The 69,794-nt window shown below is 44.3% G+C and overlaps 6 protein-coding genes across 13 annotated transcripts in view; 4 read left to right on the forward strand and 2 right to left on the reverse strand.

The window, feature by feature from the left end:
- ppp1r10 (protein phosphatase 1, regulatory subunit 10) overlaps positions 1–3,001 on the forward strand; it is a 13,872-nt gene extending 10,871 nt beyond the window's left edge. For all 5 annotated transcript variants that reach the window (XM_024441184.2, XM_024441185.2, XM_024441186.2 and 2 more), the window contains 2 exons: positions 121–504; positions 742–3,001. In XM_024441184.2, coding sequence (XP_024296952.1) covers positions 121–504; positions 742–905 — 548 coding nt within the window. In that variant the 3' untranslated portion in view covers positions 906–3,001. The remainder of the gene's footprint in view (positions 1–120; positions 505–741) is intronic.
- Positions 3,002–8,284: 5,283 nt separating this feature from the next.
- agr2 (anterior gradient 2) lies at positions 8,285–11,102 on the forward strand. 2 transcript variants are annotated; one of them, XM_024441189.2, is made up of 8 exons: positions 8,285–8,431; positions 8,881–9,017; positions 9,299–9,362; positions 9,558–9,610; positions 9,949–10,025; positions 10,225–10,288; positions 10,445–10,528; positions 10,785–11,102. In XM_024441189.2, exons 2-8 carry the CDS (start codon positions 8,894–8,896, stop codon positions 10,832–10,834), a joined length of 516 nt encoding a protein of 171 aa, XP_024296957.1. In that variant the 5' UTR covers positions 8,285–8,431; positions 8,881–8,893; the 3' UTR covers positions 10,835–11,102. The 2 variants fall into 2 exon arrangements, with proteins under 2 accessions (XP_024296957.1, XP_024296958.1); XM_024441190.2 differs by having other exon boundaries at positions 8,334–8,431; positions 8,885–9,017.
- A 2,118-nt stretch (positions 11,103–13,220) lies between these two features.
- tspan13b (tetraspanin 13b) lies at positions 13,221–17,393 on the reverse strand. The gene is made up of 6 exons (XM_024441191.2): positions 17,160–17,393; positions 15,909–16,076; positions 15,154–15,234; positions 14,595–14,708; positions 14,247–14,357; positions 13,221–13,980 (listed from the first exon to the last, which is right to left on the reverse strand). The coding sequence occupies exons 1-6, from the start codon at positions 17,220–17,222 to the stop codon at positions 13,906–13,908; spliced, it is 612 nt and encodes a 203-aa protein (XP_024296959.1). The 5' UTR covers positions 17,223–17,393; the 3' UTR covers positions 13,221–13,905.
- A 1,043-nt stretch (positions 17,394–18,436) lies between these two features.
- On the reverse strand, positions 18,437–43,204 carry LOC112264527 (basic leucine zipper and W2 domain-containing protein 2). Of its 2 annotated transcripts, none has more exons than XM_024441192.2 (12): positions 43,122–43,204; positions 31,104–31,174; positions 29,411–29,587; positions 26,129–26,232; positions 22,720–22,785; positions 22,409–22,544; positions 22,212–22,321; positions 21,779–21,949; positions 21,437–21,583; positions 21,133–21,271; positions 19,463–19,585; positions 18,437–19,235 (listed from the first exon to the last, which is right to left on the reverse strand). In XM_024441192.2, the coding sequence occupies exons 2-12, from the start codon at positions 31,165–31,167 to the stop codon at positions 19,207–19,209; spliced, it is 1,266 nt and encodes a 421-aa protein (XP_024296960.1). In that variant the 5' UTR covers positions 31,168–31,174; positions 43,122–43,204; the 3' UTR covers positions 18,437–19,206. The 2 variants fall into 2 exon arrangements, with proteins under 2 accessions (XP_024296960.1, XP_024296961.1); XM_024441193.2 differs by lacking the exon at positions 43,122–43,204 and adding an exon at positions 37,877–37,915.
- Positions 43,205–43,482: 278 nt separating this feature from the next.
- On the forward strand, positions 43,483–53,794 carry LOC112265890 (ankyrin repeat and MYND domain-containing protein 2-like). Of its 2 annotated transcripts, XM_024443426.2 has the most exons (11): positions 43,483–43,689; positions 44,449–44,513; positions 45,504–45,642; positions 45,869–45,967; positions 46,196–46,356; positions 48,132–48,346; positions 48,617–48,752; positions 51,582–51,710; positions 51,867–51,972; positions 52,645–52,840; positions 53,642–53,794. In XM_024443426.2, the coding sequence occupies exons 1-10, from the start codon at positions 43,623–43,625 to the stop codon at positions 52,809–52,811; spliced, it is 1,284 nt and encodes a 427-aa protein (XP_024299194.2). In that variant the 5' UTR covers positions 43,483–43,622; the 3' UTR covers positions 52,812–52,840; positions 53,642–53,794. The 2 variants fall into 2 exon arrangements, with proteins under 2 accessions (XP_024299194.2, XP_024299193.2); XM_024443425.2 differs by having other exon boundaries at positions 52,645–53,794.
- A 6,418-nt stretch (positions 53,795–60,212) lies between these two features.
- On the forward strand, positions 60,213–62,022 carry LOC112265891 (sclerostin domain-containing protein 1-like). Its single transcript, XM_024443427.2, has 2 exons — positions 60,213–60,526; positions 60,936–62,022. Exons 1-2 carry the CDS (start codon positions 60,331–60,333, stop codon positions 61,331–61,333), a joined length of 594 nt encoding a protein of 197 aa, XP_024299195.1. The 5' UTR covers positions 60,213–60,330; the 3' UTR covers positions 61,334–62,022.
- The last annotated feature ends 7,772 nt before the right edge of the window (positions 62,023–69,794 follow it).

Raw genomic sequence — 69,794 nt, forward strand, 5'->3', positions numbered from 1 at the left:
CTCTCACACTTATTCAAGCCAACAAACCAAGTATTCTTCCATTTCTTGCTGCACTTAACTGTATATGACGATATGTGTGGTAGAATGAGTGTTAACTTAGTATCCGTCTTTCCTCCACAGTGAGCCATGGCCTGTTGGGCCACGGTCCAGGCATGAACAACCTGCCCAACATGAACAACCTCAACATGGGCATGCCCATGAACGGAGTGGGTTTCCCTCCTGCAGGCAAGCCCCCGGGCCCCGGAGGACCCCACTACAACCACCCCCCGCCCCCACACAACCACGGACCCCCTGGCTTCAACGCTAACCCCCGCATGATGGGGCCCCCGCCGCCCCAGGGCCACGGAGGAGACAACGGCAACTACTGGGGGGACGACTCGATGAGGGGGGGGCCACACCGGGGGGGACACTTCCACCGCGGGGGCCGAGGTAGAGGAGGGGAACAGGTGGGCTTCAGAGGGAGAGGACGTGGAGGACCTAGAGGAGGACACAACAACATGGGAGGTGAGTTGAATTGAAAGGGAATGTCCCTTCTAGTAATTCTGTTTCTATGTTAGATACCTATAGGGCCAGTCTGAAACGGTGCCCTGTATTGTCCATGTAGGGCCCCGCCCCACAGTAGTGCAATTAAAGTAAAGACCAAGTTGATTTCTGTTTGCCATCTTGTAGCCTTGATGCAGTCAGTACAGACGTTTGATTGGCTGGCTAGTTGTGTGCCAACTCTGTTCTTTTTTTTTATAGACATGTCCAAAAGGCCAGTGTGTCGCCATTTCATGATGAAAGGAAACTGCCGTTACGAGAGCAACTGCGCTTTCTACCACCCTGGCGTCAACGGTCCTCCCCTGCCCCCCAACCACCCCGCCCACAACCAGTACAACGACCACGGGCCACAGCACGGGCACTAGACCACCCAACACACCACTGACACCAATACGTGACAATACCATTTTATCACCACTAGGTGGCAGAACTCTGAATTAAACTCTGCTGGTTTGGTTTCACCACTGGGACAAAGGTGCAGAGAGACAGATTGCCCACCAGGCTAGAAAGACATGGTGAAAGACAAGCCAATAGATAGACAGACAAGGCAGTCCTGCTGCCTTAACAATTGCTCTGCACGGGTCTGGTGATATCAATTTGTGCAGGTCTGTTGAAGAAGCAGTTCTGCTACTGTTCTCCTTCTGTGTAACTGGGACTTTGATATGAGGACTCTCCAGTAGCAGAGGAAGATACTGAATGTACAGGGCAGAATCAGACATGTCTCTACTACTTCCTTTTCTTCTCCACACACCAACCTAAGATGTCCACCAAGAAATGCTCAACTTCCTACATCCATTTGTTTGCCCTGCTCGCTCAAACTCCCTCGATCAGGGATGGAGGACATTGCTTGTACGCAAGAATACACACACACACACACACACACACTCATGCCCCGGCTTTGGAAAGTATAGGTACTGCTATAGCTGTGAGATGATCATTCATATGTTGATGTAGATGTTTTATTGTGATCATTTTTAACACTGTTGGTTCAGGTTGATGATGTACAGTAACCACACACTATGACTACTCTGGTTGCTGTCTGTCACTGTCCCATATAGCCTATCAGCTATCCCTGACTTATGCACTAATCTCCTATATATTTATCTGATAGTGATTCATCAGCACTGAGCTAAGAGGTGAGGGTACATTACAGTTCATGTAATGATCAAGGTAGAAAATCAATAGAAACATCTCCAGCATCTCCCCAGTATTGAGTCAGACTTCTTTAAGCTAAATGATCCTTCCATCATTCTGCTCTGTAGTTGTGTAGTGCCATCCCTGCCCTGGGTGTCCCTATTGGCCCACGTTCCTCAGACAGACAGGATCTGTAGCCAACCTTCAGCTCCTGAATGAGTCTAAGCCCCGCCCTCTCTCCTGAATGAATGTTGCACTGTGTTCAACTGTGGTCCCTGGAGTTTTCAAACTGTAGTCAGACGTGGCCAAATGACAATGCTCAGTACACCATTTTAAAAGCTATTTATGGCCAAGTGTGCTTAAAGAAAAACATGGCACCTTTTCTACCGTAGGATTTCAACAGAAAACAAGACAATGAATGTAAAGGTGACCAAATAATAAGAATATTGTTTGATGATATTTGCAAAGTTCCCCATAGGCAAGAGTTATCAGTGAGGAAGTACTTTAAAAAGAAGGACCTAACTGTAATGTATAATGTCCCTCCATCCCCCCCACACTGCTTGTGCTGTGTTCTACTACTATCTAGCTCTAAAGACCTGACTCCAACATTTCCCCTCCACAACAAATGGATGAAACAGTATTGAGAAGATTTAACAGAACCGCCCCTAGATGTTTGGCCTGTGCACTGAACCAACGCTGCTTGCAGGCTACATGTTGTTTTCTACTGGTGGACATTAGTGGTCTGCATATCACAGGAAAAGGAACAACAGGGCCAAGTGTTGCTTGATTTGACTGAGCCTTTTCACCAAGAAGGGTACATAACAGTGAACGAGGGTTTTCCTTTCTGAGGTTCAGTTCAGGAAGCCTCTGATTATATTTCATCACCTTTATAACATGTACCACTGAGCATATCTTGTCTTTCATGTGACATCATGATGGTCAAATGTCCCCCTGTATGCCACGTGACAAACACAGTCCCATATTAGTGTTTCTCCACACACACAACTGTGTTGGCTTCAGTTGGGTGACGCGTGTTCAGTCCGTGTTCTATGTACAGCGGGGTAAAACAGAATCATTCTCTGGGTCAACTAATTCAAAGTGTTTTCTGTGAAAACAGTGGCCTTCATGTCTCTTGTGGGACTAGAATTATGTCATGTTTTTGGTTGGATTTATTTTGATACGATTGAGTTGGATCTCTCCAAAATGAGGTCCGTTTTGTTTTGTTAGATATGTATGTATCCATGTGTCTGTGAATGCATACACGCATTCATACACATATATACATAGGAGTATTTTGTACATGTCTTAATAAATGTCCTAAAATGAATATCTGGGTTGCTCTGTGTTATTTTGAGGCGTGAATATGTCGCCCATTAACGGTTTCGTTTCAAGTTCTTATCTAACAAGTGTTTCAGTATTGAGTGGAATTCTTATCTCAGTTTCTTTTGAAGATGACTGCCATTATTTAAATGTTTTAGTATTTGGATATCAATGAATGTTCCAGATAGTCAGAAGACCTATAAAGGAACATATACAAGTTTCGGGGGAACTTTAAACATTCTTAAGCGTCATTAAACACATTACACATCCTAATCCAAGCGCCTACATCCTATGACGATGGTAGTGTACGGAAGATCCGTGTTCCCAGGGCGAGGCTAGTGGCAGGTGGCTCAGGTGGCTGACAACTCAATGTGTGATCAGGAGTGGCTTTAACCGTGCCCTCCACTGCAAATATTGACTTGGGGAAAACACACGAAGGAACGGCGAGAAGGATAGACAGTGTCTCAGGAGCTAAGGACACCTCAGCATTCTGAGGGGGTTAAGGACACCTCAGCATTCTGAGGGGGTTAAGGACACCTCAGCACTCTGAGAGGGTTAAGGACACCTCAGCACGCTGAGGGTTAAGGACACCTCAGCATTCTGAGGGGGTTAAGGACACCTCAGCACTCTGAGAGGGTTAAGGACACCTCAGCATTCTGAGGGGGTTAAGGACACCTCAGCATTTAAGGACACCTCAGCTGGGAGAGGGGTTAAGGACACCTCAGCATTCTGAGAGGGAAGTAAGGGAGAGAGGGTTAAGGACACCTCAGCACTCTGAGAGGGGACACCTCAGCACTCTGAGAGGGAAGTAAGGGTTAAGGACACCTCAGCACTCTGACACCCTCAGCACTCTGAGAGGGAAGTAAGGGAGAGAGGGTTAAGGACACCTCAGCACTCTGAGAGGGAAGTAAGGGGAGGGTTAAGGACACCTCAGCACTCTGAGAGGGAAGTAAGGGAGAGAGGGTTAAGGACACCTCAGCACTCTGAGAGAGAAGTAAGGGAAGTAGAGGGTTAAGGACACCTCAGCATTCTGAGGGGGAAGTAAGGGAGAGAGGGTTAAGGACACACTCAGCATTCTGAGAGGGAAGTAAGGGAGAGAGGGTTAAGGACACCTCAGCATTCTGAGAGGGAAGTAAGGGAGAGAGGGGGAAGTTAAGGACACCTCAGCATTCTGAGAGGGAAGTAAGGGAGAGAGGGTTAAGGACACCTCAGCATTCTGAGAGGGAAGTAAGGGAGAGAGGGTTAAGGACACCTCAGCATTCTGAGAGGGAAGTAAGGGAGAGAGGGTTAAGGACACCTCAGCACTCTGAGAGGGAAGTAAGGAGGGTTAGAGCACTCTGGAGGGAAGTTAGAGAGGGTTAAGGACACCTCAGCATTCTGAGAGGGAAGTAAGGGAGAGAGGGTTAAGGACACCTCAGCACTCTGAGAGGGAAGTAAGGGAGAGAGGGTTAAGGACACCTCAGCACTCTGAGAGGGAAGTAAGGGAGAGAGGGTTAAGGACACCTCAGCACTCTGAGAGGGAAGTAAGGGAGAGAGGGTTAAGGACAGCTCAGCATTCCGCTGCTCCAACGTCCACACTGGAATTCATGTCGGCCTGAGTTTGTCTGCTGCGATAAACGACATAGACCTATCCTTCTGCATTTCACATGCTCTTATCCAGATCTATAGCTGCAAGTAAAACCCTCAAAGTTGCAACTGTTTGAACAACAGGTACACTGATTTGTGTCAAGAACTGCAACGCTGCTGGGTTTTTCATGCTCAACAGCTTCCCTTGTGTATCAAGAATGGTCCACCACCCAAAGGGCATCCAGTCAACTTGACACAACTGTGGTAAGAATTGGATTCAACATGAACCAGCATCCATCCCTGTGGAAAGCTTTTGTCTCCTTGTAGAGGCCTTGCCCCGACGAATTGAGGCTGTTCTGAGGGCAAAAGGTGGGTGCAACTCAATATTCTGAAAGTATCTTTAATATTTGTACATTCAGTGTGTAAGTAAACCAATGATATCCATGTTAAAAAGACTGAGTGGATAAATCAATCGGAGGTGTAGTAGTAGTTGAAGAGGCCAGTCTGTCTGGATGGAGACTTGAACAAAGCCACCATTGATCCTGGTGTTTGGTGATGGTCTGATCACATTACCCTTGGTCTGTGCATGGGGTCGGATGGAGGGGGGGTTGTGCCGTCAGAAGCCCTGTGAGAGAGAGGGCTCAGTAAGGGCACCAGTATAACCACTCTCAATTCATAGGCATCATTGTCTAGGCACTTCCTGGTTCCTTAAACAAACCCAACCATTGCTTAAGTAACCCTTTCAGGTAGTCAAAATGACCTCGTGGCTTCATGAGTGTCATGTTATGTCAAACAGTTTCTATGTTAAACAGTTTTGTTATGTTGCAGTCTTCTGTAACACATATATAGTGTAATATTGGGATGCAAACTCAACATTGAATAGATTTCAACTCTATACCTGACATGGTACAAGTGTCTTCTTTTTCTAAGCCCATAACCAAGTGTGTGAGGTGTATACTTTTGTTTCAAAATAGATTCTGTATGACCTTGATTTAGCCCACTGCAGTAAAAGGTTAATGAGACCAACATAGAGAATCAATGTGGCATTTTCTCTCTTCACCCACTTTGATCTGTGTGTTCAGGTTGTTAGGCAATACAGCTGGAGAGTTATTTAGTAACTTAGCAGGAGAGAGTGAAAGCTGTAGGGGGTAATCAAGCTGTAGTTCCTATGGTGTAGAGGCATGAATCCCCCCACCCCCCTAAAATAAAAGTAAACAGGCCTCTGGGTAGAGGCAGTACAATGCACATTTCACAGCACAATGCTGATTTCTACATGTGTATGGCACCGTAAAGACAGAATATAGGATATATTTAGTTTAAGAAAGCAAAACTGACTCCAGAATATTATGTTACGAAGTCTTGCTATAATGAATACTGAACAAAACTATAAATGCATCACACAACAATTTCAAATATTTTACTGAGTTACAGTTCAACGTGATCGAGACAAAGGAGATGATTGTGTACTACAGGAAAAGGAGGACTGAGCACACCCCCATTGTCATCGACGGTGCTGTAGTGGAGCAGGTTGAGAGCTTCAAGTTCCTTGGTGTCCACATCACCAACAAACTAACATGGTCCAAGCAGACCAAGACAGTCGTGAAGAGGGCACGACAAAACCTATTCCCCCTCAGGAGACTGAAAAGATTTGGCATGGGTCCTCAGATCCTCAAAAGGTTAATCTGCACATCTTATCACTCCGGTGTTAATTGCTATATTGTAATGACTTCGCCACCATGGCCTATTTATTGCCTTACCTCTCTTATCTTACCTTATTTGCACTCACTGTATATAGATTTTTCTACTGTATTATTGACTGTATGTTTGTTTATTCCATGTGTTACTCTGTGTTGTTGTTTGTGTCGAACTGCTTTGCTTTATCTTGGCCAGGTCGCAGTTGTAAATGAGAACTTGTTCTCAACTGGCCTACCTGGTTAAATTATGGTGAAATAAAAAAATAAAACAACACCTTGGATTACTGACCTCTGCCTGCCCTGACCTTGAGACTGTTCTGTACCTTTTGACTCTGATCTGGATTACTGACCTCTGCCTGCCCTGACCCTGAGACTGTTCTGTACCTTTTGACTCTGATCTGGATTACTGACCTCTGCCTGCCCTGACCCTGAGACTGTTCTGTACCTTTTGACTCTGATCTGGATTACTGACCTCTGCCTGCCCTGACCTTGAGACTGTTCTGTACCTTTTGACTCTGATCTGGATTACTGACCTCTGCCTGCCCTGACCTTGAGACTGTTCTGTACCTTTTGACTCTGATCTGGATTACTGACCTCTGCCTGCCCTGACCCTGAGACTGTTCTGTACCTTTTGACTCTGATCTGCATTACTGACCTCTGCCTGCCCTGACCCTGAGACTGTTCTGTACCTTTTGACTCTGATCTGGATTACTGCCCTCTGCCTGCCCTGACCCTGAGACTGTTCTGTACCCTTTGACTCTGAGCTGGATTACTGACCTCTCCCTGCCCTTGACCTGTCGTTTTGCCTGCCCCCTGTTCTAGTAATACACTTTCATTACTTCAACACTGTCTGCATCTGGGTCTTCCCTAAAACGTGATAAGAACACCATGTTGGTGCACAATGACCCTTTACATCACTACAAACAGTTGATCCAATATTACACTAAAAGTACAAACACCAAAGGGGAGGTTCACACATTCAATCTTTCTGTGCTTCTGATGCCCTAAACTGTCATCACTTGACATTGACTACAATTAGTTTAGAGAATGTGTCTAAAACACATTCTAAAACACTCCACACCAACTCATATTACATCATAATCCCATTCTGAATGATGTCTCTGCACAATAAGAGGTTCCACTGTGCCCTAAATCCATGTTTGCATGATTGTGTTTACAACGAGATGCAAATATGGATTTATGGGACACTAGACATTTTTTTCACAATTTGAGCAGAGACATCATTCAGAATGAGATTCTGATGTAATCAGATTCATATTACGTCCGATCTTTTCCCCCACTGTCCCATAAATACATATTTGCATCATTCAAACCTGAATTTATGGCACAGCAGAACATCTTTGAAAAATAAAATTGGGCAGAGACATCATTCAGAATGGGATTGTGATGTAATATGAGTTGGTGTGGAGTGTTTTAGAATGTTTTCTAATATGCTTTAGACACATTTTCATATTTTCCTACTGCATTATAGTTATAACAAAATGTGACAGCCAATTTTCTCTAACGAAACAAAATGGTTTGGGGGATCAACTACAAGCACAGAAAGAGTGAAAATAAGGCCATGTAAAAATGGATGAACTTCCCCCTTCAAGCCTATTAAAGGTTTTTGTTTACTTCAGGAAAGTTAATTTATTGAGAATGATGTCAATCTCACGGATCTGACCCGAACCAATCATGAGCTGACTAGTAGCCCCGATATCAGATTCCTCGATTTAATGCTGACTTGTCCTTGGATTTGAGCCAACTATTATGATTCAACAGTTCCATTACACATTCTTCGTGTAAAACTCCATGAAAACGTACATGACAACACTATCATATCTAACTCAGGGCAAACATTTTAACCAGGCTTAATATGTCTTTAAAAGCCTGTGTCCGATAGCGATGGAAGGGAGAGAAAGTGAAAGTTCTAGAATCCATTACGCTGCCTACCTCCACAGTCCACACACATTCAATCAGAGCTGCTTACCTACACAGTAGACACACATTCAATCAGAGCTGTAGGAGGAGAGAGGGAGAGGTGAGGGTTGGTGGGAGGGGTCAGCATGAGAGCTTAGGGCCGGTGTATAAGAGCAGGTCCAGGTGAGAGAGAAGGGACACAGCAGAACGAGGAGCTGCAGAACACAGGAGACACACAAAGGTGCCACAGAGAACAGGTAGGAAATGGATCTCTCCCTCCACCACAATGGAAGCCTTATTCTCTAACCACACAACTCTCTCCACCATCCCTAATCCATCCATCTGATCCTTTGTCTGGTAAATGTGCCTTGAAATGCTGTGAACTTTTTCTGTCTTTCAGTCTTCAACAACTTGAACAAATCTGAATAGATGTGCAATTATTTGTAATTCTGCATGGATCTTCATATTGTTTTCCCTCAGCTATACTGTTGAGTTATAATAGTGTGCAAATAGAAGTAGACTCTGTGCAGTTTTGTGGCAGGCATGTGTTATCTGGGCCCATATTCACAATGATTCAGAATAGGAGTGCAGATATAGGATCACTTTTTACTTGTAGATTATAATGATTAAAATTCTATGGGCAGTGGGGACCTGATCCTACCTCCTACCTACTCTGAGATGCTTATTGAACTCTGTTTCCTTCCAGAAAGGTAGTAATCATGAGCCGAGGTCTGCTGTCGGTGCTGTTGGTCCTGGTGGCCATAGCCGTGTCTTCATCTCTGGCTAAGCCTGAGAAGAACATCGCCAAGATGGGGAAGAGGATCCCTCAGACTCTCTCCAGAGGTAACACTCTCCCCTTACTATTTCCAAAGCTTATCACAGTGTATAGTGTTGTTAAGGAATGAATGAATGAATGAGTACACATTCTCCTTTTCCTCATTCTCAAAGCTCTGTAAGATCAGTGTGGTCGGAGATATCTAATGAAAAGAGCTGACATGCGCTTCCTTGTTCTACATGTCAGTAGAGGCATGTCTGTTCTAAACAATATATCTCTACCTGAATGTTCTTTAATGTTGTACTGAAACTGTTGCACTGACACTGTTCTTCCTGACTGTCTCCTATAGGCTGGGGTGATCAACTAATCTGGGCTCAGACCTATGAGGAGGCTCTGTACTGGGCCAGGGCACAGTGAGTGAACAAACGTTTATGGCTACATACGAAACGGCACCTTACTTTTTATGAAGTTGAAAATAGGGAACAAGGTGTTATTTCACATTGATGTAACATATCTAGATGGCTGATAAATACACTTAACAAAACAAATACATTTCAAGGATTTATATTCTATTTTATTCTATAACCAGAACTAATTTGTCTCCATAGGAACAAGCCTCTGATGGTCATCTTCCACCTGGAGGACTGTCCTCACAGTGCATGTAAGACCCTGACCTTTAAACCTCTAACCCCTGACCTATAGCAAATAAGCTGCCACTCTGTTGCACCTTCCTGAACAGACCACAGGTCAATGTCCCTCCCTTGGCTTTTATGAGTATTATTTGCATCCTGGTATTCTCCCAAATCGTGATGCATCATTCGGTTGTATTAGAAACCAGGACTTGTTTAAACAGCCATTATCAAACTCGTGGTAGAACAAACATGGCTCTGTTTGCCAAGGTGGTATACACCTCTTACATCCTGCTGCCATGTATGGAGATCTCTTAAGTCAATGTAACACTTTTTATAACGTCTTTCATGATGTCTTCCATGAATCCAGCCATGAAGAAGGTCTTCGCTGAAGACAAGGACATCCAGAAGGTGGCTGATGAAGACCTCATCGTCCTCAATCTGGTGGTGAGTTGTAAATGAAGTCTTTGGAAAACATTGTCAGAATCAATACCTAGATTACTTCCCTTTTGATCTATTCGATTTGATGATTCTATGGTTTGATTTATATTAGTATTTTAGGGCACTGTTATTTATTTTTTGTTGACCTGACTTTTAGTATTAAGAAGCAAATCATTGATTTGTGTCTCTTTCCCTGTGTTATCAGTATGAAACCACAGACAAGCACCTTTCCCCTGATGGCCAGTATGTCCCTAGAATCATCTTTGTCGGTGAGTGAAAATGTCACATTTTCCCAGCAGCATTACATGAGAAGGAATGTCATTATTTAGTTTATGATGGCATCAAACAAAAGCAACAGATTTGAACCAATAGTTATCTCTCCCTCCCTCCTCCCCCCCTCTCTCTCTTATTCGCTCTCTCCTCAGATCCCTCTATGACAGTGAGAGCTGACATCACAGGGCGCTACTCCAACCGTATGTACGCCTATGAGCCTTCTGACATCAAACTCTGTGAGTACAACTTGATCTTATCTCCCTTTTGACTGTTTCATTGCATACTAACGGTTTACATACTTTTAATAAATCTGTATTTCATAGATTGTAAATGTTTAAGCATTTATACACATGTCTACGTTTTTATTAATGTAAGGTATTACTAAGTGTATTCAGATTGTTTTATAATTCATTCAGAGATGAGAAAATGTTGCCTTTGTGAGAAACAACCTGCTCCTGAGTGACATACTCTTCATTTCCCTTCTCCCTGTAGTACTGAGCAACATGCAGAAGGCCAAGAAGCTGCTGAAGACTGAGTTGTAAGCACTGACTCATCATGTAACCCCATGACCTTTGGCCTGCGACTTCAGAGGTTCTCCGAACATTGTCTGAACGTTCTCTGGAGCCTAGGAGTCAGCCAGTGGCATACTGTCACCATGTAAACCTAAGCACTGGAAAGAACTAGTCTTCACTTTCACAAAACGCAATTCCATTTTTTAAATTCTGTTATTTTTCCTGAACTTCTCTGTCTTTGTAATGTATTGCTGTACATCTGAGATGTCTTTTTATTAAATATAGTGCAATTATGAAATGATTTGTGTCTCATTGGAAAATGTAATTCAGTCCTTTCACCCTTCATGACAATGACTCAGGTTAAAAGGGCTATTGGAAAAAAAACACAGTCGGTGTGCATGAATCCGTGTGTTTGTGTTTGTGTAGTTAGGGAGTGAGAGCTGACATCCTGGTCACATCCTGAATGGGCGGGGCCAGTGAGGGAATGACACACCCACACATGATTCTTAGTAATGTCATGTAGTACTATAATATTGCAATGCAATAAGTTCATGGGAATCTAATATGTCATTTAGCAAATAAAAGCATTATTTTGTCATTCCACTTCTGTAGAGGTTTTAGAGTTTCTTGGAAAGGGTTAGGCTACTGCTGTGAGCTGAGCTCTACATTTTGCAACGTCATTGAATGCCACTGGTTTCTGTGGAAACTGAGCCCAACAAACCCAGTGAACTTTCAGGAAAAAAATTCTAAATTCTAATAGGTCAACTTGACTAGGCATTGGTGGGAATGGAGTTACTTATTGTTGAAAGGAAAACCAAAGAACAGAAACAGTGTATGAAATATATATTTTTTGACCCTTCTATTTAATTGAGATTTCTTGTACAAAGGCTCAGGTATGTTGTAGTTCACAGAACCACCAGGGAGGTGGAAGCAGCAGTATACACTAGTATAGGAGACATGCAAAAGGCACAAGCCAAGGTAACTGATACAACAGCACACAACAGACATACACGCACACTTGCACAGACCCACACGCATGAGCACACGCACTTATGTACACGCACACACACACGAACAAAGCTCATCTCTTCTTTCACATGTCAGTCTTCCCAAGCATTTCATACTGATCATATTCAGACAGCATGAGCAATTGACTCTTAAAGGGACACTTTATGAGTTTGGCAATGAGGCCTTTTATCCACTTCCCCAAAATCAGATGAATTCATGGATACCCTTTTTATGTGTCTGCGTGCAGTTGGAAGGAAGTTGCTAACTAGCACTAGCTCAAAGACTGGAAGTCTATGGGTGTCTGCTAGCATGCTAGTAGATACCCAAAGACTTCTAGTCGTTGCGCTAATGCTAGTTAGCAATGGCTCACAAAACAACCTCTAACTTCCTTCATAACGGACACAGAGACATAAAAATGGTATCCACGTATTCATTTGAGTCTGGGGAAGTAGATAACAGGCATCATTGCCAAAAATCCCTTGAAGTATCCCCTTGTTTTTTCTGATTTCAAATCATTAGGAATTATCAGGTTATTTGTGTCAGAAATAAAACATTCAGAACACAAAAAAATGCAAATGCTGTGTAACATAATGACTTAAAGTAAAGGCAACAGCAAGCTGCTTAAATAGTTGTAGTTATGAAGTTACAGCATACAATTATCAACGGCATCCTACAGACCTTCAGTTACTGAGTGATTCAAATCAAATCTACAAATATTCAATGCCATCTTCAGTCGACATGCGCACAAAGTAATGCTGACTGTTCTTCATCATGTCAGCTATCATCTGTAATACAGGAGTCATTCAGTAGTCACAACATCACAGTTCACATGCTTTAATACAGGTCTGAGCATACTGAACGCTTGCCCATCAAGGGTGTGTCAAATATCAAATGTGGTATCTGAAAATGTTCATTTCTCGAGATTTGTCACCAGAAGGACAAAAGCCTGAGCCTCTGTATATGAGAGGATAGACAAGGAGTGCACAAAATATTAAGGACACCTGCTCTTTCCATGACAAAGACTGACCAGGTGAATCCAGGTGAAAGCTATGATCTGTTATTGATGTCACTTGTTAAATCCACCTCAATCAGTGTAGATGAAGGGTGGGGGGTTAAATAAGTGTTTTTAAGCCTTGAACCAATTGAGACATTGAGGGTGAATTTGCAAGACAAAAGATTGACGTGCCTTCCTTTGAGCAGGTATGGTAGCAGGTGCCAGGCGCACTGATTTGTGTCAAGAACTGCAAGCAACCCTGCTGGGTTTTTCATGTTCAACAGTTTCCCGTGTGTATCAAGAATGGTCCACCACCCAAAGGGCATCCAGCCAACTTGACACAACTGTGAGAAGCATTGAAGTCAACATAGGCCAGCATCCCTGTGGAACGCTTTCGACACCTTGTAGAGTCCATGCCCTGACGAATTGAGGCTGTTCTGAGGGCAAAAGGGGGAGGGGGTGCAACTCAATATTAGGAAGGTGTTCTCAATGTTTTGTACACTCAGTGTATACAGGATATGGTTCTGATCTGGAGTGGTTTAAGGTGACCTATTAGGGTAATAGGCTCATGTAGCATCTTTAATACACAGCAGGGTCGTGTTCATTAGGGCGCACCACGGAAAACATTTAGCAACGGAAAGTGTAAAGGAGCGTTTCCTATTCGACAAGTGAAGCTAGTTCCTCTTGTCTTCCGTTTGGTGGCTAATGAACATGACCCAGTTATTTTCCAGACACACACCACATTCTGGAAAAACAATCACTTCATGTAACACCACACAAAGAGCTGCCGCTTTGCTCAGCTGGTGAAAACACACACAAGTCACTCGCTTATTTACAAACACAGCCCCTAAAACAGGCGGCAAACCCACCTCCACCTGGAGAGCTACTTGGTGCGCAGGCTTTTACTCCGGCCCTGCTTTAACTAACACAACTGATTCAGCTGAACAAGGCTCCGATGAACAGCTAATTTGTTTAGAATCGGTTGTTTTAGTGTCACAGTTAGAGTAGGGCTGAAGCAAAAGCCTGCACAACCAGTAGCTCTCCAGGAGGAAAGTTGGCCACTCCAAGAGCGGGGTACAAAGCCAGCAGTTGCCAACGGTTACAGGAAGGCACTGGGATTCGCTCGAGGGTCCTTCTGGTTCCTGTACCGGTACGTTAGCCACACCCCCAGGATCTGAAAAAGGACGAATAAAACATTCAGAGGTCAAAATAACAAGCATTACTGGGCCCAGTTTTATGCTGCTGACCTACAAATAGATTACATACTGTATATAGCTACATTTTCATTACCTATTAGATTTCATGAACTGCACCTCAAAATAGGCTAGTTTACTGTAAAGACAAAAGCACTATTTTATAATACTATATAAGTTAAATTGATTGATTGCTTGATTGATACAGCAAAACACTCCCCTGACTGTATATAAAGGGCAATCTCACCTCAGTGAAGCTGAAGAAGAGGCCTATCCCGCCCACGAAGCGCAGCACCTCTCCTGCATGCTCCTGGATCTGCTCAGCACACGGTGAACAGGAGTGGTTGGGGAAACAGGCCTGTAGAGGGACACAGAAACACCACACAGACCAATTAGTCAGGAAAACTGCTTCACAGCCACAATACTGAATATCCAGCAACTAATATCATCAGAAACTGTATGCGTAAAAACTTGTTCTTTCATTGTAATTATACATCCTGGCATGCACAAACAGAGCTCGGGACATGTGAAGGAGCAGTCGATGACAACAGACGGTAGATTCAGTGCAACAGAGTGTTCATTCGGTCATGCTCACAGCATCGCAGGTTCCGTTGTTGTCTACGTAGTAGAAGCCACAGCAGTTGAGACTCTTCTCTACGTCTCTCTGGGTGGTGTGAGAGTTGTTCCATCCCACCTCCAACAGGTGTTCCTAAAACAGGGGTACAACCGCAGGCACTGACCACCATAGATGCAGTTGTATCTGTGTGTATGAGTGTATTACAATGCCTGTATGGACAGGACCAGACATCTCTAAGGTAGTCAGCTGTTCTAGAACCGGATGGAGGTCAGTCTGAATAAAATAGTGATCTACTTCTAAAAATATAATCCATACGGCATGGAACCGGAACACACCACCGTGCAAAACACTAAAAAGCCTGAGAAGAGACACGGGAGGTCCTTTAGCTCTAAGATTTTGCCACAAAATGCAGCTCACATCCTTATAGACACACTGTATCATGGTTCGGGAGTACAGGTTGTCTTGTATCCATCTACTATTTCATCACAAGGTTTCTGGGTTTTGTCTGAAAAGTTGGTTTTGTTCCTCTACCACCCAGCAGAAGGTTGTTGTGATTGACAGCCATTTGTGTTCCTACCTGCTGATCCTTGTTGATGGCCAGACAGGCGCTGGAGACAGAGAACTGGACGATGAACACCATGAAGAGGATGATCATATACTGGGCTCCACTGTCAAGGAACAACACTCCAATACACACACTCAACACAGAGCGTTTGTAGTTTTGAACCCAGTTCGTCACACTTCCGAAGGCGGAGGTTCATTATTTTGAGAGTGAAATACACTATTAATGACTGTGTAATACTGTAATAACTTAATGTAATAATATCATAATAATACTGTAATAATGACAAAGAGAGCAGCAGGGGTCAGGGGTCAGGAGTATCTATGCAGGCTGACTACAATGTGTAATACCATGCCGGACCTGGTCTCATAGATATCATTGCGTGTGCATGCCATGCATGAATGGAGGATCAGCAGGAATCTCCCCACAACATACAGAAGGGCAGGTTAAGAGAACAGCACAACCTGGAAAACAAGCCATGGATAAACAACAAGAGGCTATGAGTCCTATTGAAATGAAGCACTATGGGTGAGGGTAAAGCACGACGTGTAGAGGATTGTCTCATTCAGACAATCTGCGGAAGCTATTTGAAAAGCTTAATTGAAACTTCAGTTCTCTTGAATTTAACACGTAGCCTTCCCAAGGCCTCAATCTAATGGACTTGAAAACCAACCCCAAACCTATACTCAAGCCATGATTCAAATTCTAGACCCCAAATATACTTGGGTCTAGGGTCAGGTCAAGTCTGCCTTGGTGGAAGGTTGGGATACGAAGAAGAGTAGGACCTGGTGGTGCTTCACGGCCCCGATGAGGCCGACCAACGCCACCAAGAACAGGAACACCCCCACTCCGATGACTCCGCCCACCACCTGGAAGCTTGACACCAGGCCGAACCACTTCCCCCATGCAGCGATGCCGATCATCAGCAGACTCACCATCTAGAAATGGAGGGACGGACGGACAGAGAGCCAAGACCCTAAGTGATAGATATCTATGGGTCATTATATGAAGTATGAACTCTCCACAGTCAAACATGGTCTGTGTGTGAGAGAGAGAGAGAGAGAGAGAGAGAGAGAGAGAGAGAGAGAGAGAGACAGAGAGAGAGAAAGAGAGAGAGACAGAGAGAGACAGAGAGAGAGAGAGAGAGAGAGAGAGAGAGAGAGAGAGAGAGAGAGAGAGAGAGAGAGAGAGAGAGAGAGAGAGAGAGAGAGAGAGTGGATGTTGACCACAAATCAGACTTATGTAATAATAAATCAGGCTTATGTAATAAAACAAAGTGAGTGATGTAAATTGCAATGGTAAAACCGGTCAGGAGGACATTGAAGCAGACACAGGCTACACCTCAGACTACATGCTTTTAGAGGCAGAAGAAGCGACAGTCAAAAGCGGAACATCATTTTCCACCATGACAGCAATTATTTGCCTGCAAACATACATTCATCTTAAATCTAGGTCACCACTGTAGTCTGTTTTGATGCCACCACCACTCCTGCATTTCTCAGACTGCAAAACATTGGAGGCCCTATGTTGAGGATTTGGACAGGAATGCTATGGAGTCGACAGACACACACACTATGGCCCATATGTTGTTCTCAGTAACTATCACTCGATAAGATATATCAGGAATGGTTTGAGCTGAGCAAAGACAGGATGAACACTTACATTGGAAAGTGTCAGGACTCAGAAGAGATAGGAAATGAACAGGAAACAATATAGGCTATTCATTAACCTAAATAGTGAATATAAATTACAATATTTTGACGTGCCGAGGTTGCCTTTGGCAAACTGGGGACGCAGATCTTATTCCAGACAACGGCTCAGTTTGAATAATTAATAGCATGGGAGCCCGGTCTGACCCAATGTATTGTTTTCAATAGGCTGCACGGCAAAAATGTTTCTTACACACCCGTACAGACCGCATAGAAAGCAGCATATAGTCAGTCTACCCGACCCAACAACCAAAACCTGTTACAGTGGAATAATAATGCTCCATATGGTAAATTCTTGAACCGTATACTCACAACATAGAGGATATTGAGCGCACAGAGGGAGTGCTTGGAGCAGGTGAATCCGGCGCAGCCCATCCTGGCGATTTTTTTTTGAATAGTCTAAACGAATAATAAGATAAAGTAATTCCTTGTAAAAACAAAATGAAAATACCCTAAACAAGACGGTTACGAATTTCACCACTACAAAGTCTGGTCGCGAGATGACATGCCTAGAATGGAGGTTGAGATGGAGCTTCCACTGGAAGCTGATTGGTTAAAGGAGAACGTTTGTCATTGATATGCAAATAATTGCGGAGCGGCGTGGAGCGGGTGCGCGTTTCAGACCGTCCTGACCGCCAGACAGCTCCAGCAGCTGCAGGCTGACTATGCGTTCCAGATAAATAGCCTACACAAAAATGACAAGATCATTGTATCAATATTGATGAGGACACATGATACACTATATCCAAATATCCTTATGAGAACTGGAGCTGGCTAATTAGTTGAGGTTACCATTGAATGTGCACGTAAGACCAGCATCACATTACAGACATAGGCAGGCCTAGTTCATGAATAATTAAGCGTCCTCTGTGGGATTTCCTTGCTCACCTAAACAGACAGGAAAACCACAGACAGGTTGGGGTAGGGGGTGACCCAGAGATCCTCAAATGAAAAACGCACAGGCAGGAACGCAAACACACAATATCTATGTCAGTGAAAGCTGTTCAGGCATTCATCTGACCTAAATGCACCAATTAACTGACAACCCCAAAGAGTGTGGACTCTCAGTCCCTGAATTGTAAAGGACAAACATTCTGAAATCAGGTTATGGCTCTAGTGAATATTAGAGGCAACATACTGCTCTGAGAAACATCGACCCACAGTAGATGCAGCAGTATGGCACTGATGTAATTCTCTAGCTACAGTGGAGCTCCCTGTTGCTCATTAACTCCCTAGATTTGGAGTCTAAAATGGCAACCTCTTCCCCATGGGCCCTGGTCAAAAGTAGTACACTGAATAGGGAATGGACAGAGGTCACAATAGTGTCAATGGCATTCCTTTACCTGGCCTGTTCAGGTGCAGAAGCAGGTGCATGAAGGTTATGTTACACAATGACTGAGTGAACTTCACCTCTCATCTCCTCCCAATAATAGCATTCAGTCACCCACTTTCTCATTCAGATCTGACTACCTAACTAATCAGTTTGTTAAAACCAACTTCCTTGGCCTCTATCAACCAGACACATGAACAGAACCCTTCGTTACTAACCTACTGATTTAAGATCACAATACAGAAACAAAACAAGCGAATACATATAAAAACACTTTATTCATAAAAAGATAAAAGCCAAGTTACATACAAAGTTGAGTATCCATAAAACAAGTATGACAATCTACTGCAGATTGAGGTCTGGACTTCCTCTATGCCTGAACAACATTAGTGAAGGGAGTCTGTATGAAAGGCCCAAGCTTTAATTCAAAATATCAGAGATTGGCAATCTAGTCTCCTGTCCTCATGAAGTCAGGAGGTCCAGGGGTTTATTGCTGGGGGTTGTGCTTTGATTGCCTGGAGCAGGGGGAGTCTTTAATGATTATTTTTTTAATTTGACCTTTATTTAACTAGGCAAGTCAGTTAAGAACAAATTCTTATTTTCAATGACAGCCTAGGAACAGCAGGTTAAGTGCCTGTTCACGGGCAGAACAACAGATTTATACCTTGTCAGCTCAGGGATTTGAACTTGCAACCTTCCGGTTACTAGTCCAACACTCTAACCACTAGGCTACCCTGCCACCCCATCTGACCCCTGGTTGGTCGAACATTATGGATAGGTGCGTTCCAGGTAGTCTTTATTGCAGTAATGTTGCACACGTTCTCATACTTCTCACAATGCCTTATCTTGAATGTCTCAGGAACCCCACTAATATGATAAAGCCTAGCAAATCTTCAAAAAATAGGTAGCATGAATGCTTTAAAGACAAGCTGAAACACGTACTATGCAACATGGAGACTGACTGACATACAGGCCACAGGATGCAGCAGACTTCAGAGTTACAGACAAACTCCTTGCTGGGTCGGTCTTCTAGTCCTCCTCTCCCTCAGACTCAGACTCTACAGGGGAAAATAAACAAGGAGAACTACTAAACAGGTCTTAGTGGTGAAAACAGGAATGACAGTTTAGAGCACATTACAGCCCAGCAGGAAGTCTATTGAATGTTAATAGTCCAGTTTCATTGATTCAACAATAATTTTCTGAAAATGCAATGGTTTTCTATTCAGTTATTGATTAGGTTACCTGTAACTGTAACCTTTAACCTGTATTTAAATGTAAACGTTACCTTCTTCTGCATTTTGCAGCCACTCAACAAACTTCTTCATCTGCTCGACAAAGACACCTTTCCCTTTGGTGGTGTGAGTGTCTTTGTACCACCTCAGAATGGCCTCCTCACTCAAAACGTCAGCTGGGTGGAGAGAGGAGAGAGAACAGGCACAATGAGCATAGCATCACAAGGAGAAGTTACAGTGTATAAAAACATATGAAAATATCATATTTACATAAGTATTCAGACCCTTTACTCAGTACTTCGTTGAAGCACTTTCGGCAGCTATTACAGCCTCGAGTCTTCGGTATGATGCTACAATCTTGGCACACCTATATTGGGAGTTTCTCCTATTCTTCCCTGCAGATTCTCTCAAGCTCTGTCAGGTTGGATGGGGAGTGTTGCTGCACAGCTATTTTCAGGTCTCTCCAGAGATGTTAGATTGGGTTCAAGACCGGACTCTGGCTGGGACACAAGGACATTCAGAGACTTGTCCCAAAGCTACCCCTCTTTGTCTTGGCTGTGTGCTTAGGGTCGATGTCCTGTTGGAAGGTGAACCTTCGCCCAAGCCTGAGGTCCTGAGCGCTCTGAAGCAGGTTTTCATCAAGGATCTCTGTACTTTGCCGATCCTGACTAGTCTCCCAGTCCCTGCCGCTGAAACCATCCACACAGCATGATGCCTCCACCACCATGCTTTACCGTAGGGATGGTTCCAGGTTTCCTCCAGACACTTGGCTTTCAGGCCAAATAATTGAATGTTGGTTTCATCAGACCAGAGAATCTTGTTTCAAACTCCAAGCGGGCTGTCATGTGCCTTTTACGGAGGGTTGCTTCCACCTGGCCACTTAATCATAAAGGCCTGATTGGTGGAGTACCGCAGAGATGGGAGAATCTTCCAGAAGGACAATCATCTCCACAGAGGAACTCTAGAGCTCTGCCAGAGTGACCATTGGGTTCTTAGTCACCTCCCTGACCAAGGCCCTTCTCCCCCAATTGCTCAGTTTGGCCAGGCGGCCAGCTCTAGGAAGAGTCTTGGTGATTCGAAACTTCTTCCATTAAAGAATGGAGGCCACTGTGTTCTTGGGGACCTTCAAAGCCGCAGAAATGTTTTGGTACCCATCCCCAGAATTGTGCCAACACTCCTGTCGAAGCTCTACGAACAATTCCTTCGACTTCATGGCTTGGTTTTTACTCTGACATGTTAACTGTGGGACCTTATATAGACAGGTGTGTGCCTTTCCAAATCATGTCCAATCAATTGAATCCAATCAATTGAATATACCACAGGTGGACTCCAATCAAGTAGTAGAAACATCTCAAGGATGATTAATGGAAACAGGATACACCTGAACTCAATTTCAAGTCTCATAGCAAAGGGTCTGAATACTTATGTAAATACATTTTAAAAAATGTTTTCTACATTTGCAAAAATGTCTAAAAACCTGTTTTCACTTTGTCATTATGGGGTATTGTATGTAGATTGATGAACAAAATCCATTTAATCCATTTTAGAATAAGAGTGTGACGTAACAAAATCCGAATGCACTCTGATATTGAAATTTCTGTTTACTTCCTAAATTGAAATGCAATTGACTGCAACCTGACTACTAAGACAAATGAAAGAGAGACCCTTTCTTTTTCTACAGAGAAATTGTGTGAAACAGTGTTCTGTATAAGATAATACTTACCTTTGTAGAAGAGCACCACTATCTTGGAGAAGGACTTCATGAAGTGGATATTGTCATAGCAGTACTCTTGGATCCTCAGTAGCAGCACCAGCTCTGACTGGCCCTGGGTGCTGAACGCTGCTAGCAGGGGGGCATAATGCTGGAGGGGAGACGATACACACCCCATAAACAAAGTCATTAATTCCTGGTTGATGTCAGTGTTCGAGGTGTTTGAGAGCCTCCAGTGACCAGCTCTCATGTTGTTATAGAGTGGTTAGGTTAGGAGTGATTTATGTTATTAATGGCTAATGTTATGATAACATACTTTAAGGTGTTTGAGGGCTTGCTCGGTGACCAACTCCTCCTTCTTGTTCCACTCCACAGCATTCATGAGAATGTTCCACAGCAGACCAATCACAGCTTGCTCCTGGAGAGCACTCCTCTTCATCTCCTCCTTCACATACACCACCATCTAGAACCACAGAATAATAACTCTTCACTGTTCATTATCTTGTGGAGAATGGAATGTGTTATTTTTGCTTATATAACCCAACCCAGAGATAAACACACTCCAATGAGGGGTTGGAAACACAGGGTGGGGCGCAATGCAGCTATATTGGTGCTTGTGCAAGAGTACAACGGCAGGACATGGCATCTGGTACTGTACCTCTCGTATGGGGCAGTCCTGAGAGAGGCGCTCCTGCAGTTCTTTCTGCAGCTCCTTGCGTGTTCCCTGAGACTGCTGCACACGCATGAAGTCTGAAAGTTCCTTCAGCCCCGCCTCATTGAAGTACTTGGAGAAATGCTCCACGTTCTGCTTGCTGGCAGGAAACAGCTCCTAGAGAAACAACAAGTCGAGGCTCAAACAACTTCCATTGATCTTCAACCCTAAAAGTTGACACAACAGCTCCCTCTTGTGGCTGAAATAGAATAGGAGCACAATAAAAGAGGCTCTCTAACCTCTAGACAAGTGGTTCCCAACCTTTTCCATTTCGGGGACTACCAAATCACTGTCAAATGCTCTTGAGGACCACCAAGTCTTTTTTTAACATCAGGTTGGAAATTACTGCTCTAGGCTAACTGCCTAAAGGGTTTCTTACCAGGAGTTTCTTATCCAGGTTAGCCTTCCTCAGGGCTGAGGTGACTGCATTGGCATCTTTCTCAGATATCCATGCCTTGAACAGTTTCACCGCAAAGGACGCAGAGATACCTGCAATATACCAAGAATAAGAGAACAACTTGGAAGAAGCTATAAATATATGCCTCAAGAAATCAAAACCCCCCTACACACACTCACCTTCCTTGACAACATTGTCACTGAAGAGGCTGGTGAGGATGGGCGGGGGCAGAGTGCCATTAGCCAATAGGATACCAGTCAACATAGCCAGTTTGGTTTGCTCTGATTCACTGAATGCCTTCAGGAACAGCAAAAGCTACACACGATAAAATCAATTAATCAATCAAGACAATTATGTAAACTAAAGAAAATAGATACAAAATGCCTAAACACCTTAAGATATGACATCACCAGAAGTACTTAGGAGAATGAAAAACTGAAGTAGATCAGTTAGGGACTTCACATGAGAGTGTTTCCTGTGAATACTTTACCTTTTTGATTTCCTCCTCAAAGGCATTCTGCAGGTACTTGTACCTCCTGATAAGCTTGTTAAAAACCTAGAGAAACACAAAGATGCACAGAGGGACATGAGATTCAGTCACAGACAGAGGGCTGGGAGGGAGACAGCGAGAGAGAGCGAGACAGCGAGAGAGAGCGAGACAGCGAGAGGACAGCAACACAACTAGACCCAACCAAATCATGAGAAAACAAAAAGATAATTACTTGACACATTGGAAAGAATTAACAAAAAGACAGCGCAAACTAGAATGATATTTGGCCCTAAACAGAGTACACAGTGGCAGAATACCTGACCACCGTAACTGACCCAAACTTAAGGAAAATGTTGACTATGTACAGACTCTGGGAGCATAGCCTTGCTATTGAGAAAGGCCACAGTAGGCAGACATGGCTCTCAAGAGAAGACAGGCTGTGCACACTGCCTACAAAATGAGGTGGAAACTGAGCTGCACTTCCTAACCTCCTGCCAAATGTATGACCATAGAGACACATTTCACTCAGATTACACAGATCCACAAAGAATTAGAAAACAAGCCCAATTTTGATAAATTCCCATTTCGAAAAGGTGAAATACCACAGTGTGCCATCACAGCAGCAAGATTTGTGACCTGTTGCCACAAGAAAAGGGCAACCAGTGAAGAACAAATTCCACTGTAAATACAACCCATATTTATGTTCATTTATTCACTTTTGTACTTTAACTATTTGCACATTGTTACAACACTGCATATAGTCATAATATGACATTTGAGATGTCTTTATTATTTTGGAACTTCTGTGAGCGTAATGTTTACTGTACGTTATTATTCATTTCACCTTTGTTTATCTACTTCACTTGCTTTGGTAATGTTATGTTTCCCATGCTAATAACGCCCTTGAAAAGAAAGAGAAAGAGAGAGAGAGACGGCAAGAGAGAGACGGCCAGAGAGAGAGACGGCCAGAGAGAGAGACGGCAAGAGAGAGACGGCAAGAGAGACGGACCAGAGAGAGAGACGGCCAGAGAGAGAGACGGCCAGAGAGACGGCCAGAGAGAGAGACGGCCAGAGAGAGAGACGGCCAGAGAGAGAGAGAGAGACGGCCAGAGAGAGAGACGGCAAGAGAGAGAGACGGCCAGAGAGAGAGACGGCCAGAGAGAGAGACGGCCAGAGAGAGAGACGGCCAGAGAGAGAGACGGCCAGAGAGACGGCAAGAGAGAGACGGCCAGAGAGAGAGAGACGGCCAGAGAGAGAGACGGCCAGAGAGAGAGACGGCCAGAGAGAGAGACGGCCAGAGAGAGAGAGACGGCCAGAGAGAGAGACGGCAAGAGAGAGACGGCCAGAGAGAGAGACGGCCAGAGAGAGAGACGGCGAGAGAGAGAGACGGCCAGAGAGAGAGACGGCCAGAGAGAGAGACGGCCAGAGAGAGAGACGGCCAGAGAGAGAGACGGCAAGAGAGAGACGGCCAGAGAGAGAGACGGCCAGAGAGAGAGACGGCCAGAGAGAGAGACGGCGAGAGAGAGAGACGGCCAGAGAGAGAGAGACGGCCAGAGAGAGAGACGGCAAGAGAGAGACGGCCAGAGAGAGACGGCCAGAGAGAGAGACGGCGGGCGGGCGAGAGACGGCGAGAGAGAGAGACGGCAAGAGAGACGGCCAGAGAGAGAGACGGCAAGAGAGAGAGACGGCCAGAGAGAGAGACGGCCAGAGAGAGAGACGGCAAGAGAGAGAGAGACGGCAAGAGAGATAGAGACAGCGAGAGAGAGAGACGGCCAGAGAGAGAGACGGCGAGAGAGAGAGACGGCCAGAGAGAGACGGCGAGAGAGAGAGAGACGGCAAGAGAGACGGCCAGAGAGAGAGACGGCGAGAGAGAGAGACGGCCAGAGAGAGAGACGGCGGCAAGAGAGAGAGACGGCCAGAGAGAGAGACGGCGGGCGGGCGAGAGACGGCAAGAGAGAGAGAGAGAGAGACGGCAAGAGAGACGGCCAGAGAGAGAGACGGCGAGAGAGAGAGACGGCGGGCGAGAGATGGCGAGAGAGAGAGAGACGGCAAGAGAGACGGCCAGAGAGAGAGACGGCGAAGAGAGAGAGAGAGACGGCGGGCGGGCGAGAGACGGCGAGAGAGAGAGAGAGACGGCAAGAGAGACGGCCAGAGAGAGAGAGAGAGACGGCGAGAGAGAGAGACGGCCAGAGAGAGACGGCAAGAGAGAGAGACGGCGAGAGAGAGAGAGACGAGACGGCCAGAGAGAGACGGCAAGAGAGAGAGAGACGGCCAGAGAGAGACGGCCAGAGAGAGAGACGGCCAGAGAGAGAGACGGCGAGAGAGACGGCCAGAGAGAGAGACGGCGAGAGAGAGAGAGACGGCCAGAGAGAGAGACGGCCAGAGAGAGAGACGGCGGCAGAGAGAGAGAGAGACGGCCAGAGAGAGACGGCAAGAGAGAGAGACGGCCAGAGAGAGAGACGGCCAGAGAGAGAGACGGCGAGAGAGAGAGAGACGGCCAGAGAGAGACGGCCAGAGAGAGAGACGGCCAGAGAGAGAGACGGCAGAGAGAGACGGCCAGAGAGAGAGACGGCGAGAGAGAGAGACGGCGAGAGAGACGGCCAGAGAGAGAGACGGCGAGAGAGAGAGAGACGGCCAGAGAGAGACGGCCAGAGAGACGGCCAGAGAGAGAGACGGCGAGAGAGAGAGAGAGACGGCGAGAGAGACGGCCAGAGAGAGAGACGGCGAGAGAGAGAGAGACGGCCAGAGAGAGACGGCCAGAGAGAGAGACGGCCAGAGAGAGAGACGGCCAGAGAGAGAGACGGCAAGAGAGACGGCCAGAGAGAGAGACGACGAGAGAGAGAGAGACGGCCAGAGAGAGAGACGGCCAGAGAGAGAGACGGCCAGAGAGAGAGACGGCCAGAGAGAGAGACGGCGAGAGAGAGAGAGAAGGCCAGAGAGAGACGGCCAGAGAGAGAGAGAGAGACGGCCAGAGAGAGACGGCGAGAGAGAGAGAGACGGCCAGAGAGAGACGGCCAGAGAGAGACGGCCAGAGAGAGATGCCGAGCGAGCAAAAGAAAGACAGACAAGCAGGAGTGAGTGAGTTTAATGGAGGAGGATTATATTAAAAGGATATCATGGTGGAGTGTTGACAAACTGGATACTCCCAGGGGTTTGGTGGGTATTAGCAGGTCTAATACCACTTTACTGCAGGTGTCTCAAGCCCAAAATCCCCTCCACACCCAGGCCTTGGTAGGAAATGTTGGCTAATGTTTGAGGATGTGACCAAGTCAATGGTGAGACAGAGAGTGTGTGTGTGTGTGTGTGTGCGTGTGCGTGTGTGTGCATTCATTCATTAATATGTGTCTGTCTGTGTGTGTGTGTGTGTGGGTGTGTGTGTGTGTGTGTGTGTGTGTGCGTGCGTACCAACCTGAGCATAGCGGCGGAGGTTAGCATGGTTCTCCTCGGTGGTAAACACACAATGTTCCGTCACCTTGGCCTTGTCCCCCTCATCAATACGCGTACCACCAGGAGCTGAGAGACAAAAGGGGAAAGCCACCAGGGTTAAAGGTTAAATCCTGTTTACATGGGCCTTTCCCCATCTCTGGTCTTAACGGCTAGCTTTCACTTGTAATGATTGTGTAAGGTGTTTTTTACCTAGTTTAGTGGAATACACTGATTGTAAGTCGCTCTGGATAAGACCGTCTGCTAAATCTGACTAAAACATCATGTATGTATATAACATGTCTGTCATCTAGTTGTAAATGGATGACTCTTGATGCAGCCTGATTCAATGTTTTAATCCGTTCTTGTTTGAGGATACAGTATATGAGGGCTTAGACTACAAACTAGAGGTCGACCGATTAATCGGAATGGACAATTAATTAGGGCCGATTTCAAGTTTTCATAACAATCGAAATCAGTATTTTTGGACACCGATTTGGCCGATTTAATTTTTTTATTTTTTTTACACCTTTATTTAACTAGGCAAGTGAGTTAAGAACACATTCTTATTTTCAATGACGTCCTAGGAACAGTGTCTTGCCTTGTTCAGGGGCAGAACGACAAATTTTTACCTTGTCAGCTCCGGGATTCAATCTTGCAACCTTACAGTTAACTAAAGCTAGTCCAACGCTCTAACCATCTGCTTCACATTGCACTCCATGAGGAGCCTACCTGTTACCTGAATGCAGAAAGAAGCCACGGTAAGTTGCTAGCTAGCATTAAACTTATCTTATAAAAAACAATCAATCAATCATAATCACTAGTTAACTACACATGGTTGATGATATTACTAGTTTATCTAGCGTGTCCTGCGTTGCATATAATAGATGCGGTGCGCATTTGCGGAAAAAGGACTGTCGTTGCTCCAACGTGTACTTAACCATAAACATCAATGCTTTTCTTAAAATCAATACACAGAAGTATATATTTTTTAATCCAGGTTAGCAGACAATATTAACCAGGTGAAATTGTGTCACTTCTCTTGTGTTTATTGCACGCAGAGTCAGGGTATATGCGATAATAATAAACGTTTTGTTTTCAAAATGATAGTTTCCGGATTCGACCATATTAATGACCAAAGGCTCGTATTTCTGTGTGTTATTATATTATAATTAAGTCTATGATTTGATAGTGCAGTCTGACTGAGCGGTGGTAGGCAGCAGCAGGCTCGTAAGCATTCATTCAAACAGCACTTCTGTGCGTTTTGCCAGCAGCTCTTCGCTCTGCTTCAAGCATTGCGCTGTTTATGACTTCCAGCCTATCAACTCCCGAGATTAGGCTGGTGTAACCGATGGGGTGTGCGCTAATAGCGTTTCAAATGTCACTCGCTCTGAGACTTGATCTGCAAGGGTAACGCTGCTTCGAGGGTGGCTGTTGTTGATGTGTTCCTGGTTCGAGCCCAGGTAGGAGCGAGGAGAGGGACGGAAGCTATACTGTTACACTGGCAATACTAAAGTGCCTATAAGAACATCCAATAGTCAAAGGTATATGGAATACAAATGGTAGAGAGAGAAATAGTCCTATAAATACTATATTAACTACAACCTAAAACCTCTTACCTTGAAATATTGAAGTCTCATGTTAAAAGGAACCACCAACTTTCATATGTTCTCATGTTCTGAGCAAGGAACTTAAACGTTAGCTTTTTTACATGGCACATATTTCACTTTTACTTTCTTCTCCAAAACTTTGTTTTTGCATTATTTAAACCAAATTGAACATGTTTCATGATTTATTTGAGGCTGAATGGATTTTTTATTTTTAAAAGTTAAAATAAGTGTTCATTCAGTATTGTTGTAATTGTCATTATTACAAATAAATAAAATAATTAAAAAAATTAAAAAATCGTCCGGCCTCCAATAATCAGTATCGGCATTGAAAAAAAATCATAATCGGTCGACCTCTAGTCCAAACTGCAACCTGTATCTAATGCTTTAACAATCGTTGTTGACATTGAATCCATTTTTAAGGACTGTTGTGGATTAACAATACAATCAAACTAAACTGTTTTGTGTGCGTCTGAATTTCCTGCATTTGTTGCCTTCACAAGTGCATGTGTGTGAAGTGTGAACTAGGAGCTAATCCTCCATGCTAAACGTAAGGCTAATCTGGTTCCCTGAGAGGATGCTTTATTTTGGTGGATTACCAGGTACAGCTGTAGGATCTTAATCTGATCACTCCTTTTGCTGAGAATTTTTCTTCATCGCAGGAAATGCAGATGAGCTTTGTGATTAATTTATTGAAAACCCACACTAACACAGTTATATTAAGTGTTCCACTTTTCTTGTAGCCTCTTTTGGCCAGCTAATAGCCTTAGAACGGATCAAGCAACATTACTGATCAAGCAAAAAACGGTCAAATCCTGTTGCTGCAGGATTATTTAGTTGTTACGAAATAAATCAAATTAAGAGCCTACATCTGTATCCCTGGCTTCCCTCTGTGCTGCTCGGTCTCTCCCTGCCAGGGTCTTATTATAGGACTATAGGACCAGGGTAAACCTGTTATCTCTAATGGGGATTGACATGCAGAGACTGACACAGGCCTGGCAGAGAGTCCTGCGTGTGTTTGCATGCGTGTGTGCACGTGTGTATGAGCTGGATCGAGACAGACAGCAACTAATTCTACACAGATTAAACATGTCAGGATGTGAATGAGCGTGTGTGAATGTGTGTGTGCAAGAAAGATAGTGTGTATTTGGACATGAATTACATTTCTAAAGCCTAGTACAGAGAGTGTACAATTTTCCTTTCCTGCCTTATGTTCTAACAAAGTTCTCCTTTCTGATCCAGCGATATGGTACCCACTAGGGTTCATGCTGGTGCCTGCAGTCTACTGAAGAACAGTTTCTCCCGGATGTCTTTGATAATGGGAAATGACCCTGATAATCTGACAAAGCCAGCTGTGATCTGTTTGTAAATTTGTCCTTGCCTGAATGGACAGCCCGGTTACTGCGATCAGCTGGTCATGGATGGACACTGGGGGACAGTAACACTGTGCACAGTACTGATACAAAGGACCACGATGTTCCACCACTGAGCTGACACCGTGCAGATAACCATAACACTGTAGCTACCTTAATATAACACCTAGCGACATCATCAAGCGGTGCAGACCTCTTAATGGCTAAGAAGGTGGACTGACAGTCCTGGGACCTGGGTTTGAGTCCCGGTTGCGCTGCCTGCTAAATTCACTACACTCCTCCACTCACCGAGCATGCTCCCCGCGATGAGGATGTCGAAGAGGGTGTCGGCATAGCGACGGTAGTCGAGTCGGGAACCGGTAACGTCCAAGAACTTAGCTACAGCATCGAGGTCTCCTCCTGCTTCGTTGAGGCCCAGAACAATTGTGTCTCTGAAAACTGTGGGCTCAAACTTCTCCTTTTCATCTGGGTGGGGAGGGACAAGGCAGAGGAGGACAGTGTTGTACTGTAGGTACACTGATAACATCAGAAAAGAAGGTATGGTAAACCATGCATAATATATACCGTATGTCAGGGATCCTCAACTAGAGCTGATGGTCAGGGGACCGGAACATAATTAAAAAAGAATTTGTAGATTTCAAATTGACCGTAAGAAGCCCAAACAGATATAATATTTGACTAAATCATGTCAAATCTAGTTTACATTTTTATAAAATCTCTCTATTATGGGTGGGAATACTTTGGAACAAATTTCCAAAATTTAAATAACCTGGAGCAGATTTGCGGGTGTTTTTACAGTCTTTTATGTCCAACAATAAAAAATACTTGCTTCATTTATTTTTGCTCAGACAGCTTGGGGTCCAAATAAAATGGCCCGCGGCCCGCCAGTTAGGAAGCACTGCCGTATGTATGTTAGTGAATGATCTCTAGGGCTAAAAGTCAATACATATTGTATAGCTACAGCGGTACATTTGGAAGCGTCACAGACAGCTGTTCAGTTCCCCAGTCAATGTGTGATGAAGACAAGGGACACTGCCGTGATGGGACATTAGCTGCTACTTGGCCTGGTGGAGGGTTAGCTTCCCTGATTAATCCTCTGTGTTTTTCACAAAGAACACATTGTCCAAACGATGTCCTCTTCATTAATAGCTCTCTGGGTATCAACACACGGTTCAAGAGAATCAACAAGGGGCCTCACGGAGTATGAACGAAATGTTCCTACAACACTACATGTCCTTCTGCTCGGTGAGTAATGTTCATAACGACACCCACTGTACTGGGAGGAAGTTCAGCTATAGCCTGGTCCTAGATCTGTTTGTGATGTCATGTCTGGAAGTTGCCAAAACACCACAAACAGATCTGGGACAAGGCTAGTTCAGCTCTGCCTTGTGTCCTGCCACTGCTGTCAGCAACAGTGACATGCTCCACTCACGCTGAGATTAAGTGTGACTTGGTCACACACCGATGCTGTGACACTCTAGAAACTTCAACATCTTAATGACTGGGAGCCAATCATTGCAGTAGGTGTTGTGTAAGAGGGAATGTCAAGCCACAACAGAGAGATGAAACAGAACCCTAGAAGCGAAGAGTGTTTATAGTTTATTTTTATGTGTGGAGAGGAGAGAGAAGAGGACAGAAGAGGAGAGAAGACAGGAGAAGAGGATGAACGTAAAAGAGAACCCTGCTATCCCTTTGCTGGTCCCTTACCAAGAAGCAGATCTTAATAGAAGAGATATGAGCTACAAGTGTGCATTGACAATTTGGTTGTCGGTGAGACTTAAAAAATAATCAAGACATTTTACAGTCTCAAAGACTGGTTCAATTATCTGGTATTGCAACTTAACACGGTCTGTTGTCTTGACAACATATTGGTATTGCAATTTAACACCATGCATGTTGTCTTGCCAACATATTGTACGTGGTAAACATTAGGCATTGACATCGCACGTAGACAGCCGTCTGTGGTCGTAACGCAACTCACCCCTTTTCCTGGTCTTGAACCGCTGGCCTGTTAGCACTGGCTTCTGCTGCTTACCGGTATTCATAAAAGTCCTGAGGAAAACAAATACAGAAATGGGAAATGAGCAGACCATATACAACATGGTCAACACACAACACTACCGTTCCGTTTAATGACAGAATGTCTTCGTTTCTGTCAACATGCCATATTTAACGGTCCGCAACATAATTTCTAGGCTATATCTTAATAAATATGTCGTACATTTACTATGCTGAAGTTATTTATACATGTGTTAATATGCCCAAAAATGTACTGTGACAGTTTACTAATAGTTGACAAACAAATTCAATAATAGTTAAGCACTTCATTAAATCTCAAACCTTCAGCTAATCTTCAGATGTCAGTTGAAAGCTCTATGCTTACCAGCTGTGATTCCCTCTTAGCAGTGACAGTGAGTTAGAGAAAGAATTCACTTATTGCTCGGTGACTGTCTGAGACTTGTCCGGTCTGTCAACCTTGTGCCCTGTATTATACACCTGTCAAAAGTTTGGACACACCTCATTCAAAGGTTTTTATTTTGACTCTTTTCTACATTTTAGAATAATAGTGAAGACATAAAAACTATGAAATATCACTTATTTTTCAACAGGACAATGACCAAAAACACACCTCCAGGCTGTGTAAGGGCTATTTGACCAAGAAGGAGAGTGATGGAGTGCTGCATCAGATGACCTGGCCTCCACAATCACCCGACGTCAACCCAATTGAGATGGTTTGGGATTAGTTGGACCACAGTGTGAAGGAAAAACAGCCAACAAGTGCTCAGCATATGTGGGAACTCCGTCAAGACCGTTGGAAAAGCATTCCTCATGAATCTGGTTGAGAAAATGCCAAGAGCTGTCATCAAGGCAAATGACGGCTAATTTTAGTTTTTTGGTTACGACATGATTCCATATAATTTATTTCATAGTTTTGATGTCTTCACTATTATTCTACAATGTAGAAAATAGTAAAAATAAAGGAAAATCCTTGAATGAGTAGGTGTTCTAAAACTTGACAGGTTGTATGCACACTCACACTTGTCCTCGTCCACACAGCACAAGACTCCCTCTCTCTTATTACAAAAAGGACATGAATGACCACAGGGATACACATGCACGGTTGGTACAAGCTAACTGCATCTGATCCAATGAGAGAGACTAACAATTGGACACCGAAGGGTCTTTGAGTGCACAGTCCTCCTTGGGACAGACGGTGAGACAGGCCAGTACTAGAGGGTCAAAGGGATTAAAGAATCTTATAATCTACTGTACCACACCAAAACATGTTGTCTGGAGGAGATTCCAAAGAGCATACTGTAGTAACCTGGTCCTAGATCCAGATGTTCTTTAGACAACTTCTGACTACGGTTGACATGCCATTAGGGATGTTGTCACGCCTTGGTCGTAGTATATTATGTTTGTCTTCATTTATTTGGTCAGGCCAGGGTGTGACATGGGTTTTTGTCTTAGGGTTTTGTGGGGTGTCTAACATAGTCTATGGCTGCCTGAGGCGGTTCTCAATCAGAGTCAGGTGATTCTCGTTGTCTCTGATTGGGAACCATATTTAGGTAGCCTGGGTTTCACTGTGTGTTTGTGGGTGATTGTTCCTGTCTCTGTGTTAGTTTTCACAAGATAGGCTGTATAGGTTTTCGCGTTACGTTTGTTGTTTTGTATTTGTTCGTTTGTTCTTCTTTATTAAAGAACATGAGTAACCACCACGCTGCATTTTGGTCCGCTCCTCTTTCAACAGACGAACGCCGTTACAGAATCACCCACCACACCAGGACCAAGCAGCTTGGTGACAGGCAGCGACAGCAGAAGCAACAAAGAGAGGAACGGACATGGGAGGATGAATTGTTCGGAGAAGGACCCTGGGATCAGCCTGGAGAATATCGCCACCCCAAAGAAGAACTGGAGGCGGCGAGAGCTGAGAGCCACTGGTATGAGGAGAAGCAACAGCGGCAGCAGGAGCAACAATATCGGGACTACACTACTTGGGAGGAAATAGACAGGTGGGCGGTCGACCCAGGGAGAGTGCCGGAGCCCACCTGGGATTCGCTGGAGCAGTGCGAAGAGGGTTATAGGAGAATGGAGTTGGAGAGACAAGCACGGCGGCGCGGAAGGAAGCCCGAGAGTCAGCCCCAAAAATGTATTGGGGGGGGGGGGGCTCAGGGAGAGTGTGGCAGAGTCAGGAGTCAGACCTGAGCCAACTCTCCCTGTTTATCGTGAGGAGCCAAGGAGGAGACCAGAACCAGAGCCGGTGTTAGAGGTGAGCGAAGCAGAGACTGTGAAGGAGTTAATGGGGAAATTGGAGGAGAGAGTAATGAGGGAGTTGCTAGTTTGGTGCTTTAGGTACGATATTCGTCCGACTGAGCGTGTCGGGGATTTGATGGCACCTGGGTCAGCGCTCCATACTCGTCCTGAGGTGCGTGTTAGTCGGCTGGTGAAAATTGTGCCAGCCTCACGCACTAGGCCTCCTGTGTACCTACCTAGCCTTGCACGTCCTGTGCCAGCCCTGCTCTCAGGCTCTCCAGTACACCTTCACGGTCCGGTCCATCCTGTGCCACCTTCACACACCAGTCCTCCGGTGGCAGCTCCCCGCACCAGGCTTCCTGTGCGTGTCCTCGGCCCAGTACCACCAGTTCCAGCACCACGCACCAGGCCTTCAGTGCGCCTCGCCTGTTCAGCGCAGCCAGAGCCTTTCTCCTCTCCAGTGCTGTCGGAGTCTCCCGCCTGTTTAGCGCTGCCGGAGCCTCCCGCCTGTTCAGCGCAGCCAGAGCTTTCCTCCTCTCCTGCGCTGCCGGAGTCTCCCGCCTGTTCAGCGCAGCCAGAGCCTTCCTCCTCTCCTGCGCTGCCGGAGTCTCCCGCATGTTCAGCGCTGCCAGAGCCTTCCTCCTCTACAGCGCTGCTGGAGTCTCCTGCCTGTTCAGCGCAGCCAGAGCTGCCAGCCTGCATGGAGCAGCCTGAGCTGCCAGCCTGCATGGAGCAGCCTGAGCTGCCAGCCTGCATGGAGCAGCCAGAGCTGCCAGTCTACATGGAGCAGCCTGAGCTGCCAGCCTGCATGGAGCAGCCAGAGCTGTCAGTCTGCATGGAGCAGCCAGAGCTGTCAGTCTGCATGGAGCAGCCAGAGCTGTCAGCCTGCATGGAGCAGCCAGAGCTGTCAGCCTGCATGGAGCAGCCAGAGCTGTCAGCCTGCATGGAGCAGCCAGAGCTGTCAGTCTGCATGGAGCAGCCAGAGATGTCAGTCTGCATGGAGCAGCCAGAGATGTCAGTCTGCATGGTGCAGCCAGGGCTGCCAGTCTGCATGGAGCAGCCAGGGCTGCCAGTCTGCATGGAGCAGCCAGATCCGTCAGTCTGCCAGGATCCGCCAGTCAGCCAGACTCTTCCAGATCTGCCAGTCAGCCAGACTCTTCCAGATCTGCCAGTCAGCCAGACTCTTCCAGATCTGCCAGTCAGCCAGACTCTTCCAGATCTGCCAGTCAGCCAGACTCTTCCAGATCTGCCAGTCAGCCAGACTCTTCCAGACCTGCCAGTCAACCAGACTCTTCCAGATCTGTCAGTCAGCCAGACTCTTCCAGATCTGCCAGTCAGCCAGACTCTTCCAGATCTGCCAGTCAGCCAGACTCTTCTAGATCCGCCAGTCAGCCAGGATCTGCAGGATCCAACTACCTGCCTGGGCTTCCTCTCAGTGCTGAGCTTCCTCTCAGTGCTGGGCTTCCTCTCAGTGCCGGGCTTCCCCTCAGTGCCGGGCTTCCCCTCAGTGCCGGGCTTCCCCTCAGTGCCGGGCTTCCCCTCAGTGCCGAGCTTCCCCTCAGTGCCGAGCTACTCCTCAGTCCCGAGCTGCCTCAGTCCCGAGCTGCCCCTCAGTCCCGAGCTGCCCCTCTGTCCAGTGGGGTTCTGGGTGAGGACTACTAGGCCATGGTCGGCGGCAAGGGTAGACTATCCTAGGACGCGAGGGGGAGGAACTAAGATAAGACATTGATAGAGTGGGGTCCACGTCCCGCGCCGGAGCCGCCACCATGGACAGATGCCCACCCGGACCCTCCCTATTGTTTTGACGTGCGTCTGGGAGTCCGCACCTTAGGGGGGGGGGTTCTGTCACGCCTTGGTCGTAGTATATTATGTTTGTCTTCATTTATTTGGTCAGGCCAGGGTGTGACATGGGTTTTTGTGGTGCGTTTTTGTCTTAGGGTTTTGTGGGGTGTCTAGCATAGTCTATGGCTGCCTGAGGCGGTTCTCAATCAGAGTCAGGTGATTCTCGTTGTCTCTGATTGGGAACCATATTTAGGTAGCCTGGGTTTCACTGTGTGTTTGTGGGTGATTGTTCCTGTCTCTGTGTTAGTTGTCACAAGATAGGCTGTATAGGTTTTCGCGTTACGTTTGTTGTTTTGTATTTGTTCGTTTGTTCTTCTTCATTAAAGAACATGAGTAACCACCACGCTGCATTTTGGTCCGCTCCTCTTTCAACAGACGAACGCCGTTACAGATGTCCCCTACTTAAAAAAAGAACATCTTGGTTGGTCGACCGAGTTGTCTGTTCTTTCGACCAATCGATTAGTCAAAATGTTTAAACTTGTATTTTAACACACCATATGTTTGAATAAAATCAGCTATATGTAGGCTACTGAGCTTGTCTGATGCTTTAAGCACTGCAATTAAAAATGAAGACAAATTACTAAAGAGGGAGCCAGATATCAATACAGCCTAACTAGAAGAAAAAACCTGTTCCAACCCTCCTCCTCCCGCTGCTGCTGGCCTTCACAGATTCTGCCATTAAGCTCCTGAACTTGCCGGTATAGGCTACACCAGCGGTCGGCAACCTTTTTCATTTGTAGTGCCAAGTTATCGTACCATTTCTACTGATCTGCGTGCAAGTTATGATACTCATGTGCACATTTTCGTGGAACAGTTTCATTACTTTTGAGATATGAAGACTATTATAAATCAAATGTCATGTGGTTAATCAAAATGCCATCTAAATTAAAATGATACAAATCTAGTAATTTCTATTGCCATTACCAATATGTAAAAGTAGTCTACATAAAGCCAACAAATATAAACACTGCAGGCCACAGGTAGAAAATATCCTGATTCCAAATTCTAAAGGCACTCACATCTGAGCTCTCTTTGTTACAGGTGCATAGTAACAGTTGAATAACATGACTCGCTAGCTAACGTTACGTGTATGATCTTATTATTCATATCTCAGAGCCATTTACTTTGCTAGTTATAGCCTAATGTTACATAGCTAACCTGGATGGTTAGCTACCTGCAGATTCATCTGAGAGAAGCGCTACCCCTGGCAGACGGATTCTGTACGGCACACATGTGTTATGTCGTGATTAGAGGTCGACCGATTATGATTTTTCAACGCCGATACCAATACCGATTATTGGACGACCAAAAAAGCCGATACCGATTAATCTGCCATTTTTTCCCCCCGCATTGATTTGTAATAATGACAATTACAACAATACTGAATGAACACTTATTTTAACTTAATATAATACATCAAAATAAATCATGAAACGTTCAATTTGGTTTAAATAATGCAAAAACAAAGTGTTGGAGAAGTAAAAGTGCAATATGTGCCATGTAAAAAAGCTAACGTTTGAGTTCCTTGCTCAGAACATGAGAACATATGAAAGTTGGTGGTTCCTTTTAACATGAGATGTCAGTATTCCAAGGTAAGAGGTTTTAGGTTGTAGTTAATATAGTATTTATAGGACTATTTCCCTCTATACCATTTGTATTTCATTAACCTTTGACTATTGGATGTTTTTATAGGCACTATAGTATTGCCTGTGTAACAGTATAGCTTCCGTCCCTCTCCTCGCTCCTACATGGGCTCGAACCAGGAACACATCGACAACAGCCACACTTGAAGCAGTGTTAATCATCGCTCCACAAAAGCTGCTGCCCTTGCAGGGCAAGGGGAATAACTACTCCCAAGTCTCAGAGCGAGTGACGTTTGAAACGCTATTAGCGCACACCCAGATAACTAGCAAGCCATTTCACATCGGTTACACCAGCCATTAGGCTGATAGGCTTGAAGTCATAAACAGCGCTGTGCTTGCGAAGAGCTGCTGGCAAAACGCACGAAAGTGCTGTTTGAATGAATGCTTACGAGCCTGCTGCTGCCTACCATCACTCAGCCAAACTGCTCTATCAAATCATAGACTTAATTATAACATAATAACACACAGAAATATGAGCCTTTGGTCATTAATATGGTCGAATCCAGAAACTATTATTTTGAAAACAAAACATTTATTATTTCAGTGAAATACGGAACCGTTCAGTATTTTATCTAACGGGTGAAATCCCTAAGTCAAAATATTCTTGTTACATTGCACAACCTACAATGTTATGTCATAATTACGTGAAATTCTGGAAAATTAGTTCGCAATGAGCCCGGCTGCCCAAACTGCTGCATATACCCTGACTCTGCGTGCAATGAACGCAAGAGAAATTACACAATTTCACCTGGTTAATATTGCCTGCTAAACTGGATTTCTTTTAGCTAAATATGCAGGGTTAAAAATATATACTTCTGTGTATTGATTTTAAGAAAGGCATTGATGTTTATGGTTAGGTACAAGTTGGAGCAACGACAGTCCTTTTTCGTGAATGTGCACTGCATCGATTATATGCAATGCAGGACACGCTAGATAAACTAGTAATATCATCAACCACGTGTAGTTATAACTAGTGATAATGATTGATTAAGTTTAATGCTAGCTAGCAACTTACCTTGGCTTCTTACTGCATTCGCGTAACTGGCGGGCTCCTCGTGACGCAGGTGGTTAGAGCGTTGGACTAGTTAAACGTAAGGTTGCAAGATTGAATCCCTGAGCTGACAAGGCAAAAATCTGTCGTTCTGCCCCTGAACAAGGCAGTTAACACACTGTTCCTAGGCCATCATTGAAAATAACTGACTTGCCTAGTTAAATAAAGATTAAATAAAGGTGTAAAAAATATATATATATATACAGTGCCTTGCGAAAGTATTCGGCCCCCTTGAACTTTGCGACCTTTTGCCACATTTCAGGCTTCAAACATAAAGATATAAAACTGTATTTTTTTGTGAAGAATCAACAACAAGTGGGACACAATCATGAAGTGGAACAACATTTATTAGATATTTCAAACTTTTTAACAAATCAAAAACTGAAAAATTGGGCGTGCAAAATTATTCAGCCCCCTTAAGTTAATACTTTGTAGCGCCACCTTTTGCTGCGATTACAGCTGTAAGTTGCTTGGGGTATGTCTCTATCAGTTTTGCACATCGAGAGACTGAAATTTTTTCCCATTCCTCCTTGCAAAACAGCTCGAGCTCAGTGAGGTTGGATGGAGAGCATTTGTGAACAGCAGTTTTCAGTTCTTTCCACAGATTCTCGATTGGATTCAGGTCTGGACTTTGACTTGGCCATTCTAACACCTGGATATGTTTATTTTTGAACCATTCCATTGTAGATTTTGCTTTATGTTTTGGATCATTGTCTTGTTGGAAGACAAATCTCCGTCCCAGTCTCAGGTCTTTTGCAGACTCCATCAGGTTTTCTTCCAGAATGGTCCTGTATTTGGCTCCATCCATCTTCCCATCAATTTTAACCATCTTCCCTGTCCCTGCTGAAGAAAAGCAGGCCCAAACCATGATGCTGCCACCACCATGTTTGACAGTGGGGATGGTGTGTTCAGGGTGATGCGCTGTGTTGCTTTTACGCCAAACATAACGTTTTGCATTGTTGCCAAAAAGTTCAATTTTGGTTTCATCTGACCAGAGCACCTTCTTCCACATGTTTGGTGTGTCTCCCAGGTGGCTTGTGGCAAACTTTAAACGACACTTTTTATGGATATCTTTAAGAAATGGCTTTCTTCTTGCCACTCTTCCATAAAGGCCAGATTTGTGCAATATACGACTGATTGTTGTCCTATGGACAGAGTCTCCCACCTCAGCTGTAGATCTCTGCAGTTCATCCAGAGTGATCATGGGCCTCTTGGCTGCATCTCTGATCAGTCTTCTCCTTGTATGAGCTGAAGGTTTAGAGGGACGGCCAGGTCTTGGTAGATTTGCAGTGGTCTGATACTCCTTCCATTTCAATATTATCGCTTGCACAGTGCTCCTTGGGATGTTTAAAGCTTGGGAAATCTTTTTGTATCCAAATCCGGCTTTAAACTTCTTCACAGCAGTATCTCGGACCTGCCTGGTGTGTTCCTTGTTCTTCATGATGCTCTCTGCGCTTTTAACGGACCTCTGAGACTATCACAGTGCAGGTGCATTTATACGGAGACTTGATTACACACAGGTGGATTGTATTTATCATCATTAGTCATTTAGGTCAACATTGGATCATTCAGAGATCCTCACTGAACTTCTGGAGAGAGTTTGCTGCACTGAAAGTAAAGGGGCTGAATAATTTTGCACGCCCAATTTTTCAGTTTTTGATTTGATAAAAAAGTTTGAAATATCCAATAAATGTCGTTCCACTTCATGATTGTGTCCCACTTGTTGTTGATTCTTCACAAAAAAATACAGTTTTATATCTTTATGTTTGAAGCCTGAAATGTGGCAAAAGGTCGCAAAGTTCAAGGGGGCCGAATACTTTCGCAAGGCACTGTATATTTTTTTAAATCGGCGTCCAAAATGACCGATTGTTATGAAAACTTGAAATCGGCCATTCCGATTAATTGGTCAACGTCTAGAATCAAGGCGGTCGGTCACATTTGACAAGTCATGCCACCCTCCGTCCTTGACTTTTTCTACATCAATTTAACACAAGTATGTTGTTAGAATTTTGATATGAACATAATGTGTGTATTAAGCAGTTTAAGAGGACTTTTTTCCCTGGAGTGCAAAAAAAAAGTGACTTTCAAATCCTTTTACAAAGTCATTTACAATGACGGCCTACCGGGGAATTGTGGGTTAACTGCCTTGTTCAGGGGCAGAACGACAGATTTTTACCTTGTCAGCTCGGGGATTCAATTTAACAACCTTTCGGTTACTGGCCCAATGCTCTAACCACTAGGATTTCTATATTGTATCATAAAGAGACAATTATGAGGTTTCCAAAACACTTACTATTTTTCTGACAGCATATTAAATGTATTTATTAGACTTAGAATGTTGCAGTCAAAATGGCTTCTCATTGGCGTAATAAGGGCGGAAGCAAGGCCCGGCAGTTTAAGTGTTAAGACATTATAAAGGCTCATACATGCTTATTATAATCTATAAAGCATTATTTTAGCTGCAGGTGCAAGTGTTACCAACAAATCATATTTGGTGGTTAGGGTTAGTTAGGTTAGAGTGAGCCTCTTGTCTCCCTATAGCTCTGTGCACACTGTGTACTCTGTACCTCTGAGACCTCTAAAAAGCACCTGACAATACCCACAGATTTAGTATTTTTGCCCCCAGGGAGAGCACCGTGAGCTGGGCTAAGCACCGGTAGTCTGCCCTGGGGGATGATGGTAGTGATCCCACAGCAATTATCAGTGTAGAAGATGTTGTAAACAGGACTCACCTGATGTTAACCTCCACACAGACCTCTGCTAAGGAGGAGATAGAGTTATGCATCACCTCTGAGGTAAAATTGTGAAAAGGAGAAGAAAATCTGCCATTTCTGTGATGAGACAATCAATCTGAATAATGTTCCTTTTCACAACCAGATTGTCTGTGAAAAGGCCTATTACACTGTCTGATCACAAGAAAAGGGGGAAAATCAACCCCCTTTTCACAATATTACTCCTCTGTTCATTTAGGCACCTAGAGCCAAATCTCAGCGTAATGGTCAGACACGAGAGACTCTTCCTCTGTTAGTGGACTTCTTCTGAACTCCATAGACTCCATGACAGAGAACCAGTTTGATGTGGAAGGCTGCACTTGTGTAACATCTCTGACCAGGTTCATAACCACAGCTTTATATGGTTAATCACAACCAGTATTCTCAACAACAACTCCCCTCATGATTTCACATGTCAAGCCATGTGCATTGTCACATACCAGTGCCATGTTACACAGACCCCTTCCCCAGCCACCAACACACACAAACACACATACAGCAGGCTGCCTGTCACCAACACGCACAGATGCACAAACACAGGCTTTGTATGTCTGTCCAACTGACATTCAATGCCCAAAATAAATCCAATTCCTGGAAGCAGGCAACAGTGGCCAGAGAATGGTTAAGGGGAGACTGAACAGCCTCGGTGGAGTTCAGTCTGGCTGATAAGAATTACAGAAAGTGTGTGCTCGTACGAGAGGGTGACAACAAAACGCGACTAGTTTCACGTTTCAAGACTACAGTATAAAAGAACGCACCTCTTTTTGTGTGAGCGAAAGAGACTTCACTTCCATGAATGAATGAATGCCTGCGCCCTATCTGGCCATCAGCTCTCATTATAGTGGACAACAATACAGGTGTAGGATCTTAATTTGATCACCTTGTTGCAGGAGAACTTTCCTGCAACACAGGAAATGTAAAACTTGCAGTGTAAAACGTATCATTTTCACATTGAAATTTAAAGGCCACGAACAGTCCACATTTCATGGAAAACATGATTTTATGATATTTGGATGAAACCAGATCAAAGTATGATGACCAAAGTATGAGAAATTACTATTGCTTTCACATTGATAAAGTTTGATCATAAAGTTACTGGTCCCCTACCCCATGTCAAACACTTGTATTCAGGAGGCGGAATTATTAAGGGATAGGGTGACATCACCCCAACTCTCATTTTAATACACCAATGGAAACATGATATTCTCTTACCTAATGTAAATATTTACAGCCTTGTAACCAATAATGGAGAATGCGTGTTTGCAGAGGGGTGTGATTTATTTAACTAGATCGCAACTCTACTGGTGCCAAATTTGACTGTAGGGTGTCAGCAATTATAAAGAAAGTTTACACTATTCATTTATGACAAAGATACTGTACTTATGTCTCCACTTTTATCTGTATCTGGTGTTTTAACAAGTTACTGGCTAGCTAGGTCTTCAGGCAGCATGGAACAAAAGGTGGGGAAGGGTCACTCAAAACTCTGATGCAGTTGTCATGTCAACACATCCATCAGTGCTGCTCAGAACCGCATCACAAGAGATGTATAAATATAAAACAATGTTGACATCATTAATGCCTCACTTTCTTTGTCTATCACCAAATTTGCTTTAGATGATTTTACTGCAACACTGCATTTAAGTTTCTTGACATAAAGCTTTTTGAAAAGCCTTAGTCAATGCGAGCTCATTAACGGTCTTTTCAAATTTCCTGGAAGTTAGCCATAAGAAAAAAAAGTAATTTTACATTTACATTTCTATCCCCCAAAATATTATGGGTATCAACTACACAAATGTTCATTAATCATTATCAACATAATAATTCACATTTCCCGTTGCTGCAGGATTATTTTTCTGCTGTAGCAAACTGGCTGAAATGAAGATCCTCTCCTATAGCCGCTTTAATGCCCTCCAAAGAGTTCAGCGGCAGCGGGTGCTGAGCGGTCACCTCGATCGTTATTCTTGGATCACTGATCATCTGTGCACGTGCTGACAGAACTGCGTGTTATTACAGACTATCGAATTCCAAATATACCCAAATATGCCAGTCTCGTTCTCCAGTTGTCTATTATGTCTTTGGAGGACTGTGGACACTATCATGTCACAAATAATGTTTATAAAGCTTGTTTAAATGATACATAGCTAGTGGCGGTTGGCATCTCCAAAACCGGCCATGCGAGCACCGCGCACCTGTAACCCACCGCACCGTGGGCAGAAACAGCTTGGCAATGGCAATTACAGCTATCCACGTTGTTACTTTAGCCAATGTTAATATATATTTGTCAAAAATGTATTTATGTAAATCATTTCTTACGCCAAACAACAAACATTTAAAGAGAACTAGGTCTAAATTTGTCACCAAACCTAGCCAAGCTCATAAAGTTGAACATTTAGGCTTAAATATTACATTTCATAATGTGAAATATTTGAGAGACTTACCTTGCAGTGGATGACTCTACAACAAGTTGAGATGAACGACGACAAGCAAGAACAGTCACTTATCAAAACCGCTTAGAGTGGCCAGACACTTGAAATACAGCCGGATTAAACCAAAGACCTCCGTATAGGGGGAATCCAGACAGAATTAAATATACCAAACTATAACATTAACATATAGGATATTTCCCCTCCAAATACATTTATTACAAGCTATTAAAATTGTAAAGAGGAATAAGAACACATTTATGCATTTTAAGTTAGTGAGTGGACAATCTGTCACCTCTTTTCTTCACTTAGTGGTGTGGTCCAATGATGGTTTAACTTCCCTTCAATTACATATTTATTATACATTTGGTCAAGGCCATCACCTTTTACTCTCGTCACGCCTGTGCCTGCCAAGTGGTGTAACGATTTTGGGATAAACACACATCCACAGCAAGATATTGTTCGTCAACACTTGTGAATTGAGAAAATATAAATACAATTTTAACAACAGAGAGAATGGCTGCTCCCAAGAAAGGAGATCTTTCAGCAGCTGAGCGAGAAATATTACAGGTTATTGCTGCAGGTAAGTTTCTTATTTATTTTTTTGGCTGACTTTGTAAACACTTTTCTGTTATTCACCTTTGTTCAATGCATGTTGTTACAGTAATGTCTTCATTTGTCACACAAATATTACTTGTTGTATTACTTTTTTATATTACTTTTAGAAAATACAATTGTTATAGTTTTTATTTCACTCAATGGTCATGCTCCCGTTATGGTCATTCCACTTCACTCCCTCAACAATCTGCCTCCAGCCCAATTGACATTTGTTTAGTCATCACTGCCACAGTTGTTTTTATGTATATAGTGCCATTTCTATTTACAGTGTTGTTTTTCATGACCATTTTCATTATTTTGTTTCACTTAGTCCTGCATGTTGGAGCTCGAAGCCTAAGACTTTTATTGTACCCTGTAATCACACCTGCAACTCTGTACATGTGACTATTAAACACTCTGAATGTGAAAATATGATCAAACAAATTCTTCAGGCATTAATGCATTATCAGTAGGCTACATTTTTGATGTAATAATGTTATAGTAATAATTCCAATACTTCCCATACATCACCAACACACATTATGACAAATTAAAACATTTTATACCAAACTGCTGGAGGGCACCTGTTTTTCACATTCACAGTGTCTTGCAAAAACCTCATTGTACCTATGGGGAGATAAAGTGAAATTGCGCAGATCATTTATACAAATTGCATGATATATTGTTAATAAGAGGTATTGCATGTTTCATTTGATATCTAAAATCTCTATTCTGTGTGAACCAGGTGATGTGCAGGAGGTTGCACGGCTACTGGGGTCCAAGGACGTCAGAGTCAACTGTCTGGATGAGGTACTGTATGGATGAGGTACTGTATGGATGAGGTACTGTATGGATAAGGTACTGTCTGGATGAGGTACTGTATGGATGGGGGCTATTGAGTCTTGTCGTTGAAAACTCTGACAAAGTTACCTGTGTTGTTTGTGTCATTAGTTAATGCTAAGATGAGATTTGTCATTCTCTTCCCCAATATATCAGTGTACAAGTTAGCTTACAGCAATTCATACACTAGCCACGATATCCCTGAGATGTTTAGAACAGTAAAACGCATAAATGTCACTTAAAAGTCTATTTCACAAAAATCCCCTACGCTTGACCACTAATAGTTTTGACATAAGTCTGACAAACCTATAGGGCGTTATTGACACAAAGTAAATAGTGATGTTATTGGGATGGTGTAGCCATGGAGACATATATAACATTCTGTGGGTGAAGGCCTGCAGCATATGTTTTCCATTGTTATGTAGACATATGGCTGAGACTCTTGAGTGCAGGATGTAGTACTCCAGCCACTAGATGTAACCCACAGACTACTTCAGACCACGTCTGTGTGTATATGTGTGTATGTGTATGTATGTGTGTTATGTGTGTGGGTGTGTGTGTGTGTGTGGGAGCAAAAAAAAAGGGGGGAAAAAGGTGGCAGAAGTGTGTTCAGTCTGTCAAAATCAGATGGAGCAGCAGATCTTGACAGTATATGCGCACTCAGTCTCAGCCTGGCCTAACTCTATACAGTATAGCGCTGACATAATTGTCACGTTTGAGTATTGTGTGGATAAACATGTAACAGTAACTGTCTCTTCCTGCCTTACTTCCATAGCACTTTATTTTACAGTGCAAAAAGTACCAGGTATTTACTATGGTAATTAAACAGTCATAACCAATGATTTACATGTTTGTTTCTTTAGTATTCATTAAAAGAAGCTGTTTCAAGTAGGCTACCAGGTGAATACCAGTAGAATCAGTACCCTAAATGATAGTATGATCCTTTCTGTCTCCCCTCAGTATGGAATGACTCCCCTAATGCATGCAGCATACAAGGGCCAGGCAGACATGTGCAGTCTGCTGCTCCAGCACGGGGCAGACGTCAATTGTAATGAACATGATTATGGATACACAGCCCTCATGTTTGCTGGACTCTCAGGTTAGTCCAGGGCAGGCATCCTTTTTCATACAGCATATACTGTAATTTAGACAATATTTTGATATTGGTCATATTTTATTTGAAGGGTACCTACAAAAGGACTTCATAACACATTCATAATCCATAAATAACTCATTTATAAGCACCATATAAGAATTTAATAAACTTAATAAACTTAAAATGTAATAAAATAAATTGGACTTTGCCATAACTTGTCCTATCCCAGGAAAGACAGACATAACCTCCATGATGCTGGATGCAGGTGCAGAGACAGACCTGGTCAATTCAGTAGGTCGCACGGCTGCTCAGATGGCTGCTTTCGTGGGTAAAGAAGTGATCGCCTTAAACTTCTTTCACACAGTCTTTTCCTGCAAATACCCAGCTTTTTTGTGACTTTTTCTGAATAGGCTGAATTGAAAACCAAATTAACCACAGCCCTGATATCAGTCCCATTGTCCCAAACTTTTGGGTTTATTATGATGATTATGAAAATGAAGATGATGATGATGATGGTGATGATCATTTTGATGATGACGATTGTCCCACCTCTCAGGCCAGCATGACTGTGTGACAGTGATCAACAACTTCTTCTCTCGAGCGCGGCTCGAGTACTACACTAGACCCCAGGGGCTGGAGCGAGAAGCCAAACTGCCTCCCAAACTGGCTGGACCTCTTCACAAGATCATCATGACCTCCAACCTCAACCCTGTCAAGGTGGAGATGTTATATTCTACATTGAATTCTAAATGGTTCCTATCTAACTTTTAAAAAACAATCCTCTCCTTAAACCTCTGTGCACTGCACACTCTATGAGATTGCTTTTAGTGCAAGTGTTTATGTAAAATAGAGAATTAAAATGCATTAAAGAGACCAGAGTCATATGAACTCATGGATAATATTTGTATGTCTCTGCGTGCAGTTGGAAAGAAGTTGAAGATAGTTTCTGAAGCCATTTCTAACTAGCGTTAGCGCAATGACTTGAGATCTACAGGAGCAGCTAGTAGAAATGACCATCAACTTCCTTCAAACTGCCCCAGAGACATACAAATGGTATGTATATATTAGATCATCTGACTCTGGGGAAGTGGAGTGGCTTGATCGTGTTGCTAAGACACTTTAGATGGCCAGTATAGTTTCCTGGAACCCAATAGGCTTTGGTTTACTCCGTTTCTCCAGTAATCTAAGGCTGCTTCCCTGAAATGGCACCATATCCCCGATTTAGTGCACATTGATATCTTTGGCAATAATGAAAGTGGGGATGGGTGCACACTTGATATTAGCATTTTGTTGGGGGGTAGGATGGAAGGCTGATTTGTTATGGAATACCCAGCTGCCACCACCTTCCCCCCAAGTCCCCCTATTCTTTTGTAATTCAACTATGGCTTGGACAGCCTAGTTGTCCTTTTGAATTCCATTCTCTGCATGATCAACCCTCACCCGCTGCAGTCACACGCCCGTGGTGCCGCTGCCCGCTTTAGATCTGTCTAAATTTATCTATCTGTCTGGATGTGAACGCAGGACACAGAGAGGGGTGCCACTGTAACACTCTCAGACCTCTGCTATATCAGCCTGCTGACTAAAGTCATGGTTAAAGTTTGAAGCTTTATTAGTCGTATGTACAGGATATACATGGAATACACCGTCCAACGAAATGCTTACTTAAAGTCATGTTACGGTCGGGGCAGTGCACCAATGTACAAGAAAATTCCGAACTGTTTTGGCTAGTCTAACCAACTGCACACACCTTGTGGCTGTCATACGTCGGTTAGATGAGATTGCAACTTAGTTATTGCTAAGTATTTTTCCGAGACAGTTATGAAGTCATAGGAGCGTGTGTTTATTCAGTAGCATTGCAAAGTGACCAGTCAGTACGTAATCTATAGTTTCTGCCACTGTGTCTCTGTGATGGATACTGATTCTTTACATCATAAGACTTCAGTTTGTTGAAACATGGCATTGGAAAGTGTCTTTTTGTTTGAGGTGTGGAATCTCTTCTCTAGAACATGAGCTGAGACATTCATATCCCCTATCCCTCATGGCCCCGGTCTCACAGAGTAGCCTTCGCTATGGGAGTTCAGCAGGATACATAGTGTTATAGTCTTACAGTATATAATAAACAGCAAACTAGGAATACTGGGATATGATGGAATGGCACTTGTGGTGAGGAGCAACCAGGCCTCTTTCTTTCTTTCTTTCTTTCTTTCTTTCTTTCTTTCTTTCTTTCTTTCTTTCTTTCTTTCTTTCTTTCTTTCTTTCTTTCTTTCTTTCTTTCTTTCTTTCTTTCTTTCTTTCTTTCTTTCTTTCTTTCTTTCTTTTTCTTCCTTCTTTTCAAATTGTGGGGTCATTAGATATTAGCGTTGTACTCTTCTTCTTTCTCTCTCTCTTTCTCTCTCTCTCTCTCTTTCTAAATCTCTCTTTCTAACTCTCTATCTCTCTCTCTTTCTAATATTCTCCATAACACTTTCCTCCACACCTCCCCCCTTTCTTAGCTGGTGATGCTGGTCAGGGAGAACCCTCTGCTGGTGGATGTGGGAGCATTAGAGAAGTGTTACCATGTCATGGATCTGCTGTGTGAGCAGTGTGTGAAGCAGCAGGATATGAATGAAGTCCTGGCCATGAAGATGCACTACATTAGCTATGTGCTGCAGAAATGCATGGCCTTCCTTCTGGACCGTGATGACAAGCTAGATGTGCTCATCAAGAGGTGTGTGTGTGTGTTGTGTGTGTGTCACTCCCAGTACATCATCTTGTTTTTCTTGACAGTGGTGGATGTGATTGATTGATTGCATTGCTGGCATTCTAACCGGTAACTGTCCAATACATTTTTCTGTTATTGCACAAAATTCCAAGACTAACCATTGGGTGCTAATTGTGTTTCATAGTTTATTTTTTAGTGCTGTATATTGCATGAATATTGTATGTAAACTGTATAGACAGTTCTTTACATTGTTTTAATTTGTGTCTCTTCTCTCAGCCTGTTGAAGGGGAGGGATGGAGATGGTTTTCCTCAGTACCAGGAGAAGTTCATTAGAGACTGCATCAGGAAGTTTCCCTACTGTGAAGCCGCACTACTACAGCAGCTGGTCAGGAGCATCGCACCAGTGGAGATTGTGAGTGAGCTTCCTGTCATTCATTGATTCAAACTTTCCTTTGACTTAGGTCTTATCCAATGTAAGGCTCCTCCTATGGACTCAGTTATGGACTCACTTAATTAGTCCTCTCGGGAAATTAACCAATTGAAGATTGATTGGGTTGCGCAACATTTTTTAAATGTTACATTTACATATTAATGGGGCAGTGCAGTCCAAAACGTGATTTCCTGTGTTTTATATACTGTACATTTCCACACTATGAGGTTGGAATAATACTGGGAATTTTTGAAAATTACGATAATACCCTTTTAGTGTAAGAGCTGTTTGAAAAGACAGCACGTTTTGCATGGGTGGAGTTTTGGCCTGCCTGGTGACATCACCAGGTGGCATAAGTTAAAGTTAGCCTTGCAAAGCCACCTGATCCCGCAAGCTTAAATTAAAAGCTTACATTAAAGCTTACATTAAAACGCCAAGGTAAAGTAACTGTCCAGTGAAAATCTCACTTTTTTTAAAGTTCAGATTCTGTGAATTTATTCATAAATGATGTTGTTGACTAATCCTGTACTCGTATTTGTGGCCAAAACATGAATAGGATTTTTTTTTAAACACTTAAAAAAATCCACCTCAAACCTGTATTTCAAACAGATTGATATATTCTCAATCAATTTTGAAACAATGAGCTGACCAATCAGTGGTCTACTCGCATTAATATTTTTAATGACCGGTATACGGCCACACCATTCTGTAGATCGGGTACGCCCACACCATTCCAACACAGAAAATTAATTATTTTTAACATAATTAATTATCATTTTTTGTAAGGAAAACTATTTCACTCTATATTGAAATTAATTATAGGTCATATTTCATAGACATCTGGAAACACTGGACAGTTACTTCAATAGACCAACAACAAATGAAGTTTCAAACCTCTCTGCCAATAACAGCTTGTTTGAAGGTTACATACAGTGCCTGTATGTATTCAGACCCCTAGACTTTTTCCACATTTTGTTAGGTTACAGCCTTGTTCTAAAATTGATTAAATAGTTTTTTTCCACTCATCAATCCACACACAATTTTTGCTAATTCATTAAAAATAATAAACTGCAATATTACATTTACATAAGTATTCAGACCTTTACTCAGTACTTTGTTGAAGCACCTTTGGTAGCGATTACAGCCTCGAGTCTTCTTGGGTATGACGCTACAAGCTTGGCACACCTGTATTTGGTGAGTTTCTCCCAGTCTTCTCTGCAGATCTTCTCAAGCTCTGTCAGGTTGGATGGGGAGTGTTGCTGCACACCTATTTTCAGGTCTCTCCAGAGATGTTCGATCAGGTTTAAGTCCGGGCTCTGGTTGTGCCACTCAAGGACCTTAAAGAGATGTATCCCGAAGCCACTCCTGCGTTGTCTTGGCTGTGTGCTTAGGATTGTTGTCCTGTTGGAAGGTCAACCTTTGTCACAGTCTGATGTGCTGGGACCTCTAGAGCAGGTTTTCATCAAGGATCTCTCTGTACTTTGCTCCATTCATCTTTGCCTCGATCCTGACTAGTCTCCCAGTCCCTGAGCTGAAAAACATCCCCACAGCATGATGCTGCCACCACCATGCTTCACCGTATGGATGGTGCCAGGTTTCCTCCAGACGTGACACTTGGAATTCAGGCCAAGGAGTTTAATCTTGGTTTCATCAGACCAGAGAATCTTGTTTTTTCGTGGTCTGAGAGTCTTTAGGTGCCTTTAGGCAAACTCCAAGCAGGCTGTCATGTGACTTTTACTGAGGAGTGGCTGCCGTCTGGCCACTCTACCATAAATGCCTGATTGGTGGAATGCTGCAAAGTTGGTTGTCCTTCTGGAAGGTTCTCCCATCTCCACAGAGGAACTCTAGAGCTCTATCAGAGTGACCATCAGGTTCTTGGTCACCTCCATGACCATGGCCCTTCTCTCCCGATTGCTCAGTTTGGCCTGGCGGTTCAAAACATTGGTGGTTCCAAACTTCTTCCATTTAAGAATGATGGAAGCCAATGTGTTCTTGGGGACCTTCAATGCTGCAGAAATGTTTTGGTACCCTTCCCCAGATCTGTGCCTCGACACAATCCTGCCTCGGAGCTCTACGAACAGTTCCTTTGACCTCATGGCTTGGTTTTTGCTCTGACATCCACTGTCAACTGTGGGACCTTATATAGACAGGTGTTTGCCTTTTCAAATCATGTCCAATCAATTGAATTTACCACAGGGGGACTCCAATCAAGTTGTAGAAACATCTCAAGGATGATCAATGGAAACAGGATGCACCTGAGCTCAATTTGAGTCTCATAGCAAAGGGTCTGAATACTTATGTACAGTGGAGCAAAAAAGTATTTAGTCAGCCACCAATTGTGCAAGTTCTCCCACTTAAAAAGATGAGAGAGGCCTGCAATTTTCATCATAGGTACACTACAACTACGACAGACAAAATGAGAGAAAAAAAATCCAGAAAATCACATTGTAGGATTTTTAATGAATTTATTTGCAAATTATGGTGGAGAATAAGTATTTGGTCAATAACAAAAGTTATTGCAAAAAACTCCTAAACAATCCTAGCCAAATTATCGCTTGAGAAATAGATTTTTGCTAAGAAACTATTTTTGTTTCTTTTTGATTTTTAATTTAAAACAATCCCAGTAAGGTACTTAATTGTTACCCAGAAATGATTTGGTATTGAGATAAAAATGGCTGCATTGTACCTTTTTAAGGAGTTCATGATCATGTTCAATGAATTCTGATTTGATTGACAATTGATGTTAGTAAAAATAACTTTCTCTATGGGAATGTTTACTGTTCAATGTTCCACTGCTTCTCTTGTCTCCAGGGTAACGACCCGACAGCATTCTCGGTGCTAACCCAGGCTCTCACGGGTAAGATGGCCTTCATAGACGCTGAGTTCTGTGCTACGTGTGGAGAGAGGGGGGCCGAGAAGCGATGCTCCCTCTGCAAAATGGTACGAAAACCACCGCCGACCACAAGCACAGGGTTTCTCTCAATCATTTCCCTCTTTATTACTTTGGTTACACTTAATGATAACGTCCATGAATACACCATTATGAATGCCTATAAAATGATTAATAAATGCTTCCTATTACTACTACTACTACAGGTGACGTACTGTGGCCTGATGTGTCAGCGACTCCACTGGTTCACCCATAAGAAGATCTGTAAAGGACTGCAGGAGAAGGATGCCCCGAGGCTGAGGGAGCTCAATGGTAAACTACACACTCCTATCTGTTGAAAACACATACAATATACAGTGGGGAGAACAAGTATTTGATACACTGCCGATTTTGCAGGTTTTCCTACTTACAAAGCATGTAGAGGTCTGTCATTTTTATCTTGGCCATTGTGGAGAGGTTGGAGTCTGTTTGATTGAGTGTGTGGACAGGTGTCTTTTATACAGGTAACGAGTTCAAACAGGTGCAGTTAATATAGGTAATGAGTCGAAAACAGGAGGGCTTCTTAAAGAAAATGAACAGGTCTGTGAGAGCCGGAATTCTTACTGGTTGGTAGGTGATCAAATACTTATGTCATGCAATAAAATGCAAAATAATTACTTAAAAAACATACAATGTGATTTTCTGGATTTTTGTTTTAGATTCCGTCTCTCACAGTTGAAGTGTACCTATGTTTAAAATTACAGACCCCTACATAAATCGGCAGTGTATCAAATACTTGTTCTCCCCCCTGTACCTACTGCAGCTATACTATAGTGCTTCAGACATGCTTTTTAACCAAGGAATTGGCTTAATCTGGATTCGGTATACCGGCCTCTATAGCCTACTTTACTACTGTAGCTTGTTACATACTTTGTTTGGCTTTGTTTCGCCCTCTAAGGTCAACTTTAGACTGTTTTACCCCTCTCCTCTTTATCCTGGGCCCAGATGAGGAGAGTGACATGGTGAAGGAGACAGCCAGCTTCCTGGCAGAGCTGTGTTTGAAGGCAGAGGAGCGCATGGTGTCATCAGGGTGTCCCGGTCCCTCAGCGCCAGACCAGCTGAACTGTCCCTCCACATCCTCAGAGGGACCACCATCCTGCAACCAGGAATGAGATGGACTGCTGGTGTTCTTTTCTACTGGGTAGTATTGATTCATTGATGAATGTTACTGATTGGCCAGAGTTCAGTGATATTAATAATAAAGTTTTATTGAATATTAAACTGAATTGATTCCATTCACCTGATGTCTGAGGTCTGAATCAGTCCCTGGTTAAAGGAGAATGATTTTTTAAAAATCAGCAGTACTACTGATTGGCCATGATGTCCAGATTAGAGAGAAAGGGGTTAGTGGGGATGAATGCTTTACCCAACAGGCAGCTGGACTGGAGTCTAAGGAAGGATTGTTACTATGGACCCAATGAGGTCTATTTGGCTAGGGGAGGCTGAAGTATACAGGGTGTGCATATGATGTACAGTCTATTGGCTGTGTTTATACAGGCAGACCAATTCTGATATTTTGCCAATAACGGGTCTTTTAACAAGTCAGATGGCCAATAATTGGGCAAATGATCACTATTGGGCTGCCTGTGTAAATGCAGCCATTGAGTTGTATTTGGATTAGCTGTGGTGTTCTTTTCTTTTTTTGTTCTTTGTTCTTTGTCTGTCGTTTGCGCAAATCCTTCTCTTATTTAAAATGTAAGCCTTGAATATTCTTGAAATAACAATTTCATCCCTCACTGTAGTAATTTTAAAAATGCACTCTCATGTTGAAATGGGACCACCTTATTGAACAATACATGTCATATTATTATTATTTAGGTATGGCCATGGGTAGAAAACACAATATTAAGGGCTTCTTTATGCGTTATTGTTAAGTTGTGTATTCTTGCTATCATTTGAACATTACATTATCATTATTTTTATGTTCCCTTTGTTTCCACAGATGTCTTACCAGTGATGTATCAATACCATTCCATGTCACAGAGTAGAATGATGATCCAATAATGATCTGACTTTAACGCTGGCAAACCCTTTACACCTAAGTGGCTTTTGTGTTGGTTGACAGTTTTACATGTTCAATTACGTCAATAAAGAGTGCCTTAATAATTCTCCTTCATTGTCTATTGTTATGGGGATATGCCCATATTTGTCTGGACACTAGATGGCAGCTTTCCCCTTTACCATCCATGCATTGATGATGATGACTGGTAATATAGCTACTGCACTCTGTTGACAATGTTCAAAGGGTACTGAAGCGTGATGGTCTTTTTGCTACAGCGATAGTTCTATACAATATGCAGTCAGACCTTTTCTCTACAGAGAGTGAGCATGAAACAGAGCTCATTCTAATGACAAATTCTCACAGTGTATACAGTGACCTTCAATTCTTATTCATGTATCAGCCAGTCATGAAGACAAAAGTCCTTGATAAACAAATACGGCTACATCTCCCAATTACTCCATTGTTTACCTTTAATGTTGGCGGCCTCCTCTTGGTTGCTATGCACATCTTCCAGACTGTCTTTAGCACCACCTATGTAATAACACTGTTTCCACATCCCTCCATCCCTCTGTTTCCCCATCCACCCCATCCCTCTGTTTCCCCATCCACCCCATCCCTCTGTTTCCCCATCCACCCCATCCCTCTGTTTCCCCATCCACCCCATCTCTCTGTTTCCCCATCCACCCCATCCCCATGTTTCCCCATCCACCCCATCCCTCTGTTTCCCCAACCACCCCATCCTTCTGTTTCCCCATCCACCCCATCTCCCCTGTTTGTCCATCCACCCCATCTCCTCTGTTTCCCCATCCCTCTGTTTCCCTGTCCACTCCATCCCCTGTTTCCCCATCCACCCCAATCCTCTGTTTCCCCATCGACCCCATCCCCCTGTTTCTGCATCCACCCCATCCCTCTGTTTCCCCATCCACCCCATCCTCTGTTTCCCCATCCACCCCATCCCTCTGTTTCCCCATCCACCCCATCCCTCTGTTTCCCTATCCACCCCATCTCTCTATTTCCTCATCCACCCCATCCCTCTGTTTCCCCATCCACCCCATCCCCATGTTTCCCCATCCACCCCATCTCCCTGTTTGTCCATCCACCCCATATCCTCTGTTTCCCCATCCACCCCATCCCTCTGTTTCCCCATCCACCCCATCCCTCTGTTTCCCCATCCACCCCATCTCCCATGTTTCCCCATCCACCCCATCCCTCTGTTTCCCCATCCACCCCATCCCCTGTTTCCCTATCCACCCCATCTCTCTATTTCCCCATCCACCCCATCCCTCTGTTTCCCCATCCCCCAATCCTCTGTTTCCCCATCCACCCCATCCCTCTGTTTCCCCATCCACCCCATCCCTCTGTTTCCCCATCCACCCCATCCCTCTGTTTCCCCATCCACCCCATCCCTCTGTTTCCCCATCCACCCCATCCCTCTGTTTCCCCATCCACCCCATCCCTCTGTTTCCCCATCCACCCCATCCCTCTGTTTCCCCAACCACCCCATCCTTCTGTTTCCCCATCCACCCCATCTCCCCTGTTTGTCCATCCACCCCATCTCCTCTGTTTCCCCATCCACCCCATCCCTCTGTTTCCCCATCCACCCCATCCCCCTGTTTCCCCATCCACCCCAATCCCTCTGTTTCCCCATCCACCCCATCTCCCCTGTTTCTGCATCCACCCCATCCCTCTGTTTCCCCATCCACCCCATCCCTCTGTTTCCCCATCCACCCCATCCCTCTGTTGCCCTATCCACCCCATCTCTCTGTTTCCCCATCCACCCCATCCCTCTGTTTCCCCATCCACCCCATCCCCATGTTTCCCCATCCACCCCATCCCTCTGTTTCCCCAACCACCCCATCCTTCTGTTTCCCCATCCACCCCATCTCCCCTGTTTGTCCATCCACCCCATCTCCTCTGTTTCCCCATCCACCCCATCCCTCTGTTTCCCCATTCACCCCATCTCCCCTGTTTATGTATCCACCCCATCTCCCCTGTTTCTGCATCCACCCCATCTCCCCTGTTTCTGCATCCACCCCATCCCTCTGTTTCCCCATCCACCCCATCCCTCTGTTTCCCCATCCACCCCATCCCCCTGTTTCCCCATCCACCCATCTCTCCCCTGTTTCTGCATCCACCCCATCTACCCTGTTACCCCATCTCCCTGTTTCTGCATCCACCCCATCCCTCTGTTTCCCCATCCACCCCATCCCTCCGTTTCCCCATCCACCCCATCTCTCCTGTTTCCCCACCCACCACATCTCCCCTTTCTGCATCCACCCCATCTACCCTGTTTCTGCATTCACCCCCTCTCCCCTGTTTCTGCATCCACCCCATCTCCCCTGTTTCTGCATTCACCCCATCTCCCCTTTCTGCATCCACCCCATCTCCCCTGTTTCTGCATTCACCCCATCTCCCATGTTTCTGCATCCACCCCATCTCCCCTGTTTCCCCATCCACCCCATCTGCCCTGTTTCTGCATCCACCCCATCCCTCTGTTTCCCCATCCACCCCATCTCTCCTGTTTCTGCATCCACCCCATCCCCCTGTTTCCCCATCCACCCAATCCCTCTGTTTCCCCATCCACCCCTTCCCCATGTTTCCCCATCCACCCCATCCCTCTGTTTCCCCATTCACCCCATCCCTCTGTTTCCCCATCCACCCCATCCCTCTGTTTCCCCATCCACCCCATCCTTCTGTTTCCCCATCCACCCCATCCCCATGTTTCCCCATCCACCCCAATCCTTCTGTTTCCCCAACAACCCCATCCTTCTGTTTCCCCATCCACCCCATCTCCCCTGTTTGTCCATCCACCCCATCTCCTCTGTTTCCCCATCCACCCCATCCCTCTGTTTCCCCATCCACCCCATCCCTCTGTTTCCCCAACCACCCCATCCTTCTGTTTCCCCATCCACCCCATCTCCCCTGTTTGTCCATCCACCCCATCTCCTCTGTTTCCCCATCCACCCCATCCCTCTGTTTCCCCATCCACCCCATCTCCCTGTTTATGCATCCATCCCATCTCCCCTGTTTCTGCATCCACCCCATCTCCCCTGTTTCTGCATCCACCCCCTCCCTCTGTTTCCCCATCCACCCCATCTACCCTGTTTCCCCATCCACCCATCTCCCCTGTTTCTGCATCCACCCCATCTACCCTGTTACCCCATCTCCCTGTTTCTGCATCCACCCCATCCCTCTGTTTCCCCATCCACCCCATCCCTCTGTTTCCCCATCCACCCCATCTCTCCTGTTTCCCCACCCACCACATCTCCCCTTTCTGCATCCAACCCATCTCCCCTGTTTCTGCATCCACCCCATCCCTCTGTTTCCCCATCCACCCCATCTCTCCTGTTTCTGCATCCACCCCATCCCTCTGTTTCCCCATCCACCCCATCCTCCTGTTTCCCCATCCACCCATCTCCCCTGTTTCCCCATCCACCCCATCTGCCCTGTCTGCATCCACCCCATCCCTCTGTTTCCCCATCCACCCCATCTCTCCTGTTTCTGCATCCACCCCATCCCCTGTTTCCCCATCCACCCTATCACTCTGTTTCCCCATCCACCCCATCCCTCTGTTTCCCCATCCACCCCATCCCCATGTTTCCCCATCCACCCCATCCCTCTGTTTCTCCATTCACCCCATCCCTCTGTTTCCCCATCCACCCCATCTCTCTGTTTCCCCATCCACCCCATCCCCATGTTTCCCCATCCACCCCATCCCCATGTTTCCCCAACCACCCCATCCTTCTGTTTCCCCATCCACCCCATTCCTCTGTTTTCCCATCCACCCCATCCCTCTGTTTCCCCAACCACCCCATCCTTCTGTTTCCCCATCCACCCCATCTCCCCTGTTTGTCCATCCACCCCATCTCCTCTGTTTCCCCATCCACCCCATCCCTCTGTTTCCCCATCCACCCCATCCCTCTGTTTCCCCATCCACCCCATCCCTCTGTTTCCCCATCCACCCCATCCCTCTGTTTCCCCATCCGCCCCATCCCTCTGTTTCTGCATCCACCCCATCCCTCTGTTTCCCCATCTCCCCTGTTTGTCCATCCACCCCATCCCTCTGTTTCTGCATCCACCCCATCCCTCTGTTTCCCCATCCACCTCATCCCTCTGTTTCTGCATCTATCCCATCTCTCTGTTTCCCCATCCACCCCATCCCTCTATTTCCCCATCCACCCACCCCTCCGTTTCCCCATCACTCCGATCCTCCCTGTTTCTGCATCCACCCCATCTTCCCTGTTTCTGCATCCACCCCATCCCTCTGTTTCCCCATCCACCCCATCCCTCTGTTTCCCCATCCACCCAATCTCCTGTTTCCCCATCCACCCATCTTCCCTGTTTCTGCATCCACCCCATCTCCCCTGTTTCTGCATCCACCCCATCTACCCTGTTACCCCATCTCCCCTGTTTCTGCATCCACCCCATCCCTCTGTTTCCCCATCCACCCCATCTCTCCTGTTTCTGCATCCACCCCATCCCTCTGTTTCCCCATCCACCCCATCCCCCTGTTTCCCCATCCACCCATCTCCCCTGTTTCTGCATCCACCCCATCTACCCTGTTACCCCATCTCCCCTGTTTCTGCATCCACCCCATCCCTCTGTTTCCCCATCCACCCCATCTCTCCTGTTTCTGCATCCACCCCATCCCTCTGTTTCCCCATCCACCCCATCTCCTCTGTTTCCCCATCCACCCCATCCACCCCGTTTCCCCATCCACCCCATCTCCCCTGTTTCTGCATCCACCCCATCCCTCTGTTTATCCATCCACCCCAATCATCCTGTTTCCCCATCCACCCAATACACCGTTTCCCCATCCACCCAATACACCGTTTCCCCATCCACCCAATACACCGTTTCCCCATCCACCCAATACACCGTTTCCCCATCCACCCAATACACCGTTTCCCCATCCACCCCATCCCACCAAAGAAAATCTACCTGCTTAACAATATGGAATGAGCCTGGACAGTTTTACAGTGGATTTATTTTCACTGCTATCAAAGGAGGGAACATAGCTCAGGAGACATTGGGGGAAATTCATTGTCAAGGATCCCTGTGAAAGGAGTGAAAGATAACCCTGGTTCTTAGGGACACAGAGTTGGCAGGATGAAGGGATAGATGGAGGGATGAAGGGATAGAAGGAGGGATGAAGGGATAGATGGAGGGATGAAGGGATAGATGGAGGGATGAAGGGATAGATGAAGGGATAGATGGAGGGATGAAGGGATAGATGGAGGGATGAAGGGATAGATGGAGGGATGAAGGGATAGATGAAGGGATAGATGGAGGGATGAAGGGATAGAAGGAGGGATGAAGGGATAGAAGGAGGGACGAAGGGATAGATGGAGGGATGAAGGGATAGATGAAGGGATAGATGGAGGGATGAAGGGATAGATGGAGGGATGAAGGGATAGATGGAGGGATGAAGGGATAGAAGGAGGGATGAAGGGATAGATGGAGGGATGAAGGGATAGATGAAGGGATAGAAGGAGGGATGAAGGGATAGATGGAGGGATGAAGGGATAGAAGGAGGGATGAAGGGGTAGATGGAGGGATGAAGGGATAGATGGAGGGATGAAGGGTTAGATGAAGGGATAGATGGAGGGATGAAGGGATAGATGGAGGGATGAAGGAGGAGATGGAGGGATGAAGGGATAGATGGAGGGATAGATGGAGGGATGAAGGGGTAGATGAAGGAATAGATGGAGGGATGAAGGGATAGCTGGAGGGATGAAGGAGGAGATGAAGGGATAGATGGATGGATGAAGGAGGAGATTGGAACCTTTCTATTGTTCTCTAATTTGGGTAATGCATCATACATTGTGTTGGTGAGATCACCTGAAGCACCTGTCCTGCAGAGATGGAGAGATCACTGGATCCGAGAACACAACCTGAGACCTACAGTGTTCAATAGCTCTGGTCCAGGGCATTAGCGAGTTCACTCTGGGATCACTCACTATCGCCCTGGACCAGAGCTAAGCACTCAGCTGGCGTGAATGCAGAGTCTCCAGCTGACCTCCCTTGCTAAACCAAATCAATCCGTTCAGACATGGAATAAAATATGAACAGGAACTTACAAATCATGATGAAATAGACTATCAAAGGATATGCCTCTGGCATGTGGCACATACAACCTTTTTGGCAAACTCTTTTATTGTCTACTTATAATTTACAATAGTGTAATCATGAATCAATTATTTACACAGTTAACTGGTCAACAAACCAAAATGAACTGTATATGACAAGCCGTTATAAAGGTCTCGATCGTGTTTTATCCAGTGACAGTGTCCTATCCATAAGGGAAAGCAACATTCATCAAACTATATTGGCAGAAATATATATTACTTGTCTGTGTTGACTGACTGGTAGGTAGGCTCTACATTGGAGGAGTACACACAAAAAAACACATTGGCCTTTGGTTCAGTGGGCGTGGCTATGCGTGAAAACGCCTAGTTGATTCATAAAATGTACGCACTACATGCCCGCTGTGTCGTGCCAAGACAAGGGGCGGGTATATAAGCGACTGAACGACAAGTAATATCATAACGACACAACTACCTACCTACCTACCTACCTACCTACCTACCTACCTACCTGTGTCTATCTGCCTACGGAGAGTTGCAGGGATGCTTCTTACCACGAGTGTGTTCCAGCTCGCGCTCTTCTGCCTTCTTATAAGTAACTGTCAAGCTGCCAAGAACAGCGCCACGGAAAAGTTAAACGCTCAGTTGATCAGTACGGTCCAGGATACACCGAGTAGTAATGTATCAATGAATCAAGCACGCAACGGAGGAAGGCGTTTGACCAGCGCTGCGCGGAAAGGTGAATTGCATTTTTATGCTCATATCAAATGTATTGATTCTACGATTCATATAGATTCATTGATCCTGACATTTGGAATTACTTCATTCCTTATATAGGCACATTTTCCATAGACATGAATGGGACTAAATGAAAATGAAATATAAATCATAGACTTGTGTTTGAATGGGAGAAAGAATCAAGAATTTGGAATTGTGGTGGACCTCTTGTCAACTCATGCTGTCTTTCAGATGCCCCTGATCATGCCGCAGTTCCTGTCAAAACGAATCTTTATGAGCAGCAAATGGAATAATCCAAAAGCGCAAACTCCAAACTAAATCAAATTCAAGTATTTGCAATGTCATATAGTAATGCCATGCAATATGTATCTGACAGAATGTAACACTCTCTCCTCCCCTCTCAATCACAGAGCAGGGTCAGGCACAGAGACAGGTGGGCTGCAGAGAGCTGCGTTCCACCAAGTACATCTCAGATGGTCAGTGCACCAGCCTGAACCCGATCAAGGAGCTGGTGTGTGCCGGGGAGTGTCTTCCCTCCCACCTACTGCCCAACTGGATCGGCTCCGGTCCCGGGTACACCGGAAAGTTCTGGAGCCGCAGGGAGGCCCAGGAGTGGCGTTGCGTCATCGACCGGACCCGGACCCAGCGCATCAGCCTGCAGTGTCAGGACGGAAGCTCCAGGACCTATAAGATCACTGTGGTTACCTCCTGCAAGTGTAAACGCTACTCCAGGCAGAACAATGACTCTGGGAATGGGAAGTCAGAGCTGGAGGTCAGGCAGGCCCAGGGCCAGAGCTCCACACCCTAGGGGCCCAAGAGGAGGAAGGGAAAGGAAGGGAAGAATGGACGTTCTGGGCAGGAGGACTGGGCAGAAGAACAGCCTAAAAAATACTGAACTGAGCCCGCTGGTCACGGGGGCTCTGTACACCTCTGAGTGGTTGGAAGGTCTCTCTGTGCCCCCACTTCAGAAACAACACCAACAGACACTAGTTTTGTTTAGAAGGCAACAATGTGTTTGCTGTATTTAATGCAGCTATATTGAGAAGGCTATGGAATGATTCCTCAGACAGTGCAACTGGTTTGCCAAATATTGACCACTGTGGATGTGTTTGTGTATGTATGGCGTTTTTGTATGATAGAATGAGACTAGTTCAAATCGCACAAGAACCGCATTTGACAGCTAAGATGAGGAGTTCTCTCAACAGATGAATATTTTGTCCACATCATAATGTTTAGATTAACAGAAAAAGCCAGAGTATGTATATAAATAGTGATTCTATACTCTGGGTTACTTTTTAATGTATGTAAAGGATGACTATGACAATGTAATATATTTTTGTATGGGGATAGCTGAACTAAATATAAATAAGTTCATGTTTTTATATATTTGCTAGATTCTATGTAATCACTTTCAGGACAAATTGTGTCTCAAATTATTTGCCTTGGATAATGAAATAAATCGTGTCTACTATGATTAGATCACTGATTGAATATAAAGAATGACTTTTCTTTAATAATTAGTATAATATGTTTTTGACTTGTCAATAAATTGTGCTTTAATCATTAGTAATGAAATGCTTTGAGCACAAGGCCACAGACAGAGGAGCTATAACTTCACAGGAAACAGGAAGTCAGTAACAACAGATCTATTAGCCAGTAATAAAATGTAATATTGAGTCTAATACAAGCTCTACTCTCTGCCGAAATCCCCTCTCCTCCAGGCTATTGGGTCTGTTCCAGTCAGCGGCTACATGTTAACATAATACCAAAATGAGCTGTCATTAAAATTGTGGTGCAAGTACCATGGGGAAGTTATGCTTTCCTCAAAGAGTATTGGGAACGCTTGATATTTGTAGTTTGGGGATGACAGCTCATTTTGGTATTAGGACAGAGTGGTTCTAAACCTGACAGTACCAGAGGAGTACAGAGTGGTGCGTTCCATGAGGGAGAAGCATAGGGAAATCATGTCTGTGAATCTCAGGACGGAGCTTGCGTCATTGACACAATAATACAAGGCTTGTAAAACTTCCTCTCTGTAATTATCCCTGATTACATATTCTCCTCCTGAGTAGCAGTGATGCTGTAAGACCACCTAGCTTTATTTATTACCGTAACTACCACAAACACGCTGTAAGAAACGCCCCTACAAGAAACAGAAAGTGATCCACAGGTCATGGGCCACGTTTCAACTCGTATTTGCAAAGTCAATCTGCAATCACCTCTCTCTCTCTCTCTCTCTCTCTCTCTCTCTCTCTCTCTCTCTCTCTCTCTCTCTCTCTCTCTCTCTCCCTATCTCTCTCTCTCTCTCTCTCTCTCTCTCTCTCTCTCTCTCTCTCTCTCTCTCTCTCTCGCTCTCTCTCTCTCTCTCTCTCTCTCTCTCTCTCTCTCTGTCTCTCTCTCTCTCTCTCTCTCTCTCTCTCTCTCTCTCTCTCTCCCTATCTCTCTCTCTCTCTCTCTCTCTCTCTACCTCTCTCTCTCTCTCTCTCTACCTCTCTCTACCTCTCTCTACCTCTCTCTCTCTCTACCTCTCTCTACCTCTCTCTCTCTCTCGCTCTCTCTCTCTCTCTACCTCTCTCTCTCTCTCTCTCTCTCTCTACCTCTCTCTCTCTCTCTCTCTCTCTCTCTCTCTCTCTCTCTCTCTCTCTCTCTCTCTCTTCCCATCTGTCTCTCTCTCATATACTTTCTTGACATGGAAAGTAAAACACGTACATTGTCAAAGTAAACATATAACAACCATGGTCAAAGACAGGAATATACTAGACTGTTAGTAATAATAGGCACATCTGAATAATCACACTGTATTTGTCTCTAGCTGTCCCTCAGGTTTTGTCAGGAGGCCGCAAATGTGGCTGCCAAAACACAGCATTTTGTTTTTTCACCAAGTATGTATTTAAGATTATCTTTATAATTTAGGCTTTCAAATTCTTCGTATTGTTTTATAATTTAGGGAAGAATGTATTTCTTATGTCAGAATATCTGTCACAACTTGACAGAAAATGCAGCTCTGTCTATAACTCTTCCTGAGGGCAGAATGAGTCTGTACATACAGTAGTCAGTATCAGTCAAAGTAGTCAGATAGCCTGTCACCTTGTGCTGTCTGTTAAGAGCCAAATAGCATTGAAGTTTACTTCGATTTTTTGTTGTGTCTTTCCAATAGGTGATATATTTTTATTTTTGCTTGGGCCATATTTTCTGAGTGTTGTCCTGAGGGTTTGTTGGGTTTGTAGTGGTTAGTGAATTGAGCCTCAGGACCAGCTGTCTGAGGGGAATCTTCTCTATGGTTACCTCTTGGCAGTTGAGGGCTTTGTAATGGTAAGTGTGTTTTTAAATAATTATAAAACTTAGTGGCTCTTTTTTGGATATTAATCATGTATGTCTAATTTGATAGATCTTTTAATGGCATAGAAAGCCCTCCTTGCTTTGTCTTTCAGTTCATTCACAGCCAGGTTGGAGTTCCCTGTGGAGCTTATTTTTTTGTCCCAAATATGTGTAAGTGTTTGTTCTGTGTCAGTGGAGCCCAGTAAAAATGTATCTCGGTTTCACTGACATAGAGATCGTTTCTGGAATAAAGTTAGTTTTTAATGTTATTGATCGGCAGGGCCCAGGTCTAACAGAACTGTTGCAGATGATGTCATTGTTGCTGTAGCCCCTCTTTTTTTGTGGGACAGCAGTACCAGGTTGTCTGCATACAGGAGGCATTGTATTTCTGTGTTGTTAATAGTGAGCCCGGTAGATGTTGATTGTTCTAGTGTTTTTGAAAATCCATTCATGTATATATTAAATAGACTTGAGCTCACATTGTTCCCCTGTTTCACTCCACGGCCTTGTGTATGTTTATTTCCAATTTTGACTGCACATTTGTATTTGTATACATTCATTTGATGACATCATATGGTTTTCCATCCCCACCACTTTCAATACATTTGACAAAAATGCCTTCATGTCAAATTGAATCAAAGGCATTTTGGAATTCCAAAAAACAGGATTTTGTTTTAGTTTTGATTAAAAAAGGTTTTATCAATTAGGGTGTGTAGGGTATAAATGTGGTCTGATGTTTGATAATTTGGTAGGAATCCAATTTGAATTTTGCTCATTGTCTTTATTGGCTAATTCAAGAATTTGCAGTTTTTCCGATATTTATTTTTGTTCCAAATTCATCTTAATATTTCTACATACACCAGTTCTGTAAAGTGAGTGTTATATAGGTCACTTTTTAGGATTGCCAATACATTCTTCTTTGTGGGGTTTGTTTAGGGAGTTCCAATTTTCCCATGAGTTGTTTGAATCACTGGATTCCTCAATGTCATTAAAATGGTGTCTCTTGTGTTGTCCATTCTTTGTTCCTAGAGTCTGTTTGGATTCTTTTAGGGTTGCCCAATACTGAAGGCGCATATCCCGGTTGTCTGGTTTTCTATGTTTTTGGTTGGATAGATTCCTACGTTTTCTTGTTATAGATTTGCCATCATAATCAAACCATTTTGTCTTTTTTAATTAGATAAGGATGCCAATTTGTAAAAAATAAATAAATAAAAAAAAGTTTAAGTTTTGTACAGCCAAATTTACACTGCCATTATTTTAATGATATGTGTGGGCCAGAAAGTTGTCTAGGAGGGATTACATTTTTTGATTGCCAATTGCTTTCTGGTACTTCTCCATACTATTCTTAGTCTATCTATAGAACTGATTGGTCTTGTGTAATTTACTGTGCTCTTCTCCCTGTTTAGATATGCTGTAATTCTTCTATGGTCTGATAGTGGTGTTAGTGGGCTGACTGTGAGTACTGGATCTAAGTCTGTGATGACATCATCTACAGTACTACTGCCAAGAGGTGAGTTGTATGTATGCATACCTCCCAAAAGAGTCTCCTTGTAGCCTTCCATTGACTACATACAGACCCAGCGTTCGATAGAGTTGCAGTAGTTGGTTCCCGTTTCTGTTGTTGTTTTGATCAAAGTTCTTCCTGGGGGGATATGAGGGCAGAGGAATTCTGAGCTTTGTAGTTATGTGTTTGTCTCCCTGTGTGCTAAAGGTATCTGGTTCTTCTCCAGTCCTAGCATTAAGATCAACACAGATCAGAACATTTCCCTGGGCCCGGAAATCATTGATCTCCTCTTCTAGAATGGATAAGCTCTCTTCCTTGTAGTTAGTGAATTCTGATGTGAGGATATACACTGAGTATACAAAACATTAAGAACACATGCTCTTTCCATGACAGACTGACCAGGTAAATCCAGGTCAAAGCTATGATCCCTTATTTGTTAGATCCACTTCAATCATTGTAGTTGAAGGAGAGGAGTCATGTTAAGGAAGGATTGTTCATCCTTGAGACAGTTTAGACATGGATTACGTATGTGTGCCATTCAGAGAGTGAATGGGAAAGACAAAATATTGAATGCCTTTGAACGGGGTATGGCAGCAGGTGCAAGGCACACTGGTTTGTGTCAAGAACTGCAACGCTGCTGGGTTTTTCACACTCAACAGTTTCCTGTGCGTATCAGGAATGGTCCACCACCCTAAGGACTCCTGTTTTGATTAGTTCTATGTAATGTGTTTGCTGTGTTCTGAACCAAATCAGCATTCCCCCTGAATCGCTCCCCTGGGTAACTCCTCTCAATTTGGTGGATGGGACCACCATCTCCCTGTACCCTAGTGGACAGACAGTAAACCTATATCTCTCTCTCTCTTTCTCTTTCTCTCTCCCTGTCTTTCTCTCATCTTGAAGCATGCAATTTGTTACTTATACCCTGTCATCACATCCTAGCCTACCAGTGTTTCAATCTCCGCACTGCTGGCCCCACCTCCTCTCTCTCTCTGTTTAACCATTGCTCTCTGTAGGACCATGAATTATCCCACAATCTCATAATTACATGCTTATGGAAGCACTTTTCAGGCTCAGCCTTGTAATCTTGTAATAGTTGACTTGGACAGAATTCCACATCCTGTCGTAGCCTGATGTCTCACACTGAACTGCATTAAATGCTTTCCCAGGAAATGTGACTCACCTTTCTACAGTCCACCTGCAGAACCTATACCTGACGAACCAGGGTCATTTTCATTAGGTACCGGAAATAGCAGGGACTAAATCAGGGAGGGACTACTTGAACTTTTTCCATTTCAAAACATATATATTATTTTTCTACGGTGTGCCCTACTGAACTCAACCAGGGGGTTGATATGATGTGAGGGGGTAGGTGGTGACCTTCTCACCCCAGCCGGGGTGCTGGGCAGGTGGGCGTCGGAACTGAACTGAGCTAGGTCCATCTTGGTCCATCTGGTAACGATCCAATATAATAAGGCCCAATTCTTCATGAGAAAATGTTCTGCTATTACCAGGCTTGCTGCCAAACCAGAGTCTCTCTCAGAGCCAGTGCAACTACAGGGCTATTCCTCCCCATTACCAATAGAACACATGGGAATACATGGCCTAGCAGCACTCATGATCTGACACGGATCTGACACCAATCTGACACCGATGGGGAAAATGATCAGCCACTGCAAGCAGCCACACTCCATCGATCCATCTCATCACCATCGATCCATCTCATCTCCATCGATTCATCTCATCACCATCGATCCATCTCATCTCCATCGATCCATCTCATCACCATCGATTCACCTCATCACAACCAAACATTCCATCCCTTTTGCACAGCATAGCACATATTGGCCATAGTTTAAATAGAATGACAATGCCTGCTCTTGAAATGCCAGCCTATTCCCAGTATACAACAGTTGAAGTCGGAAGTTTACATACACCTTAGCCAAATACATTTAAACTCAGTTTTTCAAAATTCCTGACATTTAATACGGGTAAAAATTCCCTGTCTTAGGTCAGTTAGCATCACCACTTTATTTTAAGAATGTTAAAACGTCAGAATAATAGTAGAGATAATTTTTTATTTCAGCTTTAATTTCTTTCATCACATTCCCAGTGGGTCAGAAGTTTACATACACTCAATTAGTATTTGGTAGCATTGCCTTTAAATTGTTTACCTTGGATCAAACGTTTTGGGTAGCGTCCCACAATAAGTTGGGTGAATTTTGGCCCATTCCTCCTGACGGAGCTGGTGTAACCTAGTCAGGTTTGTAGGCCTCCTTGCTCACACACGCTTTTTCAGTTCTGCCCACACATTTTCTATAGGATTGAGGTCAGGGCTTGGTGATGGCCACTCCAATACTATGACTTTGTTGTCCTTAAGCCATAACTTTGGAAGTATGCTTGGGGTCATTGTTCATTTGGAAGACACATTTGCGAACAAGCTTTAACTTTCTGACTGATGTCTTGAGATGTTGCTTTAATATATACACATAATTTCCCTACCTCATGATGCCATCTATTTTGTGAAGTGCACCAGTCCCTCCTGCAGCAAAGCAGCCCCACAGCACCCCCGTGATTCATGGTTGGGATGGTGTTCTTCGGCTTGCAAGCCTCCCCCTTTTTCCTCCAAACATAACGATGGTCATTATGGCCAAACAGTTTTATTTTTGTTTCATCAGATCAGAGGACATTTCTCCAAAAAAGTACAATCTTTGTCCCCATGTGCAGTTGCAAACCGTAGTCTGGCTTTTTAATGGAGGTTTTGGAGCAGTGGCTTCTTCCTTGCTGAGCGGCCTTTCAGATTATGTCGATATAGGACTCGTTTTCCTGTGGATATAGATACTTTTGTACCTGTGTCCTCCAGCATCTTCACAAGATCCTATGCTGTTGTTCTGGGATTGATTTGCACTTTTCGCACCAAAGTACTTTCATCTCTAGGAGACAGAACGCGTCTTCTTCCTGAGTGGTATGACGGCTGTGTGGTCCCATGGTGTTTACACTTGCATACTATTGTTTGTACAGATGAACGTGGTACCTTCAGGCGTTTGGAAATTGCTCCCAAGGATGAACCAGACTTGTGGAGGTCTACAATGAGGTCCTGGCTGATTTATTTTGATTTCCCCATCATGTCAAGCAAAGAAGTACTGAATTTGAAGGTAAGCCTTGAAATACATCCACAGGTACACATCCAATTGACTCAAATGATGTCAATTAGCCAATCAGAAGCTTCTAAAGCCACAACATCATTTTCTGGAATGTTCCATACTGTTTTTTGGCACAGTCAACTTAGTGTATGTACACTTCTGACCCACTGGAATTGTGATACAGTTAATTATAAGTGAAATAATCTGTCTGTAAACAATTGTTGGAAAAATGACTTGTGTCATGCACAAAGTAGATGTCCTAACTGACTTGCCAAAACTTTAGTTTGTTAACAAGAAATTTGTGGAGTGGTTGAAAATAAAGTTTTAATGACTCCAACCTAAGTGTATGTAAACTTCCGACTTCAACTTTATGTCTGCTTCCAGAATAGCACCCCTGTTTATAGTGGCTAGTGTGTAACATTTGGCCAGAGCCTTGTAGATGGACGGCGAGCCGGGCGGTCTCCGTGTGTGTTCTGATTCTGAACCAATAACCAGGGTGTCAGGAGACGGCTGCCTAATTCTCAGAGAGAGGAGTTTAATCTCTGCGATGCACACACACACACACACACACACACACACACACACACACACACACACACACACACACACACACACACACACACACACACACACACACACACACACACACACACACACACACACACACACACACACACACACCTGGTTCTCATTCCTGCAGGATGTTACATCCAGACCTTACAGAATTTGTCAAGCAAGACAAAGACATTCTGTGCTTGGTAGACTACGACAGGCCCAGTGGAGGTCCCAGGATTTCCGTTTCTAATTGATTAAATTATACATTTGTTTCTGCTGGAGAGGACATTGGTGGAATATACAGTGGCAGTTGAGCCCATATGTAAATTGAGGAGCAAAGCCAGTGTCCATATCGACTTGAAGCCAGAGCTTAGAAGTGCAAATGCTGCTTTTATTAATTTGATTCTATGTTTTACATTATATGAAACTTTCATTGCTATGCGGATGATACACAGCTGTACATTTCAATGAAACATGGTGAAGCCCCAAAACTGCCCTCCCTGGAAGCCTGTGTTTCAGACATAAGGAAGTGGATGAGGGCAAATGTTTAACTTTTAAACCCGGACAAAACAGAGATGCTAGTTCTAGGTCCCAAGAAACAAGGCGATCTTCTGTAGGATCTGACAATTAATCTTGATGGTTGTACATGTCACGCCTTGGTCTTAGTATTTTGTGTTTTCTTTATTTATTTGGTCAGGCCAGGGTGTGACATGGGTTTATTTTGTGGTGTGTTTTTGTATTGGGGTTTTAGT

This window comes from Oncorhynchus tshawytscha, linkage group LG13, assembly GCF_018296145.1.
Source record: "Oncorhynchus tshawytscha isolate Ot180627B linkage group LG13, Otsh_v2.0, whole genome shotgun sequence".
NCBI classification, from domain to species: Eukaryota; Metazoa; Chordata; class Actinopteri; order Salmoniformes; family Salmonidae; genus Oncorhynchus; species Oncorhynchus tshawytscha.

Excerpts from the sequence above, each read along its gene's own strand:
- agr2 (XM_024441189.2), top strand. The coding sequence starts at position 8,894 with ATGAGCCGAGGTCTGCTGTCGGTGCTGTTGGTCCTGGTGGCCATAGCC. Across the intron at positions 9,018-9,298 it reads CCCTCAGACTCTCTCCAGAG|GCTGGGGTGATCAACTAATC; the intron begins GTAACACTCTCC and ends TGTCTCCTATAG. Across the intron at positions 9,363-9,557 it reads CTGTACTGGGCCAGGGCACA|GAACAAGCCTCTGATGGTCA; the intron begins GTGAGTGAACAA and ends TTGTCTCCATAG.
- tspan13b (XM_024441191.2), bottom strand. The coding sequence starts at position 17,222 with ATGGGCTGCGCCGGATTCACCTGCTCCAAGCACTCCCTCTGTGCGCTC. Across the intron at positions 16,077-17,159 it reads CGCTCAATATCCTCTATGTT|ATGGTGAGTCTGCTGATGAT; the intron begins GTGAGTATACGG and ends CTCCATTTCTAG. Across the intron at positions 14,709-15,153 it reads CCATCAACAAGGATCAGCAG|GAACACCTGTTGGAGGTGGG; the intron begins GTAGGAACACAA and ends CCCCTGTTTTAG.
- LOC112264527 (XM_024441192.2), bottom strand. The coding sequence starts at position 31,167 with ATGAATACCGGTAAGCAGCAGAAGCCAGTGCTAACAGGCCAGCGGTTC. Across the intron at positions 26,233-29,410 it reads CATCGCGGGGAGCATGCTCG|CTCCTGGTGGTACGCGTATT; the intron begins GTGAGTGGAGGA and ends TTTGTCTCTCAG. Across the intron at positions 21,584-21,778 it reads AGGACTGCCCCATACGAGAG|ATGGTGGTGTATGTGAAGGA; the intron begins GTACAGTACCAG and ends CTGTGGTTCTAG.
- LOC112265890 (XM_024443425.2), top strand. The coding sequence starts at position 43,623 with ATGGCTGCTCCCAAGAAAGGAGATCTTTCAGCAGCTGAGCGAGAAATA. Across the intron at positions 45,968-46,195 it reads TCAGATGGCTGCTTTCGTGG|GCCAGCATGACTGTGTGACA; the intron begins GTAAAGAAGTGA and ends CCCACCTCTCAG. Across the intron at positions 51,973-52,644 it reads GAGGCTGAGGGAGCTCAATG|ATGAGGAGAGTGACATGGTG; the intron begins GTAAACTACACA and ends TCCTGGGCCCAG.
- LOC112265891 (XM_024443427.2), top strand. The coding sequence starts at position 60,331 with ATGCTTCTTACCACGAGTGTGTTCCAGCTCGCGCTCTTCTGCCTTCTT. Across the intron at positions 60,527-60,935 it reads GACCAGCGCTGCGCGGAAAG|AGCAGGGTCAGGCACAGAGA; the intron begins GTGAATTGCATT and ends TCTCAATCACAG.